Source organism: Choloepus didactylus, assembly GCF_015220235.1.
Source record: "Choloepus didactylus isolate mChoDid1 chromosome 23 unlocalized genomic scaffold, mChoDid1.pri SUPER_23_unloc5, whole genome shotgun sequence".
Taxonomy (NCBI): domain Eukaryota; kingdom Metazoa; phylum Chordata; class Mammalia; order Pilosa; family Megalonychidae; genus Choloepus; species Choloepus didactylus.
In genome coordinates, this window is record NW_023637599.1 from 94910 (window position 1) to 166998 (window position 72089).

General features: G+C 47.9%; 1 protein-coding gene and 3 pseudogenes across 1 annotated transcript; 3 read left to right on the forward strand and 1 right to left on the reverse strand.

Moving 5' to 3' along the window:
* Window positions 1-4623: 4623 nt before the first annotated feature.
* On the reverse strand, window positions 4624-5885 carry LOC119525083 (annotated as a pseudogene).
* A 5980-nt stretch (window positions 5886-11865) lies between these two features.
* Window positions 11866-51322, forward strand: LOC119525071 (glycine-rich cell wall structural protein 2-like). Its single transcript, XM_037823724.1, has 5 exons — window positions 11866-11894; window positions 12172-12267; window positions 43275-43589; window positions 47153-47215; window positions 51008-51322. The coding sequence occupies exons 1-5, from the start codon at window positions 11866-11868 to the stop codon at window positions 51030-51032; spliced, it is 528 nt and encodes a 175-aa protein (XP_037679652.1). The 3' UTR covers window positions 51033-51322.
* Window positions 51132-52241, forward strand: LOC119525072 (annotated as a pseudogene).
* A 12138-nt stretch (window positions 52242-64379) lies between these two features.
* Window positions 64380-72089, forward strand: part of LOC119525073 — a 13795-nt pseudogene continuing 6085 nt past the window's right edge.

Below are 72089 nucleotides of genomic sequence, written 5' to 3' on the forward strand. Positions count from 1 at the left end.
TACACATCAATGCTTATAACATTCTTAATAGCCAAAAAGGTGGAAGCACACCAAATATCCATTAGCATATGAATGGATAAAAATGTGATGCGTAAACACAGTGAGTATTATTCTGCTGTGAGAAGGAATGAAGTTCTGATTCACGCTACAGCATGGATAAAACTTGAAAGCATAATGCTAAGTGAAAGTGCCAGACCCAAAAGGATACACATTGTATGATTCTAGGTACCCAGAATAGGCAAATTCATAGAGACAGGAAGTATAATAGAGATTTCCAGGGTCCTTTCCATCAAAATGAAAATAATCTCCTGAGAATCTATGAAGACCTTAGATTAGACCTGAGATCCCCAGTTCAGGAAGGGCACATACAGGTTATTTCCTGTTTCTTTCTTCATAGTTCTTAACACCAATGTGGTCCAATGAAATACATCCATCTAGAACATTCAGGAGGAATGACCTCAGAGGCAGTCATCAAAATCTACCTACAAGGTAGTTTTTGCTCACTAGAGGTAGCTAAGAGCACCATAGAAGGATAGAGAATAGGCTTTGAGACAGAGACAAGATGCAGTTTGAAATCCACTTTTATTGCTTAATAGTTGGGTGATTTTCAGCTCTGTTACATCTGTAAACTGGAGACAACACCTCTCTTGAAGCCACAAAGCATGTGGTATTGTCCTTGACATGCAGCAGGTCCTCTGTCAATATTAGCTCCCAACCTTGTGGACCCTGTCTCTAACCTTGTAAACTTGGCCTATGAGTATCTGTCCTAAGCCCACCTAGAGAAGCATCTGTGATGGACTCAGGGCTCAAAGTCCTTCCTGAGAGGAAGAGAGATGAACTAGGAAGCAGAGAAGAGGCCTGCATTCTCCAAGTAGAGTCTGCATACAGGAGTTACGCACCCATAAACTGGGAGACCCTGCACCCCTCCCCCCATGGCTTCAAGACAAAAATTTATCCCGAGACATTTTATTCTCTTAGGTGTTATTGTATGTGGAATATTTTTCTTGATTTCCTTTTTAAATTATTCATGCTGATTAACAACTGATATTTTTTATGCTGATCTTTACTCCATAATTCTGCTGAAGTTAATTATTAGTTTTGGTAGCTTTCTATTAGAATCTTTTGGATTTTCTATACATAGGATCATGTCACCTGCACACCGAAATAGTTTTACTTCTTCCTTTCCAATTTGTATGCCTTTTCTCTCTCTCTCTTGCCTAATGTCTCTGGTTAGAAATTCCAGTACCATGTTGAATATCAGTGCTGACAGTGGGCATCCTTGTGATCTCTGTAGTCATAGGGAAAAGTTTTCTGGTTTTCAAAACTGAGTTTGATATTAGCTTTTCATTTTTCGTAAATATCCTTTATCAATATTGAGAAAGTTCCCTTCTACACCTATCTTTCTGGTTGCTTATTTTTCATTAAAAGCTGAATAATAAGCTAAGCATTTATTGATCAAGCACTTTCACAGAGTCTACAATGTGCGAGGCTCTGCATTAAGTAGTTTATAGATATTAACTCCCTGAATCATCACACCCTAAGAAATGCATTAGTATCACCTTGTTTTACTGATGGGAAACTGAGGCACTGTGCCCTGGACAGCACAGCTGGTAAGCTGCAGAGTCAGTTTCCAATCAGATGGTCTGTCTCAAGTCACTCTTCTTGAACAGTGAAGCCTGTGGCTCTCTCATCATGCGGTGACAAACATGACAAGGCTGGTTGTGTTGGTGTCCATGTTCTGTGTATACACATTTTTATCCTTTGGATTATTTTTCATATGTGCCAACCTACTGAAAAGTTATTTCTCTGGTGCCTGGGCCTCCAAGGCTTACTCGGCCTATGAACAAAGCGTCTCTTCTGCCATCTGGTGGCAGGAGCTGGGCAGGACACTTCCCTCTCCCTTCCCACCTGCAGGTGACAGGTAGGGCTTGCAGATCATGGTAAAAGCAAGCAGAAATGATTCTCATCCTTTCTGATAACTCCAGGGAATATGCCAGGAAAGTAATCATTTTTAATAGGAGACCAAAGTAGCACTCATTCATTCAAAAACCTTCATTGAATATATAGTGTGGGACACACTTTCATTCATTCCACAAAAATTTATTGAGCGCCTACACTCTGCTCTTGAATTAGTGCTCAGGACCTGGAGATCGCAAGAAAGAGGAATAAAATATGTCCCCTGCCCTCTAATTTCTTACATAATGTAGACTAGAGGGGGACTTCTAGAACAGGTTGCATGCTGATGGGAACAGCCTGGTATGGGTGATGGTGGGGATAGTGATGAGCACAAAGTGTTATGGAAGTGGGGGAGAGGGATATCCCAGCCATTCCAACAAAACAGAGACAGAAAGGGTAAGTTCAGATGGTAAGGACATTTGGTAGCGGGAAGGTGGAGAGCCTGTCAGACTGTTTCCCCATAAGGCAAAGTAACCATCTGAGAAGTGGGAGGAAGGGGAAGTACCAGAAGAGGCCTGGAAGGAAAGAAGTGGCATGAACCAGCTGTTCTGGAGAAGACAAAATGTACATACTAGACACTGTAAAGAGATGATACCTTTAGAAAGCCATCAGTCAGCTTGGCCGAGTGCTGTTCTCCAGGAGTATTTAGGCCCTTCAGTAAAGGTGAAAACTGTCAAATAGTTGGGCCTAATCAGGTTTCCTATTTTGGTGAACAGTCTATGTACACCTGAAAAGAATGTGTTCTCTTCTGTTTTGGAGTGGAGTGTTCTAAAAATGTCAAATATATCCCATTGGCTGATGGTGCTGTTCCGTTCTTCTATATCACTGCAGATTTTCTGCCCTGTAGAGAGGAGGGTTGAAGTCCTCTACTATTATTGCTGATTTGTTTATTACCCCTTCCAGTTGTGCTAGTTCTATTTCATGCATTTTGAAGCTCTTTGGTGCATTTAGGAGGGTTATGTCCTCTTGGTGAATAGATCCCTTTGTTACTATCTAATGTTGTTCTTTGTCCCTGGTAATTTACTGTGTTCTGAAGTCTAATTTGACTGATATACGTATAGCCATTCCAACTTTCTTTTGGTGTATGCCAGAATGATATATATTTTCTACCCTTTTATTTTTTATTTTTTGAATTTTGATCATTTTTAATAAATATCAAGAAAACCTCATTTTATTACAAAGACAGTCATATACAAACATCTATCATCTAAGTTTTGAACAACAAATGTTTATCAAATATTGAAAATAAATAACATTACTAGGCTATTTACCTATAACACCAGAATATGTTTTTAAAAATTGGTCTTTGTGGACAGCTGTCCAAATGATGATCCTACTCATACACTATATGAAAGAGACCTATATTCAATATTAACAGCTAGAATTTTAAAAAGCTTTTATCTTGCAGAAATTGGGAGGACTTACTTATTTTCTCCATTTGGCATTTGGTTCCTGTTAAATGTTGTTTAAGGAAGCCCAAGTCAATTAGTAACCTTGGAAACTGGAATACTCTTTAGCAGGAGATGTTAGCTGGTGTGCAAGGATGGTCAAAGGACACTCTGAACACTCTTGCAAATGTACAAATTAAAGAAATTATTGAGAAAACTGTTGGCCAAATACACAGTAACCATTACAGATTAAGTCCCATTACTCTAAAAGAACTTTCCAAAAACTAAAATCTTTACATTACTTAGGATAAAACCTTATTGATCACACTATTTATTAACATTGTGTTTTTAATCATCAGCATAAGTCACATTAAAAAAAAACATTGTTTTTGTAATCTAAACAAGTGAAATGATGCAAAATGGATTAAAGCATAATGCATGACACTGTTTCATGAACTTCATTGGACAACCAAATCAAATCAAACCATACCAAACAACCCAAAACCCCAAAGACCCAAATGCTAGCAAGAAACTGTTGCCTTAGAAAAAGCTTAAGCAGCTAGTCTGGTTTCTAAAAGATCTCTCTATTGTTTTTCCCATGCCTTTCCAAAGCTGCCAAATTCAAAAGCAACTGGGCATGAAAAATAAAGGAAGAATAGAGATGTTGAATCAAAAGTTGAATGCAATAGTTCAAAGTTAATAGTTTTTAAACAATATTGATCCACTCTGGTTTTTCTCCTGTTTGTTAAATCCCTGCTGTAACTCTGATTTATCCTTAATTTTCACATTAGCAAATATTAAGATAAAGGCAAAAAAAAATAGTCCTGTGTAAGACCTCTCTAAAAGCCTCATCACCCATCACAGGCAAGCCAGGAAATTGCATGGATTGCCCTTTACATGTTTTGTTGATTGTTGCCCCTAGTAGGTGTTTCATTAGGTAACATCAATTTTCATCTGTCACACCAACTGTTAAATACAAATATTTAATGGCAACATGAAGCTATCTCACAAGCTCTCTGTTTTTAGTCTTATTCAGAACAAAAGGTACTGTATATAGAGAAGAAGCAGACATCCTTTGCTGATTATATTGATTTGCTTACTAAATAACTACCTAATTAATTGGTAAATATGTTTAAATTTCTTAGCCAGTAACAGGCTCCTTGGAGGGCAATGGGAATATCACAAGAGCACATTGTCCCCCAATCAAATCTACTAGTCTTCTCTGGAAGAAAATTAAGATACACTTTTAAGCTTTGTTTTCTTCATAAAATCACCACATTTATAAGCTTGCTGATGCCTATTATACAGATGTTTTATGCCATCTGCTCTCCAGCTATGAAAGCAACATGGCACGTTCATGGCATAATTTTATCAGCTGTACAAAACTATAAAATCCATTCAAAATAAAATTTATAAGAGCTAATTGATCATGCTGTGCATGCTTCAAAGTTTCAGTGAAATGATGACCCATATTTTACTTCCTTTGCTGCAGCACAATTTGTTACTTGGTGAAGGCTCCTTTTTCCTTAAGGACTTTTTCCAAGATTTGCTTACACTGTTTTTTTTCATTACACCCAGTCTCAAAATAATCATAAAATTGGCCTTTCACTTGAAGGCAAGGTCCTTTCCCACAGGTTGTGGCTTAGGAGGCCACCATCCCTTTCAGTGTTAGTACTTGCTTTCTCATCATTTAAATTAGCCTTTTCCTGAACATCAAACAACCTGATATTGGTCACAAATATCTCATTGGCAGGTATCTGGCCAACACTCTTGTAAATAGGTGCACTGCCTACATCAAAATCCACCTGGTGGAAACAACCTGGTAAAGGCAGAAGGGGAGAGGAAGAGGAGGGGGAGGAGGAGGAGGGAGGGGGAGGAGGAGGGAGGGGGAGGAGGAGGAGGTTGTGGAGGCACCTCTAACCTTAGCATTGACAGAAAGGGGGAGAATTTACATAGCCACACCACATTCTTGGTAAAAGCAGCAGGCATGAAACTTCACACTCCTCTTTGGCCACCTTTGGTCATTTTCCATGTGGACAGTTTTCAGCCATAAGCCATTCTCAGGCAGAGGCACCATTGAAAGAGCAGGCAGGAAATTACCAATTACTCTGCATGATAATTGCTCCATGGATCTTTTTCATCAAATTGTTTACAAGGACAGATCTTTGGAGGTATATTTCAGGATCATCGATGAACTTTAGTTTTTCTAAGGACATAATGAAGGATGTGTGCTAATTCCTCAAAACTGAGACAGTTTTATGGCTACCATCCGAGAGGTGGGTAAAATTCTCTTCTTCCACATTCTTCCTCTTGAAGTATGTGATCTTGGATGTTATAGGGTTTGAGATTCCCCTGTAATGTGATCTGGCCAGTAGGGGGCAGGCTCTGGGGTCTCTCTGCAGAGGGGCCTGGGTGGCCCTGTGGGGCCCAGGCCTCCGTAGCTGTCAGCCATGCTCCATAGTGTCTGGTACTGGCAATCTCAGCAGCTCCTTCTGAGACAATGGGCTCGCAGACTCTGTTCATGGACAGAACCACAGTCATTTCTGACAGCCTCAGATCATGGAGTCAGCAGGGAAGCGGTGGCCACAGGGCTGGAGCTGCTGCTTGTCTGCTCTGGGGTCAGCACCAGCCTGGCTCCCTGTACACTCACAACCAATCAGTGGTGGCAGCTGGGGCACAGTGGGCGAGGGTACCAGTGGGTCCCACTGCTGAGTTTGGGGTGCTGTGCCACACCAGCTGCAGACAGTGATGGTCATGAGCAGCTCTGTCTAGCAAAGAGCCTGTGAAACCTGTCAATCCTGTTTGCCATGTCCCCACGGATTTCCAAGGAGAGGGTCTGCAGGATGCCGGGGGAGAGAGAGGGAGCATGACAACGGGACCTCTCAGGCTCCTCCCCCCCTCTGCTCCCACCTCCTCCATAAAGGGGGAGGGTGTTTTCCACTCATCCCCAGGAGTCCCAGGCCTGCCTGAGGTTCCCTGAGGTCCCTCTGTCTCCCCTGCAGGGCTTTCCAGTTTCCAAGCACTCCCATAAAGTATGCCCCTGGAGATGCCCTCCAGAAGGTGCTGGAACCTGCCATCAATGCCACCTGATGCAGGCATGAATGGTGCAAACTTGCCCAAACAAATCCTGACCAGATGGCACCCTGCTTAGGGCTGGATACCAGGGAGGCCCCCCAGTCATTCTTACACAGACAGACAGACACACTCAGTGCCGAGGGCCCATTTCCCATGGGAAATCCAGTGTCCAGGGGCCCAGCACACACCTCTGGTGCATGTGACCCTGTTCTCACAGGCTGGGCCATGGGTCCCCACAGGGTCCTTGGAGTCAGAGCTCCTTGGCTCCCCCGGCTCCCTCATCAGTTCCCCCAGCCCCCCTCCTACTCAGTGAAACGTGCAAGGGGTGGGGGGGGTGACAATTCCCACCAGACACCAGTGGGGACCCTGACTCCACTCCAAGGGAGGATCCCAGGGCACCTACAGCCCAAAGGCAACCTGAGTCCGGGGCTGCCTTTGTAAACCAGGTGCCTGGGAGGAGATGGCAGAGGCACCTGAGGCTGGGGTGGCCACATGGCTGTCACAGGGTGTGGCACCCCCTACCCAAAGTGCAGCTGCTCCACCCCAGGCTGGGGCTACTCTTGGGGGTCATGGCCCTGTCCTGGGGCACACACACTCTGATTTGAAGTTTCTAAAAAGAAAATCCAGCTCTGTCTACACAGTACCTGAAAGGGGAAGAAGTGTCTGTAAGGTGCTGGATTGGAGGCTGGGGCCGGGGATAGTTGGAACCACCATGCTGTGTGCACTAGAGGATGTGGAGCCCCAGCTTAACCCTCTAACTCAAGGTCACACAGCTGCAAGAGCAGGGCTCCACTGGGCCTGGGCCCTGGACTCCCCCACATCCATGTGCTGCCAGCTGGGTCAAGGTCTCACTGTGCCTGAGCTGCCCCTGTGGGGACCTCCCTGTCCCCACCATGTGCCTTAGCCTGCATCCTCCCACCAAATCCTCACTGTGACCTGCAGGGGGGAGAGCTCAGCCCAATCTGCAGAGTGGTGGTTTCCTCCCTGGGGGTGCTCAGGAGAGCTGGCTCTGGGGAGCTTTTGGGGGCCAGGGCCTTCCTGGTTGGGGCCTTGGGGATGACTCTGGGCCCTTTGGCATGAGGGGCAGACCAGCTCAGGGGCCCTCCTGAAGCAGCCCAGCCCCTGCTCCTGCTCCCAGTGCTGGGCTTGCCCCCCTCCCTGGGCACTGCCAGGGCCTGCAGGGGCAGCCCTAGGGAACCACAGTCCATGCAGCATCAGCATCAGTGCACGGGGCTGTTCACACACCTCCTTGCCAAGTGCAGGACCTGTGGAAGGCACCCGGGAAGGCACCAGACACAGAACTCACCCCTCAGCTTGGGAGGGCCCTGTGGCCTGCAGACTCCAGAGGGCTCTGGGCACCTATGGCTGGGGAGGGCCCCACAGAGAGATGTGAAGTCCTCACCCCAGCCAGCAGGGAGAGGGAATGCAGCCAGGTAAACTGAGGTCTGACTGGAGCTGGGGGGCCTGATCCCCTGTGCCTGTTGCCATCTGGAGAGGAAACTTGGACACAGAGGGGCAGACACAGGGGGCGCAGCCCTGTGATGATGACCCAGGCAGGGGACACCACCTCCAGGTGCCAGGGGAGAGGCAGAGAGCAGACTGTCCCCAACAGACATCAGAGGGGCTACCGCTCTGCAGGCACCAGGGGTGGACATTGGGCCCCCAGGACTGGGAGGCTGTGCACCTTGGGTGTTTGGAGACCCCTGGTTTGTGCAATTTTGCTCATCATGCAGCCCACAGAGCCTAAGGCAGGATGCAGGGGCTAAGGACACCAAGGCCGAGGTGGTGAGGGTCTGGGGCCCCTGTGAGGGCACTGACATGGCTGGAGAGGTCAGAGGTGATGATGGCAGTTCTGTCTGGCTCTGAGTTCCAGGTGCCACACAGACACTCAAAGCTCCAGGGACTGACCATGTCACACACAAACATGTCAGAATCTCAAAATTTAGAAATAACTGTTACAACTCATGAATAAACGTGACTGCTGTAAGAGCTTACAATCTAGGAACCTTTACATAAGCCTTCCCCTTCTAGTCCATGCTCCCAGATTCAATTTTCAGAGTTTACTCATTGTTATTAGTCCATTCTAGTGAGGTATTATAATATTTGTCTTTTCATTTCTGGTTTATTTCACTCAACCTACTGTCCTCATGGTCCATTCACTTCATTGCATACCTCAACTTTATTCCTTCTTGCTGCTCCCTCATGAAAAAACATTCTTGTTTGTACATTAATCACACTCGTTGACCACTCTAGGGTTCACTAAATTATACATTCTCAGTCTTTATCTTCTGTCTTTCCTTCTGGTGTCACACAGACCCCTAACCTTCCTCTTTCAACCATATTCACACTCATGTTTGTTCAGTGCACTTACAATGTTGTGCTACTATCACCCATATTGTGCTATCCATTTCCAGATCTACACAATCAACCCTCTAGAACATTCTATACTCCTTCAACATCAAAAGTCTGATCTCTACCCTCTTTCTATTTCCTGATACCTTCATTTCTACACTCTTCTCCAAACCTCTCTCTCCTGCCTTCTCCCATCTGTCTGTAGCACTCCCTTCAGTATTTCCTGTACAGGAGTCTCCTGTTCACCAACTCTCTCAGTGTCTGTTTATCGGTAAATATTTTAAACTCTCCCTCATTTCTGAAGGACAGTTCTGCTGGTTATAGGATTCTTGGTTGGCAGTTTTTCTCTTTCAGTATCTTGAATATGTTGTGCCACTGCCTTCTCGCCTCTATGTTTTCTGCTGAGATCCGCACTTAGTCATATAGAACTTCCCTTGTATGTGATGAATTGCTTTTCTCTTGCTACTTTCAGAATCCTCTCTTTGTCTTTGACATTTGAAAATCTGTTTAGTATCTTGGAATAGGTCTATTTGGATCAATTCTGTTTGAGGTGTGCTATGTTTAGCCCAGCATTCTTATCTCAAAGGCATCTTCCGGGGTGAGGGGCTGCCAGCAGCAGGCACAGATCTGCCACCCTCTGTGGCAGGGCCCAGCAGAGACAGGCAGGGGCCCTGAGCTGAGTTCTGCCCTCCAGTGGTTACCTGACCTGGTATCCATCACCTTGGCTCTCTGAACCTCCGTTTCCCCAAATATACTTGATCTAGCTGAGCCAGAGAGCCCTTGTGGTTCTGGCTCCCTCCCCTTCCTGGCTCATAGTAGGTGCTCAGGAAGCATCTGTGAGTGAAGAAAGCAACCTTGGGGCAAATCACAGGGGCTGCCCTCCAGGCCAGCTCCAGCACCCTCTCAGCCACCCCACCCCAACCAGCCAAGGACACAGCTGCAGTCCCTGGCTTGCCTCCTGACACCCATTCCACACTCTTTGCTGGGCATTTGGGAGCCACGTTTGAACTTGAATTTGAAGTTCAACCCCTACAGAACTGTCTTGAGGCTCCCACCAATGTCCCTGTGCTGGGATCTAGGGTGACCCTCTGAGTGACACACAGATGCCCCCTGCCCTGGGCCTGGGCTGGGAGGAAACTTGGTTGGAGACAAAACGCTGCCCTTCCCAGTGGCAGGAGGGAGCCAGACTCAGGAAGTTGCCCGCTTGCAGCCCTTGGAGCAGGAGGGGGGCGGGGAATGTGCCCAGGGAGCCTCGCACTGGGGAGCCAGGCAGCTGGCCTGAGGGATGTGGCACTTTGGGGCCAGGAGGTGGGCGTGTGCGGGCCCCTGCCTGAGTGTTTCCAGGCCCTTGTGCCTGTTTCAGAACCCTAGGCTCTCCCTCCCAAGTGCCGCCGGCCCTGAGCCCTCCACGCAGCAGCCAGCTCCTGGGCCCCGGTGCTCCCGCCTCTCCGGAACCCTGGGGCGAGGCAGGGGAAAGGGGCGCCCCGACCACGCAGGGGGCCCGAGGCACACGCGCCCAGCTCCGGGCAGGCTCTGCAGGGAAGCCCCCGCGCGACTAGGTGGAGCCCGACCCGCAGGCTTCAGCTGGACCCGCCGGCGCACCAGGAGGGGACTGCAGGGCTCCGGGTTCCCCCGGGTCACCTCCGAGGCTCGAACGAGGCGCAGACGCCGCGGGCCAGGGCCGGGTCCGGGTCGAGCCTTCCCCGCCGGCCCTGGCAGCCCAGAGTGGCCGCAACTGCATCGCGCTCCCGGCCCGCCTCTTTCCGAGAGGCCCGGGCCACCCGAGCGCGCCGGCGTCTGCCAGGCCGGGGCAACGGGGCCCGCGGGCGGTCGGCGCCGCGTTGCCACCCTATCGGCAGGCACCACCGCCGCCGCCAGCACCCGGCGGCCCCGGGAAGCTCGCGCAGGGCCTCGTCCTGGCCTCGTGGCTGCCGCTGCTGCGCGGGCTCCGGCGCCCACGGCGAAGCGGGCCTGGGGGGCGGCCACCCAGGGAGGCGGTTCCCCATCCCCGGGTGCGCCAATTCGCGCTGCCCAGGGCGGCTCCGGCTGGCGGCGATGGTGCGGCGCCCAGCGCCCCGCGCATAGCCATAAGCCTGGTCCCTGGAGGCGGCGCGGCGGCCCCTGATTCCCCGGCCGGAGCGAGCGCGGGAGGCGGCGGCAGAGCCAGGGCGATCGACGGGACCCCGCGCAGCCCAGCGGCTGTGCAGTCCACCCGTGGCTTTCGGGGCCCGGCATGTGCGCTGCTCGGGGGGCCGCGAGCCGATTCATGGGGCCGCCGGGCCGCCCCTCCACACCCGCACCCCGCAGCTTGCGGTGGTAGCCAAGCGCCAGAGCGGCAGCCGCTGCGGCAGGAGATTTTTTTTAAATCCCGGCCGGACGCCCGACCCTCCCTGGCGCCGCCCACATCCCTCCCGGTGCCCTAAAAGACACCGATCGCCTCCCGGAGTGGCGCCTCCAGTCGCCGTCGCGGCGGCGGCGGCGGCGACCACAGCTTCTCTTGTCCAGCCCCAGCCCGTCGACCCCGCGCCCTTCTGGGACTCCGCCGGCTCGGGGTCCGGATGCGGGGGCCCTGGCTCCTCCCGCGTCGAGCCGCGAGCCCCGTCCCAAGCCGAAGCCGCCATCCCCAAGTCCGTCCCCTGCAGCAGCGCTCCACGCCCGCCAGGCAGGGCTTCGGGGAAGCCCGCGGCGAGGCCTGCGCGCCCGCACCCTGCACCCCAAGTCGCGCTTCCCCAGGAGTAGGGCTCGGCCGCCGGGCCCGCGCAACGTTGGTCCCCTCCCTTCTCTGGGCCGTCCAAGCGCGGGGCTCCCGGGTCCCCATGCTTGGGACTTCGGCTGCGGGCACGTAGGGTGTCGGCGAGACCCTTAGGGCTGGAGGGACTCTTCGGCCTAGAGACACCTGCACTGAGCTCGGGGCACAGGGCGCTCTAGCAGGGGCTGCAGGAACCCCGGGCACCCAGAGGCTCCCCTCTCCGCATCCCCAGCGCACCGTTCCTTATCCTGAAGGGCCGGCGCTGGAAGGCTGAGACAAGAGACGTCCGCCGCCTGTGGTCGGCCAGTGCTCCCTGCTTGTAGCCAAATGTCGGCCGGCGGTGCCATGCGCACTAGCCACGCCAACGCTGGCAGGTTGGCAGTGAAAGCCAAGCACAGAGAGGGCTGGTGCAGCCGGTGCAGCCGGTGCCTGGAGCCTGATCTCATTAGCTCCGGTTCCTACAAAGGGCTTTGCCACTTCAGCTGCTTCTCTCCCAGATTGAGGATGCTCAGGGAGGGGGGTTCAAGGACAGAGGGGATTTCAGGAGACCTGTGTTCTCTACACCCAGGCCAGGCCCAAGCCTTACCCTACCCCCATCGTGGGGATATGCGCTCCGAGCTGGGCCCCAGCCTCTGCCTGTCTACACCACAGGTATGTGGGTTCCAAGCTGAACCCAGCCTCCCCCATCTACACGGTGGAGACATGGGCTCTGAGCAAGACCCCAGCCTCCACCCACCTACCCCACAGGTATATGGACTCTGAGGCAAGCCCCAGACCTTCACCCATCTGCAGTTCAGGAATATGGGTTCCAAGCTGGGCCTCAAGCCTCTGCCCAACTACATTGTGGGAATATGGCTCCAAGCCAGGTGTCAGTGACCACCTGTCTTCACTGTGGGGATATGGGCTCCAAGCTGGGCCCCAGCCTACATCCATCTACACTGTAGGAATATGGGCTCCAAGCCGGGCTGCAGCCTCCCCGCATCTAACCCACAAGTATATGTACTCCAAGCTGGGCCCCATGCCTCCTCCTGTCTATACCACCGTTATTTGGGCTCCAAGCCAGTCCCCAGCCTCCACCGGTCTATAGCACAGCTATATGGGCTCCAAACCAGGCCCCAAGCCCCAACCAGTCTATACTGTGGGATATGGGCTCCAAGCTGGGCCACAGCCTCTATCTGTCAACCACACAGGTATATGGGCTCTGAGGTGGGCCCCAGCGTCCACCTGTCTAAATTGCAGGAAAATGGGCTATGAGATGGGCCCCAGCTTCCACCTGTTTACCCCACAGGTATATGGGACTGAGCCAGTCCCCAGCCTCCACCCCTCTATACTTTGGGGATATGGCCCTGAGCAAGACCCCAGGGTCCACTTGTCCACCCAAGATATATGGGCTCCAAGCTGGCTGTGGCCTTCAACCTATTTGCACAATAGGTATATGTACTTGAAGCTGGGCCCCAGCCTACACCTGCCTACACTGTGGGGATATGGGATCCAAGCTAAGCCCAGCTTCTACACGTCTACACTCGTTGGGATATAGGTGACGAGCCTGGCCCCACATGCCCTGCTGTCTACATTGTGGGGATGTGGGCTCCTATCTGGGCCCCAATTTGACATGGGTACACTGTGGAGATATGGGCTCCATGTCAGACCTCAGCCTCCACCTGTCTACACTCTCGGGAAGTGGGCTCCGAGCCTGGCCCTAGCCTCCACCTGTCTACCCCAGAGGTATAAGGGCTCCAAGATGTGCTCCATCCTCCAGCTGTGTACACCACCGTTAAATGGGTTCCAAGCATGGCCCCACACATGCACCTGTCTATGAAAAGGTCATTTGGGCTCCAAGCCAGTCCCTGGCTTACACGTGTCTCCAACAAAGTTATATGGCCTCTGAACCAGGCCCCAAGTCTCGACCCATCTAGAGTGTGGGGATATGGGCTCAGAGCTGGGTCCCAGCCTCCACCCATAAACACTGTGGGGATACGGGCATCAAGCAGCACCCTAACCTCCACATCTCTACCCCATATGGATATGGGCCCAATGCTGGGGCCCAGCCTCTGTGCATCTACATTGCAGAAATACGGGCTTCGAGCCAGGCCCCCAGGTCCAGCTGTATAGCCTATAGTTATATGGGCTCCAAGCTGGGCCCCAGCCTGTATTTGTCTGCACTTTGGATATCTGGGCTACAAGCTGGGCCCCAAACTCCGCTTGTCTACACTTGAGTTATAGGGGCTCCAATCTGGGCCCCAGCCCCCACCTGTCTACAGTGTGGGGATATGGACTCCAAGCTGGGCCAAAGCCTACATCCATCTACACTTTGAAGATATGGGCTCTGAGTTGGGCCCAAGCCTCCACCCATCTACCGCATAGGTATAGGGGTTCTAAGCTGGGCCCCAGCCTCTAGCTGTCTACACCACAGTTATATGGTCTCCAAGCTGTGCCCCACGCCTCCACCTGTGTATACCACAGTTATTTGGGTTCTGAGCCAGGCTCCAGCCTCAAGCTGTCTACACTACAGGTATATGGGCTCTGAGCTAGGCCCCAGCCTCCACCTGTCAATCCTATAGATAAGTGGGTTCCAAGGTGGCCCGTCTACAAGAGGTGATAGAGGCTCTGAGCCAGGCCCCAGCTTCCACCTGTCTACCCCACAGCTATATTGCCACCAAGCTGGCTCCACCCTCTACCTGTCTACACCACAGGTTTATTGGTTCTGTGCTGGGCCCCAGGCTCCATCTGTCTGCCTCAAAGGTATATGGGCTCCAAGCTGGGCTACTGGCTCCAACTGTCTACAGCACAGGTACATGGGCTCAGAGCTGGGCCCCAGCCTTCACACATCTACACTGCAGGAATATGGGCTCCAAGCCAGGCCCCAGTCTCCACCTATCTATGGCACAGCTATACGGATTCTTAGCCAGTCACCAAGGCTCCACCTGTGTGCCCTGTGGGGATATAGTCTGTGAGCTGGGCCCAAGCCTCCACCTGTCTACACTGTGGGGAAATGGGCTCTGAGCTGGGCCCAAGCCTCCCCAAATCTATCCTACAGTTACATGGGCACCAAGGTGGGACACAAGCTCCACCTCTCTACCCCACATGTATATGGGCTCGAAGCCAGGCCCCAGCCTTCATCCATCTACACTGTGGGGATATGTGCTCTGATCTAGGCACTAGCCTCCACCTGTCAAATTCACAGGTATATGGGCTCCGAGCCAGGCATCTACAATGTGGGAATATGGGCTCTGAGCTTGGTCCTGACTTCTAACCATCTACCATGAAGATATATGGGCTCCAAGCTAGGCCACACGCTTCCACCTGTCTACACCACAGTTATTTGGGTTCTGAGCCAGGCTCCAGCCATGCCCTGTCTATACCACAGGTATATGGACTTGGAGCAGGGCCCAGCCTCCACCTGTGTACACCACAGGTATATGGGCAATGAGCCAGGCCCTACACCTCCAACTATATACACTGTGGGATATGGGCTACAAGCTGGACCCCAGCCTCCTGTCTACACCACAGTTATTTGGGCTCCACCCTTGGCTCTAGCCTATACCCATCTACATTTTTGTTGAACTGGATCCAGACACCACTTGTATACCCCACAGATATGTAGACTCCAAGCTGGGCCCCAGCGTCCACTTTCTGCACTAGAGGCATGTGGGCTCCAAGTTGTGCCCCAGCCTACACTTGTCTACACTTTTGGGATATACTCTCTGAGCCAGGCCCCAGCCTCCACCCATCTACCCCACAGGTATATGGGGTCCAACCTGGGCCCACTGCCTCAACCTGTCTATCCCACAGGTATGAGGGCTCTGAATTGGGCCCTACCCTCTATCTGTCTACACCACATATACATGGGCTCTGAACCAGGCCCCAGCCTACACTATCTACTTCACAGGTATATGGCTTCCAATTGGATCCCAGTCTCTACCTGTCCGCCCCACAGGTACATGGGCTCCAAGCTGGGCAGCACACCTCCACCCATCTACACTGTGGGGATACAGGCTCTGAGCTGAGCCCCAGCCTCTACCCAAATACACAATTTGGATAAGGGACCCGAGGCAGGCCTGTGGCTCCATCTTTCTACCCCATAAGAATATGCTTTCCGTACTGGGCCCCAAGTACCCACCTGCCTACAATGTGGGGATATGTGCTTTGAGCTGGGCCCCAGCCTCCACCCATCTACACTGTAGGTATATGGGCTGCAAGGTGGTCCACACTCCCTACCTGTCTACCAACAGGTACACAGGCTCTGATCCAGGCCTAAGCGACCACGTGTCTACATTGTGGGAATATGGTCTCCAAGTTGGTCCCTGCCTCTGCCTGTCTACACTACAGGTATATGGGCCCAAGCTGTTCCCAGCTTCCTCCTGTCTCTACACAGGTATATGGGTCCAAGCTGGGCCCCAGACTACACCCATCTACACCACAGGTATATGGGTTCTAAGCCGGGCCCATCTTCTCTACCTGTCTACACTGTGTGGATGTGGGCTCCGAGTCGGGCCATAACTCCACCTGTCTACCCCAGTGGTTTATGGGCTCCATGCTGGGACCCATGCCTACATCTCTCAAAACCATGGTTGTCTGTATTCCGATCCAAGCCCCAGGCTCCACCTGTCAAAACCACAATTAAACAGGCTCCAAGCTGGACCCTAGCTTCCACTTGTTCATACCTCAGTTATATGGGCTCCAAGCCATCTACACTCTAGTCATATGGGCTCTGAGCTAGGACCCAGCTTCTGCCCATTTACTCCGCAAGTATCTGGGCTCCATGCTGGGCCCCAGGCTCCACCTGTCTACCCCACAGTTATATGGGCTCCAAGCTAGACACCATACTCCACCTGTCTAGCCCACAGGTATATGGGCTTCTTGCTTTGCCCCATGCCTCAACCCGTCTACACTGTTGGGATATGGGCTCAGAGCCAGACTCTAGCCTCTACCTGTGTGCCCCACAGGTATATGGGCTAGAAGCTTGGCACCATACCTCTACCTGTCTATGCTGTGGGCATGTGGGCTCTGAACCAAGATCTAGCTTCCACCTGTCTACCCCACAGTTTTATGGGCACCAAGCTTGGCCCCAGCCTCTACCTAGCTACCTCACAGGCATATGGGGTCATGCTAGGCCCAAGGCCTCTGTCTACACTGTGGGGATATGGGCTCCAAGTTGGGCCCCAGCCTCCACCCATCTACATTAAGGGAATATGGGCTCCAAGCTGGGCCCCAGCGTCTACCTGTCTACTCCACAGGTATATGGGTGCCAAGCTGGGCCTGTCTACAGTGTGGGAATATGGGCTCTGCACTGGGCCCCAAACTCCAACCATCTACCACGAAAGTATATGGGCTCCAAGCCTGGCCACATGCCTCCACCTGTCTACACTACAGTTATTTGGATTCTGAGCCAGGCTCCAGCCTCGACCTGTCTACCCCACAAGTATATGGGCCATGAGCTGGGCCCCATGCCTCAATCTGTCTACACAGCATGGATATGGGCTCTGTTCTGGTTTGCTAATTCTGCCCTATTGCCAAACACCAGAAATAGATTGGCTTATATAAGGGAGTTTATTTGGTTACAAAGTTACAGTTTTAAGGCCATGAAAATGTTCAGATTAAGGAATCAACACAAGTAAACCTTCACTGAAGGAAGGCCAATGACATCCGGAAAACCTCTGTTAGCTGGGAAGGCACTTGGCTGCCATCTGCTAATACTCGGTTGTGTCCCAGATCCTCTCTCAGCTCCTGTGCTTTCTTCAAAATGTTGCTCTTGGGGTGTTTTGTCCTCTCTTAGCTTCTCCGGAGCAAACACTGGACGAGCATCTGCAAGGTGACAGCAAAAGTCTGCTTCCAGCAGCCATCTCCAAAATGTCCCTCTCAGCTGCCCTGAGGTCTTTCTGTTTGTGAGCTGTTTTATAGGACTCCAGTGATTAAATCAAGACCCACACTGAATGGGTGGGCCCACACCTCCATGGAAATAATTTAATCAAAGGTATTACCCACAGTTGTGTGGGTTGCATCTCCATGGAAACAACCTAATCCAAAGATTCTAACCTAATCAATGCTAATATGTCTGCCCTCACAAGACTGCACTGGGGGGACATAATACATCCAAACTGGCACAGGCTCGGAGCTGGGCCCCAGCTTCCTCCCGTCTATTCTGTAGGGATATGGGATCCGAGCCACACACAGCCTCCACCTGTCTACCCCACAGGTATATGGGCTCCAAGCTGGGGCACAGCATCCACCTGTCTACACCACAGGTATATTGGATCCAAACTGGATCCAACACCTCCACACAACTACACATAGGGATATGGGCTCTGAGCCTGTCCCCAACCTCCAACTGTCTACACTCGGGATATGGGCTCCAAGCCTGGCCTCACCCTCAACCCATCTACATTGTGGAAATATGGGTGCCAAACTGGGCCCCAGCCTCCACCTGTCTACACCACAGTTATATGGGCTCCAAGATGGGTGCCACGCCACCACCCATCTACACTGTGTGATATATGCTCTGAACTAAGCGCCAGCATCTCCCAGTCTGAACTGTGGGGATAGGGGCTCTGAACTGGGCCAAAGTGTCCACTATCTACCTGACATGTATTTGGCATCCAAGCTAGGCTCCAGCCTCCACCCATCTACACTGTGGAATACGGGCTCTGAACCTGGCCCCAGGCTATATCTGTCTACCCCTCATGTATATGGGCTCCAAGCTCTGCTCCACACCTCCAACTGTTTACACAACAGATATTTGGACTCCGAGCCAGGCTGTAGCCTCAACCTATCTACACCACAGGTATATGGGGTCTGAATGGTGCCCGAGCCTCCACCTGACAATCCTACTACTATCTGGGTTCCAAGCTGGGCCCCAGCCACATACATCTGCATTGCAGGAATACTGTCTCTGCGCCGGGCCCCAAAATCCACATGTCTACCCCACAGGAATATGAGTTTGAAGTTGGGTCCCAGCCTCCACCTGTATACCCCAAGGTATATGGGCACTAAGTGGAAACCCATGTCATCCTGTCTACAACAGAGGTATATGGGCTCCAAGCTGGGCCCCACGCCTCTACCCATCTACACTGTGGGGATATGGGCTCCAAGCTGGACCCCAGACTCCACCCATCTACATTGTGGGAATATGGGCTCCGAGTTGGGACCCAGCCTTCACCTGTCTACCCACAGTTATATTGGCTCCATGCTGGGCCTCAGCCTCCACCTGTCTACACATAGGCATATGGGCTCAAAGCTGGCTTCAGCCTCCACCCATCTACACTGTGGCGATATAGTTCTCAGCTGGGCCCTAGCCATAATCCATCTTCCCCACAGGTATATGGTCTCCAAGTTCTCCCCATTCTACACCTGTGAACACTGTGGGGACCTGGGTTATGAGCCAGGCCCTAGCATCCTCCTGTCTACACCACAGGTATATAGGCTCCAAGCTGGGCCCCAGCCTCCACCTGTCTACATCACATGTATATGGGTTCCAAGCTTGGCACTAGCCTATACCTGTCTACATTTTCGTGATTTGGGCTCTAAGCTGGGCCCCAGTCTCCAACTGTCTGTTCTGTGAGGATATGGGCTTCAAGCCAGGCCCCAGCATCCACCTGTCTCCCATAGAGTTATATGGGCTCCAAGTGAGTCCCAGCCTCCACCTGTCTACACTACAATTGTTTGGGCTAGGAGCCAGACCTCAGCCTCCACCTGTCTGCCCCAAAATTTCATCTGCTCTAGCTGGGCCCCATGCCTCCATCATATACACTGTGTGGATATGGCCTCTAAGCCTAGCCCCAGCTTCCACCTGTCTACCCCACAATATGTGGACTCCAAGCTGGCCCCAGCCTCTACCTGTCTCAACACAGGTATATGGGCTCCAACCTGGGCCCCACTCCTCCACCCAATTATACCATGGGGATATGGTATCCAAGCCAGACCCCAGCATCCACCTGTCTACACTCTGTGATTTTGGGCTCTGAGCTGGGCCCTAGCCTCCAACCATCTTTCATCAAGTTATATGGGATCCATGCTGGGCCACAGCATCTACCCGTCGACACCCCAGGTATATGGGCTCTGAAGAAGGCCCCAGCCACCATATATCTACCTAACAGGAACATGGACTCAAACTGGGCCTCACACCTCCATCCATCTACATTGTGGGAATATGGGCTCCAAGCAGGGCCCCAGGCCTCCTACCCATCTACATTGTGGGACTATGGGCTCTGAGCCAGGACCCAGCTTCCACCTGTCTACATCACAGGTGTATGGTCTCCAAGCCCAGCCAACAACCACTCGTCGACATTGCAGTAATATGGACTCTGAGTCAGTCCCCAACCTTCATGCATGTACCCCACAGACATATGGGCCCCAAACTGGCTCCATACTCCACCTGACTAATCCACAGGTATACCGGTACCAAGCTGGGACCCAGTCAATATTCGTCTACACTGAGGGGATATGGGCTCCATGCTGGGCCCCAACCTCCACCTGCCTACATTGTGGGAATATGGCTTCCAAGCCAGGCCTCAGTGTCCACCTGTGTACCCCACATATATATGGGCTCCAAGCTGGACCATGGTCTCTGCCTACCTACATTCTGAGAATATGGGGTCTGATCCAGGCACTAGCATCCTGCTGTCTACTCCACAGGCTCCAAACCGGGCCCCAGCCTCCAACTGTCTTCATTGCAGTAACATTGGCTCTGAGCCGAGCCCACGCGTCCAACTGTCCACACCACAGGTATATGGGTTCCAAGTGGGGACCCAGCCTTCACTTGTCTACCCCACAGGTATATCTGCTCCAAGCTGTTCCAATCTTCCACCTGTCTACACCAGTTATATGGGTTCAAAGCTAGGTCATGGCGTAAGCCTGTCTACATCACAGCTATATGGAACCCAAGATGGGCCCTAGTCTACAACCATTTACACTTTGGGGATATGGACTCTGAGCCTAGTCCTATCCTCCAACAATCTACCCCATAGTTATATGGGCTTCAGGCTGGGCCCCACACCTTCACATGTCTACAGAAGACTTATTTGTGCTCTGAGCTAGTCTCCAGCCTCCATCTGTCTATACCACATTTATATGGGCAATGAGCCAGTCCCAGTGCCCACACCCATCTCTGAACCACACCCCAGCCACCACCCATCTCCCCCACAGGTACATGGGCTACAAGCTGGACCCCAGTCTCCACATGTCTACCCCACAAGCATATGGGCTCAAAGCTGGGCTACATGCCTCCACTCATCTACACTGTGGGATATGGTCTCCAAGCCTGCCCCCAGCCTCCACCAATCTACATTGTGGGTATATGGGCTCCAAGCCAGGCCCTAGCCTCCATCTGTCTACACCACAGGTATATAGGTTCCAATATGGGCCCTAGGCTAAACCCATTTAAATTGAGGGAATATGGGCTCTGAATTGGGCCCTGGCATCTGCCTTTCTATACCAAAGTTATATGGGCTCTGAGCTAGACCCAGCCTCCACCCATCCACATTGTGGAAATAATGGCATTGAGCTTGTCCCCAGCCTCCAAGTGTCTACACTGTGAGGATTTGGGCTCTAAGCTGGGCCCCAGCCTCCACCAATCTACCACACATTTATTTGGGCTCCTAGTTCAGCCCAGTCTCCACCTGTCTACACTGCATGGATATGGGCTCTGAGTTCTTCCCATCCTCCACCCGTCTACACTTTGTGGATATGAGATCCAAAGCTGGGCCCCAGCCTGCACCTGTCTTCACTGTGGGAATATGGTCTCTGTTACAAATCTCAGCCTCCACCCATAAACACTGTAGGGTGGTGGGCCCCAAGCTGTGCCCCAGGATACACCTCTATACCCCACAGGTATATGGGGTCCAAGCTGGGTACCATGCCTTCAACAGTCTACACTGCAGGAATATGGGCTCCAAGCTTGGCCCCACTTTCTACCTCTCTAGATGCATCTATTCTGTGGGGATATGGGCTCCAAGCTGGACCCCAGCCTCCATCTATCTATACTGTGGGGACGTGGAATCCAAGCTAGGCCCCAGCTTCCACCTGTCTACCCCACAGTTACCTGGGCTCCAGCTGGGCCCAGCACCCACTCGTCTATACTATAAGGATATGTGTTCCAAGCTGGGACACAATCTCTACCTGTCTACACCACAGGTGTATGGGCTCCAAGCTGTGCCCTACACCTCCATCTGTCTGCATTGTGGGGATATGGGCTCTGATCCAGTCTCCAGCCTCAACCTGTCTACACCACATTTATATGGGCTCAAAGTTCAGCCTGAGGTAAAATCTATCTGCATTCTGGGGATATGGGCTGCGAGCCAGACCCCAGCCTCCATCTGTATTGCTGTATTGCTGTACTGCTCCAAGCTGGGCTGCATGCCTACATCTAACTACACTGTGGGTTATGGACCAGAGCTGGTCCCCAGGCTCCACCTGTCTACACCACAGTCATATGCTATCTGAGGCAGGCCCTAGCCTCCAACCATCTACATTGCTGAAATGGGCTCCAAGCCAGGTTGCAGCCTCCACCCGTGTTGATTGCGTTAATAATGACTCTGAGTTGGGCCTCAGGCTCCACCTGTCTTCCCCACAGGTATATGGGCTCCAAGCTGGGCCCCACACCTCAATCCATGTAAACTGTGGGGATAGTGGTTCCAATCCAGACCCCAGCCTCCCACTGTCTACACTGTGGGGATATTGGCTTTGAGCCATGCCACAGCCTCCACCTGTCTACCCCCCATGTATATGGGCAAAAAGATGTGCCCCAGCCTCTACCTGTCTATACTACAGGTATATGGGATCCAAACTGGACACCAGCCTCCACCAGTCTACACTATAAGTATGTTGGCTCCAAGCTTGCCCCACGCCTCCACCTATCTAAACCTGTTGTTTGGGCTCCAAGCCAGGCCTGAGCCTCTACCTGTGTACACCACGGGTATATCAACCCCAAGCCGGCCCCAGCCTCCACCCTCTACATTATGGTAAAATGGGCAAAGAGCCCAACCTCCACCTGTCTACCCCAGAGATATAAGGGCTCTAAGCTCAGCCCCATGCCTACACCTGTCTACACTGTGGGGATATGGGCTCTGAGCCAGACCCTAGACTCCACATGTCTACCAGGCAGATATATGGGCTCCAAGTTAGACCCCATCCTCCATCTCTCTAGACCAGAGGTATATGGGCTCCAAGCCAGTCCATAGGCACTTCCTGTCTACGTTTTGGGAATCAGGGCTCCAAGCTGCACCCCAGCCTCCACATGTACACACCACTGGTATTTGTGCTTGAAGCTGGGCATCAGCTTACACCTGTCTAAAGTGTGGGGTTATGGTATCCAAGCCAGGCCCAGTCTCCACCTGTCTACACAAGTATATGTGCTACAAGCTAGGCCCCAGCCTACCGCCATCTACATTGCGGAATATGGGCTCTTAGCCAGGCCGTAGCCAACACCTGTCAACACTGTAGGGATATGGGCTCCAAGCCGGGCCACAACCTCCACACCTGTCTACACCACAATTATATAGGCTCTGAGCTGGCTCCAGCCTCCATCTGTCTATCCCATAGGAATATAGGGTCAATGTGGGCCCAAGAACTCTACATGTCTACATTGTGGGGATATTAGCCCCAAGATTTGCCCCAGCCTCCACCCATTTACCCTGTGGGGATAAGGGTTCCAAGCTGGGCCCCAGCCTCCACCTGTCTACATTGTTGGAATTTGAGCTCTGAGCTGTGCCCAAGCCTCCTCCTTTCTACCCCACAGGTATGTGACATTCAGGCTGGACCCTTGCTTCCATGTGTTTACATCAAAGGTATATGGGCTCTGAGCTGGGCCCCTGGCTCCACCTGTCTGCCTCAAAGGGATATGGGCTCCAAGCTGAGCCACAGGCTCCAACTGTCTACACTACAGGTATATGGGATCAGAGCTAGGCCCAGTCTCCACATGTCTAAACTGTGAGATATGGGCTCAAAGCTGGGGCCAAGTCTCCGCACATCTACACTGTGGGTATATGGGCTCTGAGCCTGGATATAACCTCCACCTGTCTTCACCCCAGTTATATGAGCTCCAAGTGGTGCCCCACGCCTCTACATGTCAACAGTGTAAGAATATGGGCTCTAGGCTGGGCCCCAGCCTCCACCGGTCTACCCCAGTGGTGTATGGGCTCCAATCTGGGCCCCACGCTTCCACCTGACTACTCTTTGGGAATATGGGTTCTGAGCTGTACCTAGCATATACTCATCTACCCCAGAGGTATAGTGGCTTCAAGTTGGACTATAGCCTCCACTCTGGCCCAGCCTCCACCTGTATATTCCACATGTATATGGGTTCCAAGCTGGGCCCCATGCCTCCACTCATCTACACTGTGAGGATATGGACTTTGAGTTGGGCCCCAGCCTGTACCTATCTACACTGTGTGGATATGGGCTCCAAGCAGAGCCCCAGCCTCCACCCATAAAGACTATGGGGGTATGGGATGCAAGCTGGGCCCCAGCCTTCACCTGTCTACCCCACAGGTATATGGGCTCCTAGCTGGATCCCAGCCTCCAACTCTCCACACCACCGGTATATGGGCTCTGAGCCAGACCCCAACCTCCACCAGTCTATATTGTAGAGAAATGGGCTTTCAGCTGAGCCCCGTCCTCCACCCGTCTACACTGTGGGGATTTGGGATCCATGCCAGGCCCCAACATTCAGCCATTATATGGGCTCCAAGCACTGCCCCACGCATCCCCTTGTCCATGTTGTGTGGATTTGGGCACTGAGCCAGGCCCCAGCCTTCACCTCTCTAGCCCACAGGTACATGGATTCAAAGCTGAGCCACAGTGTCCACTTGCCTACACCGCAGGTATATGGGCTCCAAAATAGGCCCAAGCCTACACCCATCTACACTGTATGGATACAGGCTCTGAGTTGGACCCCATCTTCCACTAGTCTTCTGCACAGGTTTATAGGATTCAGGCTGGACCCCATGCATCCACGTGTCTACTGCAGAGTTATCCAGTGTCCGAACCAGGCCGCAGCCTCCACCTGTCTACACCACAGTTATATGAGCAGCAAGCCAGGCCCCATAGCCCCACGCATTTACACTGTGGGATAGGGGCTCCAAGCTGTGCCCCAGCTTCCACCCATGTATAGTGTGGGGATATAGGCTCTGAGCCAGGTCTTAGCCTCCAACTTTCTACCCAACAGGTATATGGGCTCCAAGCTGGGCCCCAGCCTCCACCTATCAACACCACAGTTATATACTTCTGATCAGGCCCTTGACTTGGCCTGAATACATTGCAGAAATACGGGCTCCAAGCTGGATCCCAGCCTTTACCTGTGTACTCAACAGGTATATTGGAAGCAAGCTCTGTCCAACCTCCACCTCTCTACCCCACAGATATATGGGCTCTGAACAGGGACTCAGCATTCACCTGTCTACCACACAGGTATATGGGCTCCAAGCTGGACCACAGCCTCCACCTGTCTATACCACAGGTATATGGACTTCAAGTGTGACCCCATGCCTCTACCCATCTTCAATTTAGGGATGTGGGCTCTGAGCCAGGTTCCAGCATCCCTTTGCCTACACTGTGGGGATATGGGCTCCAAGCCGGGTCCCAGCTTCTGCCTGTCCGCACCACATGTGTATGGGTTCCAAGCTGGACCCCTCACCTCCACCCTGGTACAGTCTGGAGATGGGCTCTAAGTTGGGCCCCAGTTTGTACCTGTCTACACTGTAGAAATATGGCCTCTGAGCTAGCCCTGGTCTCAAGCCATTTGGTCCACAGGTTTATGGGCTCCAATCTTACCCCACCCTGCACGTGTCTACAGCACAGTTTCATGGGCTCTAACCTGCCACCAGCCTCCATCCATCTACATATTAGGATATGGGCTCTGAGCCAGGCCGCAGCTCCACCTGTCTACACTGTGGGTTCATGGGCTCCCTCAGGGGCCCAAGCCTCCACTTATCTACCCAACATGTATATAGGCTCCAAGCTGTGCCACAGCCTCCACCTGTCTATTCCACAGGTATATGAGCTCCTAATCAGGCCCCAACCTCCAGCAGTCTACACCAGATGTGCATGGGCTCCAAGCCAGGCCCCAGCATCCACTATCAGCCCCACAGGTGTATGGGCTGGGCCCTGGCCTCCACCTGTCTGCACAACAGGTATATGGGCTCCAAGCCAGGCTACTGCATCTACACTGTGTGGATGTTGGCTAAATGCCAGACCCAGCCTCTGCCTGTCTACATTGAGGAGATAGCATATCTGAGCCACTTCCCAGCCTCCACCTCCTTACTCTACGGTATATGGGCTATAAGCTGGTACAATGCCTCCATCTGTCTACACCACAGGTATATGAGCTCTCAGACAGGCTCCAAGCCTCCACCCATCTACACTGTGGGGATATGGGCTCTAAGCCAGCCAGCAGCCTCCACATATCTATCCCACAGGTATATGGGCCCATGCTGCGCCCCAGCCTCTACCTGTCTACACCATAAGTATATGGACTCCAAGCTAGGACACAGCCTGTAATTGTCGACACTGTGGGTATACAGGCTCTGAGCTGGGCACCAGCCTCCTTCTGTCTACTCCACAGGTATATGGGCTCCAAGCTTGGCCTCACACCTCCACCTGTCTACACTTTGGGAATATGGACCCTGAGCCAAACCCTACTCTCCACCTGTCTACCACAAAAGTATATAGGCTCCAAGGTACACCCCATCTTCCAAATGTCTAGACCATAGGTATATGGGCCCCAAGCCACTCTACAGCCACCTTCTGTGTACATTTTGGGAATAAGGGCTCTGGGCCAGTGCAAGGCCCCACCTGTCTACCCCACAAGTGTATGGGCTCCATGCTGGACATCAGCCTCCACCTGTCTACACAACAGGTATATGGGCTCCATGCTGGGACCCAGCCTTCATCAGCCTACACTACAGGTGTATAGGCCCCAATCTGGGCCCCAGCCTCCAGATGTCAACACTGTGGGAATATGGGCTCAGAGCTGGGCCTCAACTTCTACCTGTCTACCCCAGAGGTATGTGGGCTCTAAGTTGTGCCCTGGCCTTCACCTGTCTACACCACAGTTATATGGGTTCCAAGCTGGGGCCCAGCCCATAGTCATGAAATCTGTGGGTATGTAGACTGTTCCCAGCTTCCTCCTATCTCCACACAGGTATATGGGGCCAAGGTGGGTCACAGACTACACCCATCTACACCACAGGTATATGGGTTCCAAGCCAGGCCCATCTTCTCCACCCATCTAAACTCTGTGGATATTGGCTCTGAGTTGCTTCCTAGCCTCCACTTGTGTACCCCACAAATATATGGGGTCCAACCTGGGCCCCACCTTCCATTCATATACATTGTAGTAATTTGGGCTCTGGGCCTGGTCCCAGCCTCCATCCATCTACCCCACAGTTATATGGGCTCCACACTGGTCCCCATGCCTATACCTGTCAAAACCACAGTTGTCTGGACTCCGAGCCAGGCCCCAGGTTCCACCTGTCAAAACCACAATTATATGGGCTCCAAACTGGACCCAAGCTTCCACTTGTCTATACCTCAAGTATATAGGCTCCAAGCTGGGCCCCAGCCTCCACCTGTCTACACCACAGGTATATGGGCCCCAAGCTGGGCCCCACGGCACAACCCATCTACATTATGGGGATACAGGCTCTGAGACAGGCATCAGCCTCCACCTGTCTACACCACAGGTTTATGGCTCCAAGCTGGGACCTATGCCTCCAACCAACTACACTGTGGGGATATGGGCTCTGAGACAGGCCCCAGCCTCCACCTGTCTACCACAGAGTTATATGGGCTCCAAGCTTGGCCCCAGGCTACACCTGTCTACACTGTGGGGATATGGGCTTCTAGCTGGACACCAGCTTCTATCAGTCTATACCACATATATGTGGGCTCCAAGCTGGGCTCCATTTCTCTACCCATCTACACCATGGGTTTATGGTTCCCAGCTGGGCCCTAGCCTCCACCTGTCTACCCAACAGTATATGGGCTCCAAGCTGGGACCCAGCCTCCACCAGTCTACACCACAGATGTATGGGGTCTGATCATGGCCCCAGCCTCCACATGTTGACCCTTTGGGAATACGGGCTCTGAGCTGGGTCCTGACATCCAACCATCTATCATGAAGGTATATGGGCTCCAGGCTAGTCCCCAAGCATCCACCTGTCTCCACCACAGTTATTTAGCCTCTGAGCTAGGTTCCAGCCTGGAGGTGTCCACAGGTGTATTGGCTCTGAGCTGGGCCTTAGCCTCCACCTGTCAACCCTATAGGTATATGGGTTCCAAGCTGGGCCCCAGCTTAAACCCATCTAAATTGAGGGAATTTGGACTCTGAGCCAAATCCCAGCCTCCACCCTTTCACAATGTGGGAATACATGCACTGAGCCTGACCCCAGCATCCACCTGTCTACACCACAGGTATATGAGTACCAAGGTGGGCCCCAGCCTACACCTGTCTACACTTTGAGGATATGGGCTCTGAGCTAGACCGCAGCCTCCACCCACCTACCCAACAGGTATATGTGCTCCTAGCTGGGCCCCAACCTGCAACAGTCTACACTGTGGATATATGGACTCTGAGTCATGCCCCAGCACCACCCATCTACACTGTGAGACTTCGGGCTTGAGCTAGGCCCCATGCCTCTACCCATCTACACTGTGAGGATATAGGCTCTGAACTGAGCCCCAGCCTCCACCCATTTACCCCACAGTTATATGGGTTCCAAGCTGGGCCCTAGACTCCAGGTGTCTACACTGTGTGAATATGGGCACCAAGCTGGGCCCCAACCTCCAGCCATCTACCCCACAGCTATATGGGCTCCAAGCTGGGACCCACATCTCCACCTGTCTACACCACAGTTATCTGGGCTCCAACCCAGACTCTAGCCTTTACCTATCTATACCACAGTTATATGGGTTCCGAGCCAGGACCAAGCCTCCACCTGACAATCCCACAGATATGTGGTCTCCCATCTAGGCCCAGCCTCCACCCGTGTAAACTGTGTGGATATGGGCTCCTAGCCAGGCCCCAGTTTCCACCCACCTAGCCCACAGTTGTATGTGCTACAAGTTGGGCCCCACACCTCCACCTGTCTTCACCACAGCTATATGTGCTGCAAGCTTGACCCCAGCCTACACCCACTTACACTGCTGGGTTATGGGTCTGAGCAGACCCCCAGCCTCCACCCATATACCCACAGGTATACAGGCTCCAAGCACAGCCCCACACCTCCAAATGTCTACATTGTGTGGATATTGGCTCTGAATGAAGCCCTCACATCCACCTGGCTACCCCACAGACATTTGGGTTCAAAGCTGGGCCATGGCATCCACCTCTCTACACCACAGTTAGATGGACAACAAGCCAGGCTCCACACCCCCACCTGTCTACACTGTGGGGATATGGGCTTCAAGCCAGTCCCCAGATTCCACCCATCTACATTGTGGGACTATGGGCTCTGAGGTGGGCCCCGGCCCCCAGCCATCTACCTCACAGGTGTATGGACTCCAAGCTGGGCCTCACATCTCCACCTGTCTACACCAGTTATCTGGGCTCTAAGCCAGGCTCTAATGTCAACCTATCTACACTATAGGTATATGGGCTCCTAGCTAGGCCACATGCTTCCACCTCTCTATACCACAGATACATGGACTCCCAGCTGGGACACAGATTACAACCACCTACAGTATGGTGATATGGGCTCCCATAAGGTCCCAGCCTCCACCCACCTACCCCACAGGTATATGTGCTCTTAGCTGGGCCTCACATCTCCACCTGTCTACACCACAGGTATATGGACTCCAAGCTGGGACACAGACTACAGCCATCTACACTGTGGCAATATGGGCAGCCAGCCAGATTCCAGCCTCCACCCACCTACCCAACAGGTATATGTGCTCCAAGTTAGGCCCCACAGCTCTACCAGTCCACACCACAGGAATATGGGCTCCAAGCTGGACTCCAGGCTACACCTGTCTGCCCTGTGGGGATCTGGCTCCCAGCCACATCCCAGGCTTTACTGTTTACCCAACAGGTATATGAGCTACAAGCTGGAAGCCTGCCTCCACCTATCTTTCCCACAGGTATATGGGTTCTGAGCCGGGCCCCAGCTTCTACCTATCTACCCACAGGTATTGGGGCTCCTCACTTTGGCCCATTCCTCCACCTATCTATACTGTGGGAATATGGGCTCAGAGCCTCCACCTGTCTATTCCATAGTAATATGGGCTCCAAGCTGGGCTCACACCTCTACCCATCTATATTGGGGAGATGTGGGCTCTGAGCTGATCCCCAGCCTCCGCTCATGTACCCCACAGGTATATGGGCTCCTAGCTTGGCCTCAGCCTACACCCTCACCCACCCTGTCACTCCAAAGCCCCAGCCCTCCTGTCCTCTGTGGTCTGTGCAGCCTCACTTGCCCACGAGGGCAGAGGGTGCACCCTCCTCGGCTGCCCAGGTAGCCATGGTCCCCTCAGACTCACCTGCCCTCCTGGTGTGTTCCATCATCATCACCTTGTGGGGAAGGCCAGGCTTGGGGCCCACATTCCCACATGCTGGTTATGGGAGAATCACTGAGGACTGTTGATAGGATAACAGAAGCCAGGTCCTCTTCTGTGTGTTCCTCATCCCCCTGCTTCCAGCCAAATCCACCTGTGTGGAGGGAAACCAAAGTCATGCCTCCCCCTTTTCGGGATTGGTACATTCCAACACTCTGGATTTGGTGGGAGCTGGCCTGGAAGCTGGTGCACAGAAGAGAGTGAGGGGTTGTGTGTCCAGGTGAGGGAGGGGTGGTACCCCTGACACTGTGTGCACATGTGGGGGTCCGTCTCCACACAGGCCCCTGTGCACAGGTGCAAGGTGGCCTGCTCTCTGCACCTTTGCAATGTTGAGTCCCCACCTATTGTCAGCCTTAGGGCCTGGGCTCCCAGGAAGGCAGCTGGGAACCCTGGGCTTGCCCCTGGTCTGCATCTCCTCCCTGACTCAGGCTGGGCCACCCAGAATCCCTCCTTCCAGCCCTCAGGCATCCCTGTCCCCCCAGAGCTCAGCAACCTTCCCCTCATCACCCCACACAGCAGGGTCTGTCCCCATCCAGTCCAGCCCCACAGGACCTCCAGCCTGGCTCTTCTCTGGGAGGGGAGGGGTGTCTCCAGCCAGCGGAGAGGATGGCTGCACTGTCCCTGTACATCCCCTGGGCCCCTGCTCTGGAATGGACAGGCTGGAGGACTGACTGCCACCTCCTCCACCAGACGTCTCCAGGATTGCACAGCACAAGAAGGCAGAGGACTTGGGGAGCTTTATGCATTTCCCGTGAGACCGGGCTGGGTGAGCAGGTGGCTGTGTCAGCCCTGAGTCCAGGGCCATGCATGCACACCCCACAGCTTGGACCCCAGCATGGGCTGCTTCCCAGCATCAGCACATGCACAGTTGAAAGTAGAGGGCTGTGGAAGTCACCTGCCTGAAGGTGGATGGTGAGAACATGGATGGGGAGAAACTGTCCTGGGTGGACAGACCCCAAGCTTTATTGGGGCTGCATCTGCTGACTTGGGACATATTGATCCCACAGGAGCAGAGTCATATAAGGTGGGGGGTGGGCACAGACATGTTTGAGTACCTCCCTGTGCTGGTGCCATGCTCAGGAGTGGAGCACAGAGGCACTGGATAAAGCCAGGGTGACCCTGTGACCCTCCTGGGGAAGGGCAGGCAGGAATCTGATGAGCACACACAGGCATCACCCCGGGTGTGATGAGGACACAGAGGAGGAAGCTGTGGGAGGTGGGGGTGTGTGTCCTAGTGCTGGGGCCAGGGAGGAAATGACAGAGACACGAATGACAGCAGGACTGGCCAGGGGGTGTGAACACCCAGTTCCCACAACTGGAAAAATGTCACAGTGGCTGAAGGGGAGGGAGCTTGGCAGGTGTGAGGGGAATGAGGAGCCCCCCTGGGAGCCCTGGAATGGCAGTGAGGGGGCCGCTGTTCCATGTCAGATCTTCTGTGGAAACCCTGTAGAGACCCTCTACTAAAAGTCCATCACATGATCGCCCCAGGGGGTCAGGGAGCCAGGGAGACACTGTCCCATTAGACTGGGCCTGCGGACCCCAGTGAGCTCCTGCTGTTAGGGGGAAGGCATTGAGGCAGGAGCTGCTTTCACACCCCCAGAGTGCTGCCAGCCCAGCCCAGGAGGCACGAGTGTGACTGGCCCAGACATGCATTTCCTGAGCTCAAGGCCCCTCCTGGTGTGGGAGCCTCCCCAGCACACACCTCTGCACTGGGGTCTCCCCTCCCCTGCACTGGGGTCTCCCCTCCCCTGAAGTTCTCAGTCCACAGACCCAGTGTCAGAGCCTGAAGCTCCACCAGCAAAGGGAGTGGGGGCAGCACTGGCAGGTGAGGGGTGAGCATGTTCCCCATGGAGACCCCAGACCCACCTGCAGTGAGTTGGTCACGGCTTTGGGCAGGGGCAGGACTCTGGGCTAAACTGCACCATGGTACTGGGAGTCCCCCTCCCTGCCCCATCCCAGAGCCCTCCGGGTCCCCGAGGAAACGTGGTGGTGGCAGCTCCCCAGGCTGCCCACAGTCACTTCAGGTGAGGCCCGAGTGCTGGTCACCACCCCCAACCCAGTGGCCACATCCAGGACAGACTGAGGGAGGCGGGGGCTGCACGGAGGGAGGATGGTGGTGGGGAAGGTCCCCTGGGCAGGGAATCAGCAGGGCACAAGCAGGGGGCTGGGGGATGGAGGGCGCTGACGTCACGGGGGAGGGGAAGGTGACCTCATGGGGAGAGAAAGTGGTGATGTCACAAGAAGCAAGCTGAGTTCCGCCAGCTGATTGGTGGGTGGGTTTGGGGGCGGGGCCTGGATCCAAGGCAGTTACTAGGGCCTGAGGCTGAGCAGAAAGGCTGAGTGAGCTGAGATGGCACCACTGCTGCTGCTCCTGCTCCTTCTGGCCGACCTGCTCAGGTCAGTGGAGGGGTCCTCCCTCACACACACACCCCATACCAGGAACCCCGCCCAAACAATGGGGTCCCCCTGGGTGGCATCCTGCTTCACTTCCTTTTGTGGGCCAGGGAGTATGTGGACCCACACTCAACACCCAATGTGCCCCCTCCTGCCTGGGGAAACCCAGTTCCAACCATCCAACTTTGAGTCCTCACTGATCCACTGACAGCCGTGGACCCACATTCGATGCCCCTGGGTAGACCCACCACCTGCACAACTCCTATCCCAACCATCCAACTTCCAGCCCACAATGATCCACTGGTGGAAGTGGACATGCACTCAGCAATCCTTGGACCACCACCTGCCTGCAGGACCCCTGTCCCCACCACACAACTTCAAGCCCCCATTGATCAACCAGAAGTCATGGACCCACACTCAATGCCCTTTGGATGACTTCTGGTGTGCACAAGTCCTGTCAGAACTGTCCACCTTTGAGCCCCTGCCAAACAACAAGCATCCATGGACCTGCACTTGACAACCCTTGGATCACATCCCCCCTGCAGAACAATGTCCCACCCATCCAACTTCAAGCCCCCACTGATCCACCAGAAGTCGTGGAACAAAGCACACTGCCACTTGTATGACCTCTGGTGTGCACAACTTTGGTTAGAACTGTTCACTTTCAAAGTCCCAAAGATCCACTGGCAGCTGTGAACCTACAATCAGCAACCATTAGATCACTTCCTGCCTACAGAACCCACGTCCCAACCACACAACTTGAAGCCACCACTCATCAACCAGAAGTCACAGATCCACAATCAATGCCCCATGGATGACTTCTGGTCTGCACTAGTTCTGTCAGAACTGTTAACCTTCCAGCCCCTGCTGGTCCACTGGCAGCTGGGGACCTGCCCATGGTTATGCTTGGCCTGCTTCCTGCCTGCAAAATCCCTGTCACAACCATCCGACACCAAGCCCCCAGGGATAAACCAGAAGTCACGGACCAACATTCAATGCCCCTTGGATGACTCCTGGTGTGTATGAGTCCTGTCAGGACTGTCCAACTTTGAGCCACCAACAAGCCACCAGCAGTTGTGGACCTTCATGCCCCTTGGATGACCTCTTTCCAGCCCAACTCCTGTCAAAACTGTCCACCTTTGAGCCTAACCTGATCCACTGGCAGCCACAGACTTGCACTTGGCACCTCTCAGTCCCCATCATGACTGAGGATCCCCTGTCCAAACCATCCATCTCCAAGCCCCCGCTGATCAACTGGCAGCTGCCAACCTGCATTTCACACCCAATGGAGCATCTCCTGCCTCTAGACCCCTTCACCAAAGTTTCTGTCTTCCAGCCTCTGCTAATCCACCATAAGGCATGGACCCGCTCTCCATGCCCCATGTATTCCTTCCTGTGGACAAAACCCCTGCCCCAAACATCCATCACTGAGCCCCAAAAGATCCACCAGCAGTCATGGATCCACACTCAATGCCCCTTGGACCCCTCCTGCCTGCAGAACCCCTGTCCCAAGAGTCTATCTTTGAGCCCTCAGAGACCCACTGGCAGCCACAGACATGTGATCAATGCCCCATGGAGCTCCACCCACCTGTAGAACCCTCATCATAGTCCTCCATCTTCCTGCCACTGCTGATCCATTGGAAAATTGACACCCAGAGTGCTGGTGACAGCCGCCTGCCAAGTAACCCAGGACAAGGTGGACTAGGAAATATTGATAATTTAGGGCCCAGATTTGAGGTCCAGCAGTCCCCAGAACTGCTCAGAGCACAGTTCCCCCTCTGACTCACTGTACCCAGGGGATGGCATTCCCATGGCCAGAAGACCTTGGTCTGGAGACTGACTTCAACCTACTATCCTTGCATGGCATCTACTGGGGAGTCCTTTTCTTCATTGGAGTTCTCTTGTTTAAAGAGTGTAAAGGATGGTGAGGTTGTGAAAAGCAATGGACCTGGAGTTGCATGAGCTCGGCAACACCAGAAATCTTGTAGGTAAGTCATTCTTAGTCTGTGAGGAAGTACTTGAACACACAAAGATGAATTCTAAAGCCACCATGAGTGTTACTGACAATCTGTTGTAGGAAGTCTCTGTGTTAACAGAGTGCATGAGCAGGAAGACTTAAGGTTGCTGCAGATTTGACTTCTTAGCTTGGTGACCCAGGAAGGACAGGATTTAAAGGTCATGCTGGAGAGTCAGTTTTCCCTGTGTACATTATAACAAAGGGAGTTGTGAACATGTTCCTGAGGAAACCCAGGCCCTGGGGATGATCATGCTGGACCAGTTGAAGCTCAGCCAAGGACTCCCTTACTCAGCATGATCATCCTCAGGGCCTGGGATTCCTCAGGAACTTGTTTCCAACTCCCCTTATCATCTGCTAATGTGCTGAGGGAGAGCTGGATCTCTGGGATGTTCTTTAAATCCTGTCCTTCTTGTGTCACCAAGCTGAAAAGAAAATATGCAGCAACCATTACTTTTCTTGCTCATGAACTCTGAGTGCATCTTTTAGCTCAGAGACTTCCTTCAACAGATTGTCAGTAACAGTCATGGTTGCTTTAGAATTCATCTTTTTTGTGTTCAAGTGCTTCCTCACAGTCTAAAAATGACTTAGCTATAAGCTTGCTTGTTTTGGAGAACTCCAGGTCCGTCTGCTTTTCATGACCTCACCATCCTTTACACCCTCTAAAGGAGAGAACTCTAATGAAGAAAAGGGATCCCTAGAGAATACAGTGCAAAGACAGTAGGTAGAAGTCAGTCCCCAGACCAGGAACTTCTGGCCATGGGAATGCCATCCCCTGAGCAGAGTGAGTCAGAGGGTGGACTGTGCTCTGAAGAGTTCTGGGTACTGCTGTGGTGTGCCAATTTGTATTTATTATGTCCCCCAGAAAAAGCCATATAATTTGATGCAATCTTGTGGGGGCAGACCTATTAGTGAAAGTTGGAGTTTTTCGATTAGATTATTTCCATGGAGATGTGACCCACCCAACTGTAGGTGATAACTGTGATTAGATAATGTCCATGGAATTGAAGCCCTGCCCATTCAGCATGGGCCTTGATTAGTTTACTAGAGCCCCGTGTATGTGCTCAGAGAGAAGTTCAGAGCTTCAGCCAAGAGAGTGCAACTGAGGGTGACATTTTGAAGAGGAGCTGCAGCAAAGAGAGGACAAAATGCCCAAGAGCAACATTTTGAACAATGCACAGGAGCTGACAGAAGAGCTGGAACACAACCCAGGATCAGCAAATGCCAGCCACGTGCCGTCAGAGCTAACAGATATTTTCCACATGCCAATGGCCTTTCTCCAGTGAAGGTACAGTTACTGTTTGAAAACACGTTTCTAAATAGTAAGGCCCACCTGATCCCCCATCAAACAGAGAAACAGGTCTCTTTGTTTGGTGAGAAGGTGAGTTTATTGAAGATGCATCAACCAGGAAGTGGAGTTAAAAAAAAGCTTTTCAGCACCAGTTCAGAGTGAGAAGAATTATTTGGGCTTTTATAAACCCCAAACAGACAAAGAAATGGCCAGAAGCCAGAAGAAAGTAGAAAGGAAAAAAAAAAAAGAAGAGAGAAAGCAGTTTGGTCAGCATCTCCTTGTTACCTTCAGGTCCTCCCCTCATCCAGCCTTGTTTTTCAAGGTCCTGATTATGAGACCGTATGGTTACATCCCTCATATCTTACTGCAAGCAATGCTGAGAAAGTTTCTGGGAGCAGAGAATATGTTTTTGTTGTTGAGATTAGAGCAATAGCAAGTTACTTAAACAAGGGCTTTTCATGGTCAGAATAACTTAAAGTTGCTTGAGTGAAGTGATCTTAATAAACAGTTTTCTTTTTCTTTTTCCTTTATTGGCTATTGAAGACTATGCTAACCATTTTCCAGCTAAAGAATTACTTTGAATATTTTATACTTATCCAGCTATCAGTACCCTATTTTTGTGGCCTTACCTTGGACACCTTATGGCCTTAAGACTATAACTGCATAACCAGATAAATCCCCTTTATAAAAGCCAATCCATTGCTGGTATTTTGTATAATGGCAGCATTAGCAAACTGGAACACAGGGCAATATTAATTCCATGATATTCTTTCAAGCATCGGGGACTACCAGTTTGGTAGGCTGAGCCCTTGATTTTTGGGCTTTTAATTATGAAGCTTGTTCCTGCAAAGGAGATGCTAAGACTCCTTATAACTATGCCTAAGAGTACCTCTTTTGTTGCTCAGATCTGGTCTCTCTCTAATCCAACTCTGCAGGGTGTCCTCATATCCCCACCCCCACATATGGGACATGACTCCCAGGTGTCCAAAGCTCCCTGGTATCATGGGGCATGACTCCTGGGGATGAGCCTGGCCCTGGCATCATGGGATTGAGAAAGCCTTATGAACCGAAAAGAGGGAGAGAAATGAAACAAAATTTCAGTGGCTGAGAGATGTCAAATGGAGTTGAGAGGTCATTCCGGAGGTTATTCTTATGCATTATATAGATATCCCTTTTTAGTTTTTGGTTTAATGAAATAGGTATAAGGAAATACCTAAAACTGTTGAACAGCAATCCAGTATCCTTGATTCTTGATCATGATTGTATAACTATATAGCTTACATGATGTGACCATGTGACTGTGAAAACCTTGTGGCTCACACTCCCTTTACTCAGTTTATGGACAGATGAGTAGAAGAATGGGGACAAAAAGTAAATGACCAATAGTGGGGAGGACGGGTATGAAATGTTTGGGTGTCCTTTTTTACTTTTAATTTTATTCTCATTTTTATTTTTTGTAGTGATTAAAATGTTCAAAAATGGATTGTGGTGATGAATGCATAAGTATATGATGATACTGTGAACAGCTGATTGTACATTTCAGATGATCATATGGTATGTGAATATATCTCAATAAAACTGCATTAAAAAAAAGAAAAAAAAGAAGTAGCCCAAAGTTTTCCTTATATTCCCTTCCAGTCACCTTCCCCCTAGGTAACACCTATTCTAATCTCTATTCTCATGGGTTAGTTTTGTCTGTTTTTTAACTTTAAATAAATGAAATCACTCAGCATCTTTTTGTCTTTGTCTTCTTTTAAATAATGTCTGTAGATGCATCCTGGATGTGTGTCCCAGTAATGCATTCCTTTTCATGGTCTGGTGGATGTCTAGTAAATGAATATGGCACAGTTTTATGTATCCATTTTACTGTTGATGGACTTTCAGCTGACTCTTTGGCTGTTTCTAATGAAGCTGCTATGAACAGTCTTGTGCATCTCTCAGTGGGCACATGGACTCACTTTTTCTTGGGTATATACAGCTATGAGAAGTGATGGAACTACAGATAAAATGTAGATAATATCAAATATTTTTTTTCAAAAGTAATAGAAACAATGTATATTCCCACCAGATATACTGAGAGTTCTCTTGATACAAATCCTTTCCAAAACTTGGTACTGACATCCACTTGAGGTTGTAGTGGTATCTCATTTAGTGCCTGTTTAAATCGTGACTTTTTTTAAATTCAGTTGTCAGTTGGGAGGGGGCTGAGGGCAATGCTGGGGCACTGAAGTGTCCTGTCTTGATCTGGTGGTGGTTTAATGCATATGTTTATGTACGTTATGGTTGATGCTTTGTGTATCTTTTTAAGAAATTTAAGATATTCCAGCTATGTTTTCTTCTGTAAGTTTTACTATCTAACTTTTTACATTTAGATTTATGATCTATCTCAAATTGATTCTTGCTTAAGGTGTGAGAAATTAAGACATCAAGGTTAATAAACTCCCATATGCATATCCAAATTCGCCAGCACCATTTACTGAAAAGACCACTGTTTCCCCCACTGTATTGCAGAAAACCTTTGTGTGAACCAGGTAAGTGACTATATATTTCTGGATTTTATTCCATTCTGTTTGTCCAGTTCTCTCTCTTTGTGCCTAATTCTACCTTAATTTAATTATTGCAGCTTTATATAAGTCTGTGTATCTGGGATCTTAAGTGCTGCAGCTTTGGTCTTAAATTTTCTTGGCTATAGTAGATGCTCTGTTGACTTGAAGTGGCTGTAGCAGGCATTTGCATCATGTTCTTAAAATTATGTTTGATAATTCACCATTAATTATGATACTAGCTGTGGAGCTTTTTGCAGCTACCCATGACAGTAGTGGAATTGAACTAGAAATCAATAGCATTTAATTTTTAAAAAGCAAACAATAGTTTTGAAATATTTAGCAATGTATTTTTAAACAGAGCTGGGCATAGGGTGAGGCAAGCAAGGGGCCTAAGGTGCAAAGTGTCATTTCTCCCTGCACCTTCACAGACCTGAGAAGCAGCGGCTCCTTCATTTTGTGCTTGAGGCTCCTTGTTTTCCCCATTCTAGTCCTGCACCTGGTGCTGAATAATCCATAGATCCAAATTACGGAAACAAAAATATTTATGGGAATGAGTGAAAGCATTTTTTTTGGAAATTTATATCTTTAAATTCATATGTTTGAAAAGAAGAAAGGTTGAAAAATCAAATCACTGCTCTCCAGAAAAATTTCTGAGATGATGGAAATGTTCTGTATCTGCACTATCCAATATAATAGCCACTAAACACATGTGACTTGATCTCTTGTTCTGTGGCTAGTGTGATTGATGTATTGAATTTGGAATTTCACTTTGATCTTCCTTACCAAAGAATCCCAAATAACTTATGTAGATACACTTCCCCAATGTGGTGGAATTTTACTCCCTTCCTCCCCATTTCCAAACCCCTCCATTACCTGAGTGTAGTTTGGACTTAGTAACTTGCTTCCATGAAGTGTGTGAAAAGGGGAAAATACCTTTACAGTGGAGAAACTTGTCACATAATCCTCGGCCAGTTGTTCAAGGCTAACTCCCCAGTGAGAAGTCAGGTTGAGAGCAGGTATCCCTGCTGTGAAGTGATGAGAAGGGCTCATCACTTTTGTAGTATTCCTAAAAACCCATAACCCATGTGTGATAAGAAAAACAGCAGACAAACCCAAATTGAGGGACAGTCTACAAAACACTTGACCAGTAGTTACTCTTTAAAATTGCCAAGGTTGTGAAAAACAAGGAGAGTCTGAGAAACTGTCACAGACTAGAGTAGGCTAAGGGATGTGATGACTAAATGTGTTGTGGTATCCTGGATGGAATTCCAGAACAGACAAAGGACAATAATGGAAAATCCAGTGAAATCCAAATAAAGACTAGAGTTTATTTAATAGTAAAATACAAAAACTGCAGTTATGGTTAGGCCTAAGGATGTCAGTTCACATATATAAATTTTACACATTGCACATATCTTTAAATCTATGATGTCTTACTTTTAACTATGAACAGAACTCTTTAAGTGCAAAGTATTGGTCATACTTAGATTGTGTGATCTTGATACTGTTAGAAAACCTGGTTCTAAATAGTCAGGTCTGCCTGATCCCATATCAAATAGAGAAACAAGTCTCTTTCTTTGCTGAGACAGTAGTTTATTGAAGATGTATCAACACAGAACTGGAGGAAAAATAAATCTTTCCAAGACCACTTCAGAGTGAGAAGAGTTGTTTGGACTTTTATAACCCAAAACAGACAAAGAAATGGTCAGAATCCAGAAGAGAACAGAAGGAGCATGTCCATGTGAAGGGGTTGACACCGTCATAGTTCTAGGGACCACAGAAACAGGTCTCACCAGTATCTCCGATGGGGAGAGAGCATGCAGGCGCAGTACCAGAAGTCTGGTTTAAATATGCAAGCACTTCAATTAAAACAGGGGTCTACCTCTCTCTCTCTAACTGAGCCATCTCGACAGGTGAACTCGCTGCCCTCCCCCCTACGTGGGACCTGACTCCCAGGGGTGTAAATCTCCCTGGCAACGCAGAGTATGACTCTTGGGGATGAATGTGGACCCGGCATCGTGGGACTGAGGGTATCTTCTTGACCAAAAGGAGGATGCAAAATGAGACGAAATAGTTTCAGTGGCTGAGAGATTCCAAATGGAGTCGAGAGGTCACTCTGGTGGACATTCTTATGCACTATATAGATAACACCTCTTAGGCTTTAATGTATTGGAATAGCTAGAAGCAAATACCTGAAACTACCAAACTCCAACCCAGCAGTCTGGACTCCTGAAGACAATCATATAATAATGTAGATTACAAGGGGTGACAGTGTGATTGTGAAGACCTTGTGGATCACACCCCCTTTATCTAGTGTATGGATGAGTGGAGGAATGGGGATAAAAACTAAAGGACAAATGGGGTGGGATGGGGTATGATTTGGGTGTTCTTTTTTCACTTTTATTTTTTATTCTTGTCTGGTTCTTTCTGATGTAAGGAAAATGTTCAGAGATAGATTATGGTGATGAACGCATAACTATGTTATCATACTGTGGACAGTGGATTGTATATCATGGATGATTGTATGGTGTGTGAATGTATTTCAGTAAAACTGAATTTAATAAAAAAAGTACAAGCTAAAAAAAAAAACAACAGAGGTCTAATTTATTTTTCTTTATAGTTTTACTGGGGTTATATTAAATAATGGATAGAACATAATTTATATGCTTGCCTTGTCTCTTTTTAAAAGTCTTTCTTTGTTGTTATTGAAGATGAAGCCCTGACTTGTAGCTAACTGCAAGCACTTTCAGAGAAGCATCAGAGTAAAACAATGCAACCGACAAGGAAATTTGGCTGTATCTGTGACATGTAACATTTCATAAAATAACTTGCTTCCACACTGTTGTGTAATATTACGCAGATCAGTAACCAAAAGGTTAGAAAAATATTTTTATAATATTGTCTAAACATTTCTTATGCAACTTAAAACATATTAACCATTTTTAGCACTTCATTTTTTTTTCAAGGTGAAAGAACAAATTCTTTGCAACTGTTGGGAATAAAAAGATATTTTTTAGGGCTTGACTTTGAGAAAGCAAAATGTTAAAAGTTGTTAGGATTGAATCTGACTATAACACCACAAATTTACAAATTGATAAAGGAATAGCTTTTTAAAAAAAATCCCACATTTTTGGAAAACAACAAAATATTTCCACATAACCCTTGCAGTAAAAGAGAATCACTAGGCAAATTAGGGAATACATGAAATTGAGTGATAACGAACATATTACAGTCAAAAGTTGTGAGACAAAGCTAAATGAGTAGTTAAAGCCAAATTTGTAGCATTAAACATATGGGAGAAGGGTGTAAACAATGAGCTAGACTTGTTTCTAAAAAGTTGCGAAGAGTAGCAACAGAGCAAACCCACAGGGTCAAGAATGAAGAAATTATAAAGAATGGGGAAAATACAAATGAAATAAAGGAGAGAATAGCTTTACAGAAGATTACCAAAATAAAAAGCTGGTTCTTCAAAAGATTATTAATTTAAACAAACTTCTGGCTGAACTGGTCAATAAATCAAAGAAGAAAAAGTACAAGTAAACAAATGACCTGCAAACTTTTTCTTTAAATAGCCAGGTAATAAGTATTTTAGGCTTTGCAAGCAGTAAGCCCAGTTTCTGTTGCAATTAATCCACTCTGGTGATGCAGCAGGAAAGCAGCCAGAGACAATACAGCAGGGAACGGACCGGTCTGTGTTCCAACAAAAAAGTTACTTATGGATACAAATGTGAATTTCATGTAAACTTCACATCACCAAAATAACCTTGTCCATTTAACCTCCTCCCCCAAACACTTAAAATTGTAACCACCATTCTTAGCTAGCTGCAAGTTGTGCAAAACCAGGTAGCGAGCTGGATTGGATTCGCCCCCAGATGCAACCTCAGAGGAGGGGGAGTCAAGGCCCAGCTGCATTGTCAAGCTCCATAACCATGGAGCACGCACTAGTGCTTTTACGGAAAAGGTGACACACCTGAGGTTATGAGCGCTGGATGCTAGAAGGGGAACCATATTCCTGGAGGGACCGAACCTCTGCTACCCAAGCCCTTCCAGGGACCCCTGGTCTTTGCTGCTCTCTCTGCTCCTCGCAGCCAGACTGTGTAGCACCGGGTCGCAGCCGGGGGCACCAGAGCGCGCACATGTGCCTGACCAGCAACCGGCCTCAGGAAGGGAACTGGAAGCCAATCAGAGGTCCCAGTGGGTGCACAGAGGGGACTGCAGCCGCCAAGGCCTGAGGAGGCTTCCTTGTGGTGGGCTTCACTTGGAGCGTGCCTTGGGCCTGGTGCCTTCACCAAAAGGAAAAGAGCACACACCCTGAGTCCCTTTTCAATTGGACGTATTTTTCATTTGGTGAAATGTCCTCCACCTTGGAAATCGCTCAGGCGAAGCAAGGGGAGCTGGCTCCTGGCTATCTTGGGGGCTGCTGGTCAGCAGACAGCCTTTCCCTTTGAGAGTGTCTTCTCCTTCTCTGCCTTAAGCGAGTGCATAGACGCACAGATAGGCAGTACCACCCCTCCAAACCTTAGGGGCACATCAGGAGCAGGACCAGCCTTGGCCTAATCCTACTCTTTATTAATTAGCTCTGCCTTCCGGAGAGTGATCTGCACTTGGGCTTGAAGCTCTGAGGCAGGCCTGGGGCGCGGGATGTGGTAAGAAGACACAATTCCTAAACTAAAGAGAGGGCAGAATGGAAGTGCCGGCTCCCACCGCTGGCCAGGCCAGGAAGTGGGACTAAGCCAGCAGGGGCTCCCCATCCAAAGGGGTGCTTGGGTTTGGGGGCAGGGCCTCACTTCTCTCGGGTACCCCAGTACCCCGCTTGGCTCCGGGAGGCAGAGTGTCCTAGGCATCTTTGGCCCCAGGGGGACTCTCCTTGCCCTGAGCTGATTCCGGGGGGGCGGGGAAGGGAAGGGGGCGGTGCGGGACGGGGGCGCGGGGACCCGGGAGCTGCGCCTTTAAGGCCTGACTGTAGAGCAGCGACCGCAGGGGCCGGGCGCGGGGCGGGGCCTCGGCGGGGCGGCCGCGCGGCTTCACCTGCCGCTGGGATCCCGCGGAACCGAGGCGCGGGCCGCTGCGAGGCCGACGGACTTGGCCTAGTTCCGGGGAGCCCGGGCGGCGAGGGCGGCGGACGCAGCCAGGCTGGAGGTTCCGGGCAGGCGCGGGGGAGCGGTGGCGGCGGCGAGCGGACTCCGGACACCGGGCAGGCGTCTGGGCACGGCGCGGCGGGGAAGATGACTCGGGCTCCTGCTCGCTCCTCCTGTTGCTCTCACTCTGCGGCTCGCTCTGGGTAAGTTGCCGCCCCCCCATGCCAGCCTCTTGGGACTCCGGGGCAACTAGGGGCCGGCCCCGGAGGTAGAGGGGCGCGCACACGCCGAGCGGGGCTCTTCTGAGCTCCATGCCAGGATGATGGCATGGAAGTGGATGATGTCCTCTGGTACCAACAGAAGTCAGGCCAGGCCCCTGCACTGCTCATCTACGGTAACAGTGAACTGGCCTTGGGGACCCCTGACAGATTCTCTGGCTCCAAATCAGGTGCCATGGCCACCCTGACCATCAGCAGTGCCCATGCTGAGGATGAGGCTGCCTGTCAAGTGGGATTTTATAGCATCCAGTAGGCTTACAGTGACATAGGCAGATGGGGAAGTGGGACAAAAACCTCCACCCATGTCTGGCTCACATGGCCCCTCCCTTCCTGCCCTGGTCTCATTGATGAGACCCCAGGATGAAGCCTGAAATGGAGAGCAGCCTTGCCATATCATCCCTCCATTTACAATCCTCAGAGATGGGGACATCATTTTGGCCTCTCTGAGCTTCAGTTTATTCCATTGTAAACTGCTGAGGTTTGGATGACCAACAGCCAATTTCCCAAAGCTGATCGAATATCCTATCAGGCAATACTAAGTTGATAAGTATTAAGGGAGAGTGCCATCTGAAAGAAAAGGGAGGTCAGGGGTGGAATTCCATAGGATTTTGGGATATGCATCTGAGTGGCTAAAGCAGGTCTTTCAGTGGAGGAAACTGACCCCCTAAGATGAATAACATGAGCTTGGTCTTGAATAAAATCTTAAAGCATCAGCTTTTGTCTGAAGTGCCTGCTGTTTGCCCAGGTGATAACTTCTACTCAAATGCACAGCTATTTATCTGGATAATCAGTTTTCAGGAATATCCTGAAGGAAGTAGTAATGTTATTTATTGGTTTATGTCCTTATTCTCCTAAGCAAGATGTCCTGAAACTAATAGTTAAGTCCTATTGATATGGGAGGTCTCAGTTCTCAGAACCAACAAGTGTTCATCCAAGTTTTAAAAGTGAGAGTGAAAGAGAAAGGAGTGATACGGACATAAGCAACTCTGTGTGCAGGTATGAGAGATGTCGTGTAAGCTGGTCCAGTCCTATAGGATCTCTTGTGCCCTTTGATGGAAACGGCCATATGAGAGGCCCAGAAAGAGGTGATTGGGGGACTGGTTCCAGATGGAGAGAACAGGCTGCCCCAAGGTTCACCACCGGGCCTCACCCTGGCTTGAGAACTCCCCACCTTATCCCCTCTGGCTCCTGCTTCCCTCTGCAAGAGGTCACCTCTAGTCCTGTGAGCCTCTCATGCCTCTCTCAATTTCATTAACTCCCACCTCTCCAGGCCTAACCATGTCCCCAAACTGTTCCATCAGCATCTTCCCCAGATCCTATCTCCTGCTCATGGTAGTCTGCTGACTCATCTCCATAGTGTTCCCCCAACTCCTTGCTTTGCCTAACCCCAAGATCCAACCCTCAGCACAATCCCAAGCTCCTCCTTCTGCTCCATGCCCAGGACTTCACAGAAGACCAGGCCAGAGATGCTGTCAGAAGCTTCCTGCGACTACACCCATTAGGAGGCATCATAGCAAATGTCTTCTGAGGACTTCATCCCCTGTACAGGCAGGTAGGCTCCAGGAGACCAGCCTCAGCCCTGCCAGGTCCCTCTCCAATGCCCCCTGAAATTGGCCAGTAGGACCTCTAAGGAGACAGCAGACCACCCAAGCTTCTGGTGAGAACATCTGTAGCCACTCTTGGGTGTTTCTTCCCGACCACATCTCACTGTACCAGATATTTCTGACCAAATTTGTATTGTACCCTGTTCCCCAGTCCATTTATCATTTGAATTGAATGACTAGGTGTGCCAAAGAAAAACTCAGAGTCAATTTCAATATTGAGTAAAGAGATTCATTCATTCATTTTATTCGTCATCCTTTTAGGGGAGTCAAGCTTTCACAGGAACTCACTATTGAAAGAGAAAAGACAGTATCTGAAGAGGCAAGTCAGAAATTTATATTTGTTTTATTCTTCATACAAAAAGTTGTCCTATCTAGTTATAATCACTCCCACAAAGGACACCCATCGTGCAGAGGGCAGTGTTATCATGAAATGGATGTTGAGAAGTCAGCACCTGGCCAAAAAAGAGACTGAGGCCTCCAGTATGTTTGGACAAGCTGTGAGACTGCAGTTTGAAGGGCCCAGTCTGAGGATGAGGCTGTTACTGTCACATGGGGGTTATAGCAGTGATGAAGCCCACAGTGACAGATGGAAGGGAAGTGAAACACAAACACTGTTCCCCTGACCATGTCACACTTTCCCTCAGGCCCCAGGAAGACCTCAGACCTGAAGGAGCAGGTGCTCTTCTTCCTCTACCAGATTGTCCCCAGGGGGCATGTACAAATTCTTCTGACTCCATGTTCCTCATCTGCAGTTCTTGACAATGTCATGACTTTTTCTGAAACTGTTCCAGACACTCATTTCCTCTCCCAGATGATCCCAGTCCTGTTTAAATGCTGTAAATATCCCCAAACACCACATCCTCCCTGTGATCCCATGTTTCTGACCTCCCACCCCTTTACAGCTGTCTTTCACTTTCCCTGGAAGCACCTCCCAGAGTCCCTGGACCTGCCCTTTGTCCAGAGGAAGTTGTTGAATGTTGTTCTCAATTTCTCAGAACCTGCACACATCAGTATCTCCTTAAATTTACCATGATTTGGTTAATTACCTTAAACTTTGTATTGAAGATTGCTGTTTTCTCCAGCAATTGAAAACAAATTAATTATAATAAAAATGACTTGAGTTGTTCTTGGGGAATGCAGCCCAGTTTTGTTGCTTTAACTAGCAGGCAGCACCAGCCCTGAGTCTGGCCCTGACCTTATACTGGAGACCATGAGGCAAAGAATCCCTGACCTGTCCAAGGAGCTCACAGCTGAAGGCAGGAACCAATCCTGCCTCAGGGTCTCTAGGAGCACTTGCCAGGAAGGAATTTGATTCTGTCCCTGCTGCTTAGGAAGGGGGAGCAGGGGAGGCACATCCCCTCTCCTAGTGTCCTCTTGTTGTCACCTGTGAGATGGGGAGGGAGAGGATCACTGCACTGGGTCTTTGAAGTTCAGATATGATGGCATGAAAAAGCTTCCAAAGGGGGAGCTAAGAAAAGATCCTGGAATCTGTGCTTCTCCACAGAGTGCTTGTGGGTCTATGGACCAGACACCTCTGGGTCTCTCCTGAGCCAGGTGAGCAGAGGAAGGGCCTGGGGACAGGGTAATCCCAGCATTACCACCAGGATCCCCTGGCCACCTCCAGGACAGTTCTAGGACCATCCAATGAGCAGGGATGTTGTGAGCCCCAGAGGACTCTGCACCTGCCAAGAAATGATTGGGTCACTGTAATTTCAGCAAAGGCTCCTTCCACCAGTGCAGCCCTGGGCCACTGAGCAGGGGCTGCTGTGAGGGGGATTCCTCTAGGGTCACAGAATCCTGGAGCTCAATCCAGGAAGGAGGGTGCAGTAATCTCCTGGGGATGAGCCCCTCACTTTAGCCCACCTCTCCTCTCCTCTCTTGCAGGCCCCATGACCTCCTACAAGCTGATCCAGCCATGCTTGATGTCAATTGCCCTGGGACAGACAGGTGGGCTCACCTGCTCTGGAGATAGCATTGGGGTAAATATACTTATTGGTACCAGCAGAAGCCAGGCCAGGTCCCTAAGCTGGTCATATATGAGGACAGCAAATGGCCCTCTGGGATCCCTGAGTGATTCTGTGTGTCCAACTCCAGGAGCATGGCCACCCTGACCATCATTGGGGCTGAGGATGAGGCTGACTATGACTGTCAGGTGTGAGATAGTGACAGTGATGCTTCTCAAAATGACACCAAGCAGATGGGGAAATAAGACAAAAACCCATTCCCCTGTCTGTGTCTCACTCTCCCTCAGCCCCAGGAGGATTGAGGACAAACAATGAGCAAGTTTGGCCTGGAGCACTCAGATCTGAGACCCCCAGGCTGCCCAGGCTGCCCAAAACTCCACAACACTCTGAGTTCCCGGCCAGGTCAGTGGGTCTGAGAGCATTGGGGAAAACGGAGCTGGGTCACCCTTGTAAGACTCTAGATGGGGTCCAGGACCAGAGGCCCCCTCAGGGCCCAGGGGCCCCCAGACCAATTGGAGGGGACAGAATTGAGGTGGCACACATGGAGCTTGGTGGCCACACTACCCAGTGTCCTCAGCCACCAGGAAAAATATGGAGACATCAGGGAGCTGGATGGAGCCCACCTGAGGGACCCTGTCCCAGGCCAGGAGGACCCACCTGGAGGCCATAAGTCCCTGCTCAGCACCTGCCCAGGTCACCTGATTCATGTCCTGGAAGTTCTGTTTTACCACCCCTGACCTCACAACCCCATCACCCCCTCACCCCCAGATTCCTCTTTCTTAACTAATGTCACTTATACACGTTCTGGCTTTGATTCTCGACTCCCACAGGGATGGCCCCTGTTCTCTCAGCTCCTCAAACCTACCAGAGCCCCACAGGACCCAGATGTAGCTCTTCCCCCATGCTCTGCCCATTCCCTCTTTCCTCTTATCACAACAGCAGCTCCAAGGCCAACTTTGGGGAAGATTTATGCCCACCCCAGATGAGAGAGCTCCCACCTGTCATTTCCTGGCACATTCTCCAATAATTTTCTGCAGAGCCCCTACCTCTGTGTGGTTCTCTCATTGTCATTATTTTTCATGTGATTAATTTATGTTCAAAATTTCCATAAACCCCCCAGGAATGCTCTGTCACTCCAAAGGCATGTGTGAAAGAGGGAGACATGACCAAGTCAAATGTTATTCTTCTTCTCCAAAAAGTCTGTGTAGATGGTTGTTTATCCCAGTCACACACCAATCCCTTGAGGGTCCCAGGATCTTGGAGTCCCCTTTTTTGTGCACTATGGTGATTTTGCTTTCATCTTTATGCACTTAAGGGCTCTCCAGTCCCTGCTCAGCACCTGCCCAGGTAACCTGATTTATGTCCTGGAAGTTTCCTTTTACCACCCCTGACCTCAGAACCCCATCACCCCCTCACCCCCAGATTCCTCTTTCTTAAGTAATGTCACTTATACACTGCGGGATACTGATTACGTGCTTCAACTTGGCGGGCCTGGGCCAGGGGACTGGATCCGCCCCTGGGGAGGGTGGTGGGCACGGGCGGTAGCGCCCTCCACAGCCCCCCGGGCCTCAGAAAGTGGAGCCGGATGCAGGCCCCATTTCCTCACCCCAAAGTACAACTGTCAGGAGAGGCTTGCCGGAGAAAACCGCCCCCTTTACCTTGCCCGCCCACTCCCCGTTACCAGAGCAACTCCCGCCCTCCCCGTTGCCGGAGCAACTCCCGCCCTTTTCAAACGACCTCCGCGCCCTCTCAGAACCAATCCTAGCCTTTAACCCCTACAGCTAGCCCGCCCTCTAAACCGCCCTATATAAACGTGTACTCTCCCCTAATAAACGCTCTCGGCTTCTTCACCCTCAAAGAAACGTGTCCCGCCTGTTTCCTCACGCCGCCCTCCACACCTTGCACGCCACCGCCGGGGACCTGGCCAAGTCCCCCGCCTCGCCCTCGCCTCCGGGAAAGAGCCCCCGCCGCCGGTACCCTCCGAGCAGCGCCAAGAGCCGAGGGTTCAGCAACCGGCCGCCCCCCCAACGCAGTAGACGCGACGGCAATACACGTTCTGGCTTTGATTCTCGACTCCCACAGGGATGGCCCCTGTTCTCTCAGCTCCTCAAACCTACCAGACCCCCACAGGACCCAGATGTAGCTCTTCCCCCATGCTCTGCCCATCCCCTCTTTCTTCCTGTCACAACAGCAGCTCCAAGGCCAACTCTGAGGAAGTTTTACACCCACCCCAGATGAGAGAGCTCCCACCTGTCATTTCCTGGCACATTCTCCAATAATTTTCTGCAGAGCCCCTACCCCTTCTTATTGTCATTATTTTTCATGTGATTAATTTATGTCCAAAATTTCCATAACCCCCCCAGGAATGCTCTGTCACTCCAAAGGCATGTGTGACAGAGGGAGACATGACCAAGTCAAATGTTCTTCTTCCCCAAAAATGTCTGTGTAGATGGTTGTTTATCCCAGTCACACACCAATCCCTTGAGGGTCCCAGGATCTCAGAGTCCCCTTTTCTGTGCACTATGGTGGCTTTGCTTTCATCTTTTTTTTTTTTAATCTTCATTTTATTGAGATATATTCACATACCACGCAGTCATACAAAACAAATCGTACATTCGATTGTTCACAGTACCATTACATAGTTGTACATTCATCACCTAAATCAACCCCTGACACCTTCATTAGCACACACACAAAAATAACAAGAATAATAATTAAAGTGAAAAAGAGCAATTGAAGTAACAAAGAACACTGGGTACCTTTGTCTGTTTGTCTGTTTGTTTCCTTCCCCTATTTTTCTACTCATCCATCCATAAACTAGACAAAGTGGAGTGTGGTCCTTATGGCTTTCCCAATCCCATTGTCACCCCTCATAAGCTACATTTTTATACAACTGTCTTCGAGATTCATGGGTTCTGGGTTGTAGTTTGATAGTTTCAGGTATCCACCACCAGCTACCCCAATTCTTTAGAACCTAAAAAGGGTTGTCTAAATTGTGCGCCAGAGTGCCCACCAGAGTGACCTCTCAGCTCCTTTTGGAATCTCTCTGCCACTGAAGCTTATTTCATTTCCTTTCACATCCCCCTTTTGGTCAAGAAGATGTTCTCCATCCCACGATGCCAGGTCTACATTCCTCCCCGGGAGTCATATTCCATGTTGCCAGGGAGATTCACTCCCCTGGGTGTCTGTTCCCACGTAGGGGGGAGGGCAGTGATTTCACCTTTCAAGTTGGCTTAGCTAGAGAGAGAGGGCCACATCTGAGCAACAAAGAGGCATTCGGGAGGAGGCTCTTAGGCACAATTGTAGGGAGGCCTAGCCTCTCCTTTGCAGCAACCATCTTCCCAAGGGTAAAACCTACGGTAGAGGGCTTAACCCATCAAACCACCAGTTCCCTAGCTTTCATCTTTATGGACTTAAGGGCTCTCCTGCTCACCCTCCTAGCTCACTGTTGTGGTACCTACTGTCCAGCCCCCAGGGCCCTGAGACATGCCCAGTCCTGACTGTGAGCTCAGTGGGGTCTCATGCAAAATCTGCTGGGTCAGGGCTTGACCCCATTGACCACCCTGCTCCCAGCTTCCTGGACCCACCCTTCACACAAGCCTCAGGCCCTGGATGAGCTGAGGTCTGAGTGAGGGCCAAGGCCTCCTGGCTGCTCTCAGTTTCCACCCCTGGAGGTGTCCCTGCTTCTGAAGCTCTTTCCTTTTGTTTCCCTAACATGGAGAGGAGGGTGGGTGAATATTGTTAAGGGTTTCTGCTGTGTGTTCCCTCACTCCAGCTGGGACATGGCTGCTGTGGAGTGAAAGACACCTGGGACGTTGAATTAAAAAGTGATTCCAACAACAAGAAATGAGAAATGGAAACTTCCTGTTCCCCTTCTAGCAGGTACAGTTCTTGAGGATATGGAGGGAAAGAAGCAGATGCTGGACAAAATGAGTGGCTGTGGAGGATTTGGACTGATATATTTAGCTTACCCCTGAATAAACCATATAGCAAGACATGTAATAAAAGTGGAATATCAAGAAAATTGTCCATTGTTTTCAGAACTGAAATTTTATCAGAGAGCTGCAAAAAAAAAAAAAAAAAAAAAAAAGAGGGACTATCAAAAGGTGGATAGCACTCAAACAACTTTACTATTTAGGATTTCCTCTGTTTTATGGATCTGGTCTGGCTGTACTCAAGGGAAGAAGTTACAGATTTATGTTAATTGAAAGACTAGGAGTAGATTTACAGAAGATCTCAGACCAGAATGGCACTTTTAAAAAGTCAACTCTCCTGCAGCTAGATATCTGAATGTTGGATGTGTTAGAATATATACATGAAAAGGACTATATTCACATTGATATCAAAGCAGCAAATCTCCTTTTGGGCTACAAAAATCCAGAGCAGGTTTATCTTGCAGATTATGGACTTTCCTATAGATATTGTCCCAAAGGGAACCACACAAAGTATCAAGAAAATATTAGAAAAGGCCATAATGGGACAATAGAGTTTACCAGCTTGGATGCCCATGAGGGAGTAGCCCTGTCCAGGGGAGTAACCTTGAAATCCTTGGCCCCTGCCTGCTGTGTGGGTTATGGGGAAACTGCCCTGGGAACACATCCTGAAGGACCCTGTGGCTATCCAGACTGCTCAAACCAACTACAAATTTTCAAGTACCCCAACATTTACTGGAACAAGTCTGAAAAGATATCCTGGAAGCAAATACCCCAGAGAAAATTAAATTGCCATTCACCCAACATGAAAACCAAAGCTACTTAATTTTTTAAATGGTGCTAAACACACACACACACACACACACACGCACACACGCACACACAAACAAACCAAAACCAGCAAACACACATAAAACCCATTAAGATAACATCTATAAATCATGTGTATGTGAGTTATATTACAAAATATTAAGTGAAATGTTTGTTCGTTTAGAGAATTTTTGAAAGTTTAGATTCTAGGTGGAGGTATTTTCAAGGAAGAATATTTCTAAATTAGTATTGGGCAAGTATATAGAGATAGTCTGAGATTTGTATGATTTTTATTAACTGTGCAAAGCAACATTGTGAAATAGGACAAATAGGGCTAATTTTTTCAAGAGCAATATATCACTTTCTTAATCTCATATCTTGGAGGGAGTATGTTTCTTTTTTCATGAGAAATTAACAAAACTTTTACATAAAGTATTTATATGAGAGAATCTTGCAGCTATATAAACATTTTTAATATTCCACATTGATATTGGAACTATCTAATGAGTCACTAACTGCAGTGATTGATGGGTCTGTATTAACTCTCATGTACCTGATCTTTTTCGGAATATGAGTCAATTCAATGCACAGCAATGGGCATATATTGTCTTGGTATCCAATTTTTCAACTAAGTTTACATAACTTGTATAATGTGTTTTATTTAAAAAGACTAGCATTTGTATTCTAATAATTACATACATGTTTTCCTTTTAAAAGGGCTTACCAGATACTTGTATTAGTCTATTATAAATGTACATATACAGATACCTACAACAAATGCATCTACAAAGGTATATTGATGTAGAATAACAGGACATCAGGTAAATTAAAGGAATACAGCCCTGTGAAATCAAGGATAAGCTCCATTTACATTCTGAGGACTCATACAAATGTTACTTTCTTCATTTTACCTTGATTAATGATCTAAACCTATAGACCAGTAAAGCTTATTTCCTATTATGGAATTCATAATTGAAATACTATAAATATTTTCAAAGTTCTTATAATACATAATCATAATTTATTCAACTTGTAGAAGGATAACACTAAATTTTCCCATAAGAGCACGCTTGTATATTCATTCATAATATTATAACTGTCATATGACCTTTGCTTTCCAGAAATGGGGTTATATTAGATTGATACACTTATTGTTGCAATTCTACCTGTACCTGTGAATCACACATCAATAATTTCAGTTGGATGTTTATATATTTGTGCTAGAAGTGTCTTTAAAACTATCAGTTCAGTCTAAAACATTGTAAAATATTACAATATTGACTTTCCTGTTTGTTTTTTTGCTTGTTTTGGATATTTTTTGTTGACCTGCTTAATTATAAGGTAACATAAAACACCACCAATTTCAATAATTAAATAATTGGCCTCTCTCCCAAAAGAAAAAAAAAACCCGCGCAGCCTCTTCCGGCTCCTCCCTGCTGATGCTCAGCTTGGCGGCTGCAGCCCCTGCCTGACCTGGGCCTCCCGTTTGTCCCCCGGCCAGGCCGGCGCCCCGCGGGCTCCCGCTGCTGCTCGGCCTCCTCGCCCGCAGCGGCCGCGAGAACCAGGCGAGTCGGGCCCTCAGCCGCAGCAGGCCCGGCCCGGCCCGGGGGCGCGACTCGGGAAGGCGGCGCCTCCTCAGCGGGCCGCGGGCCTCCTGCGGGCACCGGGGACAGGAGCACCGAGCAGCCCCGGCCCCGGCGCAGACCCGGGCGCAGCACCCGGTCCCTGCTCGCGCTGCGTCCTCTGCGCGCTGCGGCCCGGCCCGTCTCCGGGGCGCACATGATGCTCCTATCGGGAAACAGTCTCCCAACACTCGCTTCCCACCATGACACTGATAGCAAATTTCCACAAGGTGGAGGCTGAAGCGTCTCCATTTCTTAAGATGCCGTAATTGATTCAGAGGCAGCAGAAAAAATATATTTTCAAGGCAGTTATACCTGCATAAACCACTGTCCATAAAATTTAGTGGACACAAGTCTAAAATCATCAAGCTATTCAACCTCCCAAATTCCACCCACCGTTCCTAAATATTACATCTCTAGTATCCTCTATACTTGTAACTAATGGAATTTTAGGCAGTAACCCATGTGGAAAACATGTAGAAATTCAATCACAGATAAGGATAACCATGATCACTAACCAGGATTTCTTTCAAAGAGACTGCAAAGGTTACATAATAATGCAATAGCACTTATGCTCTCTATTTGTTAGGCACTGTTCTTAGCACTTTCTTTCTGTTCAATGTAATCTTCATAATAGACCCATGAAGAAAATATGATAGTACTGTGCTCTTCAAAGATGAAAAAGACTCAGGCATAGAAGGTTTCAAAACCTGTAAGTAGGAAATCAGGATTTGGGTAATGGCAGTGTTGACCCCAAATCCCTACTTTAACTCCTCATTCTATATTGCTCTGATACATCTTTATCCTTGGGTTTTTCATTATTTCAGTCACTGTCCAATTTTTGTGCTATTCTTTCACCTACTTATTTCTATTTGTTCACTCACCTGGAGATTTCCGTGAAGGAATTCTGGCATTTTTGTCACATTGTCCCATTGAACAAGTCCAGTGACTACAATTCATTTACTTCATTCACTCATTCAATTAAAAAGTGACTGAATATCCAATATATGTCAGAAATTAAATTAGGTCTTAGGTTTTGTTGGCCAAAAGAATGAAAAGGGGTGTTTGGGATGTAAACTTGGTTAGAATTTAGTTGAAGTGATAAAGATCTGGGCCAGATCCTATGGGAGCAAAGAGAAGAGGAGCAGGAGGGGGTGTTCCAGGCCCAGTCTTAGAACAGGGATGGAAACCAGTCAGTCGATGGAGAGGAGACCTGAGGGACAGGCAGGTACAAGGAGGTGAGCAAAGATGCTGAGGCAAAAACAAGGACAGTCAGTTGGAGAAATCCTGAGTGGTTCAGCTTGTATTCAATATTTTTCAAGGTTATTGAACACCTACTAGGTGTCATACCCTGAAGAGTAAGACTCAGTCCCATCCTCAGGAAACCTACAGGAGGGATCAACTGTCTTCCAGCATGTTATTGGAGACCCTAAAATAGTCCTTGTGTGTTAATTACAGCTGCTGATGAGGAGCAAAAGTCAATACCTGGTAATTCTTGGGGACTGTCGTTCTTATTTAGAGGATATTCCCAAGCCCACTTAGTGATCTTCCCATAGCCAGAATGAGACAGGGACTTTGAATGAGTGGAGCAGCCTAAGGGTACACCCACAAGTGAACATTAGGGCAAACTGTGGTGTTTATATACAGTGGAATATTGAATGGCTGCAGGAAGGAATGAAGTCATGAGTCAGGCAACTAGGTGAATGAACCTTGAGGACCTTTTTTTGAGTGAAAGAAGCCAGAAATGAAAGGACAGTCTAAGTCCTCCCTAGTATAAACTAATTATAATGAGCATATGCTTAGAAATGAATGTGAGAGCATAGGTTATCAGGGGACAGAACATGGGCAGAGGTTGGGCAATCAAAGAAGCAGGAGTGCAGACTATTCAAGGAGGCTGGTTGTAAAGGTTTGTAGATTGTAAGCTCTTACAACAGTCACATCTATTCCTGTGTTTTCATTGTCAAATTTTAAGAGATTTTTATTTGGTACAATATTTATATTCTCTATAGGATACTTTCTAATATAACCTATATGGTCATTTTATTTAAAAAATATTATTGCATGGAACCTAGAATGGGGAATGAGATCTTATTGTTCTGTACAGTTTAATGTGGTATCCTGATGTGCCCCAGAGTATTTTGGACAGAAAATAAAAATATATTTGCAAATAACTCTTGAGGGAATTGGGAAAAATGTGAAAATATTAAGGTTTCTAACCTGGGGAATTCCTGTTATTCCCACAAACATTAGGGAATCCCGATTTCATAAGTCAAGTCCTCGATCTTGGGGTTTGCCCTTATGAAACTTATTCCTTCAAAGGAGAAGCTAAGTCTACTTGTAATTATGGCTAAGAGTCACCCCCAGAAAACCTATTTGATTGCTCAGATGTGGCATCTTTCTCTCAGCCCACTCTGCAAATAAACTCACTACCCTCCCCCTGCATGGGACAAAGTCCCTGTTTCATTCTGGCTATGGGAAGATCACTAAGTGGGCTTGGAAATATCTTCTAAATAAGAACTACAGTCCCCAGGGGTATCAGACTCCCAGGGGTATCAGTCTCCCTGGCAACATGGGACATGACTCCAAGGGATGAGCCTGGCCCTGTCATCATGGGCTTCAGAATGCCTTCTTTACCAAAAGGGGGAAAGAAATAAAACAAAGCAAAGTTTCAGTGGCTAGTGATTTCAAATAGGGTCAGGAGGTTGATCTGAGGTTATTCATATGCATTATATAGATATTCCTTTTTAGTTTCTAGTGTATTAGAATAGCTAGAAGGAAATATTTGAATCTGTTGAACAGTAATCCAGTAGACAATTCTTGATGATAATTGTATAGCAATATAGCTTTTACCATGTGACCATGTTATAGTGAAAAACTGGTGACTGACACTCCTTTATCAAGTGTATGGGCAGATGACTAATAAAATAATAAATATATCTATATCTATATGTGTGTGTATATATATATAATGGCAGGGTTTAGGGGTATGGGATGGTTTTGGTGTTCTTTTTTATTTTTGTTTTTATCCTTTTCTTTGTTTTGGAATAACAAAACTGTTCTAAAATTGATTATGATGATGAATGCACAACCACATGGTAATACTGTGAGCCATGGACTCACATGGATTATATGCTGTGCGAATATATTTCAGTAAGATTGCATTAAATAAGAACCTTAAAAAATCAAGGACATACCACTTCACAGATGCTAGGATGACTATAATCAAAAAGGGGAAAATAACAAGTGTTGGAGAAGATGTGGAGAAACTAGAACCATCATACCTGGATGGTGGGAATAAAATGGTGTAGCTGCTTTGGAAAATGATTTGTATATTAAAAAAAAACAAACAAACAGAATTTCCACAAGCCCAACAATTCGACTTCTGGTTATACACCCAAGAGAATTGAAGACACGAGTCCATGCAAAAAAACACACAACTATTCATTGCCTCATTATTCATAATCCAAAAATGTGGGAAATGGCATGACATGTCCACCAATTAATGAATGGATAAACAAATGTTACTATATTTGTATAATAGATTATTCAGTGATACAACAGAATGAAAAACTGATGCAGGCTACAACATGGTGCATTGAAGGAGACCCTGGGAGAAGCATCCCCGTTACCCTGGCTGAGGCTTCCTCCTGTCCCCCTGGTGCTGGTTCTCCTTTCCCTTCTGAGCCTCCCAGGGCAGCCAGCTTGTACCTGTCTGTTGGCTTTGGGTGGTGGCTCCTGGTCCACAGGGAAGAAGGGTGGCCTAAGTCTCCAACCCAGTTACAATGGAGGGAGACATCCATTCACCTTTTTCTGGGGACCCTGAATCCCTGCTTTACACAGCTCCTGCCAAAGAGAAGCCTGCCTCCTGTGCAGGGAGGAGCCGCTCAGGACCACCCACTGCTGTTACCACAGATTCATCCAGAATATTCTCACAAATAGTATGAGAATATTTTAACAAAAATAACACAGACTTCAAATTTTCATCAAGGATATCATTTTTATGAGTTTTAAAAAACAACTGAAAATTGCCTGTATAAACTTGGCTTCATCTGTGATGGTGCAGCCAACTGGAGAGCAGCTGCAGGTTCTTTAGAAATACACTCATGTAAGGGGCAGGGTTGATGACAGGGCAGAGGTGAGCCAATTTCTAGTTAAAACACTCAGAGTCTGTGACTGAGTCCTCTGCAGGGCCCAGGAAAGCAAGATCCCAGCTCCTTGTGTGCAAGAGAAATAGCACAGAGTGACACAGATTGAAGCAGGAGATCTGGGATGACTAGGTTGGCAAAATAGATAGATGCCTATGGGGACAGGGCTGCCTTGGTCTTCAGCCCCACTATTACTAACCTTTAAGCCCCTTGATGGGACAATAGGAGGAAGTTGAGGAATCAACCCTGAGCTTGTCCATCACAGGCCCTTGAGACATTGGTGGCAAATGAACCATAGTGCATGGGTTGGTTGTGGAATGTCTGCTAAGGTTTCACATAACTAAACTCCTGTAAGACAGTCTTGAGCAAGATGTTTGATACAGAGCTCAAAATCTACCATAAAATTTCAATTCTCATATACAGCTCCCTACACCAAACTCCCACCCACCAAAGGCCCAGGAAATGAGATAAGAATGAAGCAGTTTGTAAATTCTGTGTCCACAGAACAGGTATGTCTGCAGAGGGAGAAATGGATGAAGAGGGTTATGGAAAGATTGTCTGACAATTTATGAGTCAGTCTGGATTTAATTCTAAAAAATATGTCATGCCTTGAACTGTATAATTGCAAAGGTTAATATCCACTGTGATTCCTTCAATTTCCAATCAGTTCAATTATTAGCTAAACATTGTGGAAAGGAGAACAAAAAGCCATGTACAGAAGAGTTGTTGGAATCCAGTGTTTTAAGGAACAGAAGCTTGGGAACATAAAATATGGATGTACATAGTAAATCATACACCAATGAGTGATATCACTTCTAAGTTTTGTTCTAAAGCTATTAAGCAAGAGTTTGTGTTGAAGGCTGCAGACAAGTGAAAGATTAAACAGAAGAGTCATAGTGAAGATGGTTGAAGCTGGATCAGATGGTGCACTGTTCAAATGTGATAATTTCTGTTTTTTGTGACTTCAACAATTTCCATAACAACAAATGTTTACAAAATCCCTGACCCTATTTATGATGATGGGCACATTTTCTACTGTTAACAGATGCTCAATGTTGCCACAGTTGGCTGTGTCCATCGTGATTTCATGGGGAAGCTCAACTAATCCCAACAGGCAGAAGAGGAGCTAGTGTGGAGACCTGGGAAGGAAAAGAGTTCAGGGTTTTCAAGAACAGGGAAGTGAGTGCAGCTGGAGGCTGAGAGCAAGGGGAGAGTGCTGTGAGGTGGGCTGCAGTGGTGGGCAGGGGCCTGACACTGAAGGGCATGTCAGAGGATGCTACAAAGTTTGGGTTTTTCAGGAAATATCCATGAGGAGAAACTAAAGGATTTTGAATCAGGGGGTACCTGCCTGACCTGAAGGAGAAAGCTCTCTCTGCAGGCCATGCATGGAGACAGCCCCAGGGAAGAGGGTGAGCCTGGCCCTGTGCCATTTACAAGAAGACCTCGGGAGTCTACACATGCAGGCCATTTGCACAGTTAGAGCAAGTGTGGACCTGGGGTACAGTAAGTGGGTGGTGCTTTTACTGTTTTTATCTCCTCAGGTATTCAAACACATCTGCAACCAGCATGACATTAAAATGCCAAACTCAACATCCTGCTAATCTGAAAACAATGAGTAAGAAAACACAGATGGAAAAAAAAAAAAACTGTTTTTAAAATGAAGAGTCTATAATCCCTAACAAAATCCTGATAATAAATTGCAATGTAAAAATACATCAAACTGTAAGCTTTACTTAGGGGAAGAAGGATGACTTCATAAAATAAATCAATGCATTACATTGTATTTAGCGAATGTTAAGCTTACCAAAGGAATTTGTTTTTCCAAAATGCACTAAAAGCAATCTATTCACTATCCAAATTAAAAAGCTTTGCAATTGTTTTCAATTTTGGACTGAATGTCATCTTTTGAGCTTGCCATGAGGCATTTTATTCCCTAAAAAATGCCAAGTCTATGCTGTTTTCTTGAAAAGCCCCTACACAGTTTTCAGACCATGTGACCCATCCTCAGTAGCACCTGACCTGATGCCCACAAGGTCACTTAGTCTTGGCAGCATCTTCTCTGGACATGCCAACAGCACATGTTTCCAGCTACCATGGGTCTGGGAGCTCCATCAGGAGTAAGAAACTAATTAGAATCACAGTATCTAGAATAGACATCAATATTTGGACACAGGCAGCAACCTGGTGAAGGGGCAGAAATCAGCTGGGGTCTCAGTCTTTTGGGTCATTCTGTGGTTGTGTCCTTTGACCAGCAGGGGGTTCTGTGGGACTGCTCTGGGGTTCCTACAGTAAGGACCATTCACTCAAAGGGGCCCAGACTGGGTAAATGTCAGTAGCTGGAACTGTGCATGAATTGTGCCTCAAATTAAGAATCAAATGAATCTTGCCACACTCCTGGACCCTGATAGAGACTGAGTGATCAAGGAGTCACTCAATTGCCCTTGAGCCTCAACATGATGTTATTGGATGAACTCCTGGGAACCTAAGTTAGGACACCAGGGGAGCCCCAGGTCTCGCTCCTATTCACAGAGTGGTGGCTGCTGTGGGGGAGGAGTGAGGGAGAGAGGGAGGCAGGGATGCAGTCAGGGCTCCACCTCCCATTTCTCCACCAGGTTTCCAGACTGAGGAACCCCAGGCACTGAATTTGACCCACTCAGGAAACAAACCTGAAGATCTGAAGAGCAAGTGGGCTAAAATAGAATTTAAGCATGATCTAGCAATTCCAGTAGATACATACTGAAAATAATTGAAAGCAGGTGTTCCAGACAAGAACTTGTGCATACATGTTCTTAGCACTGTTCACAATAGCCAAAAGATGGAGACAATCCAAATGTTCATTAACTGGTAATTGTATAAACAAAATGTGATATATCCGTATAATGGAATGTAATTCAGCCACGAAGAAGAATGAAGTTCTGGCCCATGCTAATACATGGATGACCCTTGAACACATTAAACTAAATGAAAGAAACAAAGCACAAATGCTACATATTTTATGATACTATTGTAAGAAGCCTCTGGAATAGACAAATCCTTACATACAGAAAGCAGTGTTGTGGTTGCCAGCGGCTGGGAAGAAGTGGGACTGAGAGTCACTGCTCAATGTGGATGGGCTTTCCTTTTGGGGTGATGAGAACATTTTGGAGTTAGGTAGAGGTGACAGTTTCACAACACTGTGATTGTTCTAAATATCACCAAATGTTTAACATAAAAAGTTCATAGACTTTCACATTCTGTGAATTTTACCTCAACATCAAAGGAAAAAAATGGAAATTACAAAATTAAAAAAAAAAAATGAAGAAAATTAACTTGCTGGATGGGCTCAAGAACAGGTAACATTTACATTAAAATTGAGAATTTGGAGAGTATATCTAACACCCTGTAGAAAGAAATGCAAACAATATTTAACAAATTTAGGAAAATCAATGAATCTGGTTTGACCCAGAGAATAAGTTGGAAAATGTCAAAAACAGTAAACAATGTTTATGTGTTGAATATTTTCCATGCAGCATTTAATTCCCACCAATGTTAATATTCTCCTGAGAACAGCACCAGAGGGCATTGTGGAGAGTCTCAGAAGTGTGCAAACACTGAAGTAAACTCAGTTTTACTTTTATTATTAGTCCTGGACCTCTGCTCAGTGACCTGAATGAGAGCCTAAAGCAGCTGCTCACAGCCAGCCCAGGCCACCCTATGGCAGTGGAGATGCTCTGTGGGTGGAGGACCCAGAATTAATTGGTGGTGGTGGTGGGAGGGTGGGGTGATAAAGAGCTCAACCCTTAAGAGTTGCTCTCCCTCCAGTAGTTTGACATTACTTTCAGGGCTAGCTCTAATTATTCTTCTATCAGCTATGTTTTCCTCACTTGACACATTCTTACCAACACTGAACCCTCTAACTTTTGGGCTAATCACCAATATTCAGCACTACTATAATTGTGTTTCAGTGTTTGCTAATAAAAATGTAGCATTATCAAATGTTTGATAACCAGCTTCTTTACTTTTGTGAGTATTCAGTTAGTTTTCTATGCTTTAGAGCTGTTACTTCTTTAGATCACATTTTTACATTAACTATAGCAAGCTTTGTCCTTATTTTAACAATTATTGGGAGATAAATTTTATTGTAAATTTCAGAGTGAATATTACAGTCATTTTTTGGAATTTTGAAGACAACTCTGAGAGCTGATATAGTGTCACTCAGTATATCTCAGAGTTCCATCATTTAAATGGTATCAGCACATCCATCAACTGAATTTTACACAGTTGAAAACAATCATGTGGAAGCTTATGTATTTGCAAGGAAATACTTCTAAGCATATGGCTAAGGGGAAAGCATGATGCATTGAAATGTGTTCAGTAAGGCAGAATTCAAGTGAATTAGGAAGGGAATAAAATGTATTAATGTTTTGGATTATAATGAAAAAATAAACTCTAGAGAAGATTAAACAAACAAGACCTTAAGAGCTGCAGTCACTACAGAAAGAGGGTTAGGAAATAGAAAAAAAGGATAGTAAAGCTTTTTATACTCCATAAATTTTTTGGATATCTATGTTATCTTTGAACCACATGTATATAGAAATTGTTCAAATTTCAAGTGGATTTACTTAATTTTGAATGAATTTCCTGCAAGGAAGCAATGTGTGTGTCTGCCCTAAGAACACAGAGATCAGTGGAAAAGAAGTGGGGCCTCCTGTGAGACCTTGCTTCATGGATGAAGGTATGTTTCCTGGCAAAAAAAAAAAAAAGCCCACTGAGAAAAAGAGCAAGAGTTGAAGGATAAGGTGGGGGAACTGTCTGTACAATTGCCAAGGGAAGGCATTCCACTGGAGGGAACAGAATGTGCAAATTTCCAAAGCAAGAGGAATCTTGATAAAGTTTGGGCTAAGGGAAAGCAAGAGAGGAGAGTGTAGAGGAAGAAGGGGTTCAGAGAGGGGTCAGGGGCAGATGTGGTGCCTTCTAGGCCACTGAAGGGTCATTTGCTTACTTAAAGAAAACATTTAATGCAGTAAAAGTGTTAACACTATGGGAAAACTCAGAAAAAATACATAATACATAGACATACAAAATACCATAGGAGTCATAAGTATAATTTTTGTCAGCATGTGTCATATGTATAATTTTGTCACCATTTGTTCTGAGCAGGAATTTCCATGCTGGGCACCAGAAATACCAGAAGCAATGAAGAGAGGTAAGAATAGTTTATTTTTCCTACACTTAGTAAAAGTGTTTCAAGCTGAAATAAATTTGATGAAATATAATATTTTTTTGTTCCAAACATAAGGCAAACTAAATCAACGGGCCTAGACTATTGTGGCAAAATACAGAAGCTTCCAGTCAATATATCAAGCAATAAATTTAAGGAAATGTGGAACAGATAAATCCCACAGGAAGTAAGCTGAAATTTGGGCAAAATCATGCTTACAAAAGTGTTTGTTGCATGGTCAATAGGGATGACAGAATAATTAGTTGAAACCATAATTTTTTATGTTGTTTTTTGTATCCACCAAACCTTAACATTAAGCTCATTTCTCAGGTCCCTTAGAAGTTACTTGAAGGTAACTGTGCCTACATAGGACACCTAGAGGTCCCTATGGATGGCACTGACTGCATCTTGTCTGCCAACTTAGTCATGGGTTTCCAGAACTCAGATTCCTGGATGACCCATAGAAGTTTCCATCCTTCCTGGGTCTCTCTGGACCCACAGCATGGGGTGGGGTGCTGGTTCCCCTCTACCCACAGAAGCCACAATCCTCGGTGTATCCCTGAGCTTGATGCAGGCTCCCTGCCCTTTCAGCAGTGTCTTCCTCCTTAAAGGCACTTCTCTTACCACATTCTTCTCTCTCTTAACCTAGTTATGTTTTCTTTGATAGGTTACAGTATGGATGTTGGTTGGAGGTGGGGGTGGGTGAGTGGAGGTTCAGACCTTCAATATGTTTTATGATCCCCTTTTCCCATTTAGTAATACAGATCAACATCACTGCATTATGTCAAGTATATTTTATTGTAAGGTCATTATGTCAAATACTTTTATATTATTTTTATGTTCTCTCTATTATAAACTACATGTTTGTACTTCTTTCTAATGACTTCTTTCCATATAGCATAGCTACTGAAATATCTGGCTCAAAGGAAGGATGGACAATTTTGTAGAGAACTCGATCTTTTACCAGAGAGATATTGCTGGAAATTACAAGATAGTGATAGTAATAATTATAGGACACCTTTGATATTTTTCATGACATAAAATAGATATTTTGGTCCTCCAATAAGCATAAAAGTTTATAAATCCTTTCTAGGATGCCTGTGGTCAACTTCCACTCTCTGACTGGACCCAGCCATGCTGTGTGAGCTGCTGACAGTCCTACCTTACTGGACATGTGCTAATATGACAGATGAGCCAAAAATCCAGAAAGCAGGATCTCACACACACACACACACACACACACACACACACACACACACACACACAGTCACATGTAATGGTGCACACAAGCACCGCAGACACACCTGTGAACACAGACATGCACATGCAGGTGCACACACTCACAAATATGAACATACACAAGCCTCCAAGGAGAATTGTTTACCCGAAGCATCATCGAAAGTTCTGGGGTAGGTCCCCCTTCCACTAGTGGCTCCCCATGGAGGCGGTGGTGCGCATGCCCAGGACGCTCACGCCCCCCCACCTCAACAGGGCAGCGACTAGGGCAGTGGCTGCGTAAGTGCAGCTGGGGCAACCGTGGCGGCCTGAGTCGGCTGTGAGCCGCGGTGACCCAGCCACAGATCCAGGAGGGACAGACCTGTCAGCTGCCTGCTGAAGCAGTGCTGGTCACAGGGAATGCTCAGTTCCACAAGCTCCATGTCATTTGATTTGAAGACTGCATGTCCTGCCTCCAGCAATTTCTCTGTTCTGTGATCAATGGGATTCACAGCAACTTAAATAGAAAACTAAATGATCCAGGGGCATGGAAAGGATGGCTCATATTGGTCTAGGATTGGCTATGAGTCCAGCATTTTCATTGAAGGGAGTTTCATTTTGAATAAAAATAAAAGGTCTCCTGTGACTTGCCAGAAAAGGCACCATGAGAGCAAGTCAAGGTGGCCGTGCATATCTTAAAGAATGGTTGTGGTGGGCTGGACTGCTGTTGTATGTGTAGAGAACATTTCAATAAAATATTTATTTAATATGATATTTATATATTAAATGTTTGCATACACCCTTGTAGTCTCATCTTACTAGAAAATTTTAAAACTTTACTGTTTTTTAATGAACAAAATTCAAAATGTGTAAAATTAAGCCTGTAAATGTCATTCAGCAGTTTAATCATTTATCTTACTTAACTTGAACTAGAAGACTGTTTGACCAGATTAAAATTGTCTAGTATGTGTTTTTAAAAATTCTGCTCCATTAAAAGAAGGGACTTTAAAATGAAAGATCCTAGAAAATACCCCTGTTTTTTAGTTCCTCCTCTTCCATTAGTTCTCATTCCAAGACTGAAAAGGGTGTATGTAATTAATAAGACTGTCCAAGGTTATTTTGATTGTGTTACCTTTAAAAAGGTACATGGAACAATGATCCTTAGGACACTGGAACCTTCAGAGAAAACCATTCAGGATTATACAATTATTTAAGTGATTTATATAAAATAACAAATAGATATTGAAACAGGAGAGTTGAAGAACTTTTCTAAGCTTAAGAGCAGAATGAAATAATAAAGAAACTGATGAATTTGACTATTCATTCAACAAATGCTTACTGATTATCTTTTATATGCCAGGCACTGTTCTAGATGCTAGAGATATACTGGTGAGAAGAAATCAGAAAAATTCCTACCCACATGAAGCTTACATTCAGGATGGGAAGACAGACAATAAACTAAATAACTTTAAATGTGTTATTGATAAATGCTAAGGAGAAGGAATAAAGTAGGAAAGGGAGATGTGAAATAGAAGATAGGTTTAAAATTTAATAGGGGGTTAGAAAGTCCTCATTGAAAATGTATTATTGAGACCAAAGAGCAAAAGAAAATGAGCAAGCTAGCCATATGGATATTTGAGGAAGAACATTTAGGCAGGAAAACAGCAGTAAATGTGAAGACCATGAGCTGGGACCAGGCCCTGCCTACTCAAGTGTGAGGCAGCCTCCAAGATGCCCCCGGTGAATCTTGCCTTCTGGTCTTCACACCTTTATGTACACTTCTCACCATGAGTCAGTCCTGGCCTGGTGTGATCAAAGAAGATGGCAGAAAGGATGATGTGTGACTTCTGAGGCTACATCATGAGAAGCGATGCAGCTTCTACCTTGGTGTCTTGGAACATAGGAACTGTGCTGTGAGGACACTCAGCCTGCAGAGGGGTCCCCAGGCTACAGCCAGTACCCATCTCGCAGTCCTGTGAGTGACCCACCTTGGAAGTGGACACTTAAGGTCGATTCAGATCTTCAGATGACTGCAGCCCCTGACTACAACCTCGTGAAAGTCTATGACTTGGAGCTACCTACTGAGCCCTTCTCAAATACTTGACCAACAGAAACAATGAGAGATAACGTTACAGATGTTAGAAGCTGCCAAATTTTGAGGTGTTCTGTTATGGAGAACTCAATTACTAAAATCTCTTGTGATGAGTTCAGAGAGGTTGTGGGACCAGAACGTGCAGGTGTTATTGGTCATAGGACTTTGGTTGGAAGCCATGGGAGGCTTTTGAGCCGAGGGGTTGCATGACCTGACTGAGGGGTTGCATGACCTTGATGGGCTCTCTCTGGTTGCTGTGCTGAGAGTAGACTTCTTTAGGGCAGAAGCATCAAGACACTAGGTTAGAGGCTGCTGCAGTGATCAGGTAAGATGAGGTGGTCTGGACCAGGGTAGTGATAATGAGGGTGTAGAGAAGTGGTGGAATTCTGGATACATTTTGAAGGTAGAACTAACAAGACTTGCTGACTGCCCAAATGTAGGGTGGGAAGGAGTGGTATCAGGAATGACATGGAGATTTTGGCCATAGTACCTGGAAGAATTGAGTGGCCATTAACCAGGTGGTAAGATTATGGGAGGATCTGTGCTGGTGAGGTGGGATGATATCAGAAGTTGACCTGGACATGTTAATGATTGAAATGCCTATAAAATGTTCAAGTACAATGTCAAGTTTCCAGTTAGATACACAGGTCTGTAATTCCATGTAAATCCAGGGTGTAGAGAATAAAAGTTTGGGAATCATCAGTTTATAGATGGTATTAAAAGTTTTGTGATGGGATGTGAGAATCTAGGGAATGAGTATAGATACAGAAAGAGGTTCAAGATCAGAACTGAGAACCATCCCATGTTCAGAATTCAGGGAGATGAGGAGGAGCTGTTAGAATAGTCTGAGAAAGAGGAATCAGGGTGGTGGGAGGAAATTGGGTGAGTGTGTATCCTGGAAGCCAAGTGAGGAAAATATTTGAGGGGAACAGAGAGTGCTCATTTGTGTCCAATGGTGCTGAAGTAGCCTAGGTACAATGAGGAGTGAAAAATAACCATGGAGTTTAGACATATGTTAGTCCTTGGTGAACCTGAGAAAGTAGCCTTGGTATTAAAAGTATACAAAACATTTGATGTCAAAAAGCAATGTTGAAACGAGGCGGGGCAAGATGGCAGGACTGGTGAGCTGTATGTTAGTTACTCCTCCAGGAAAGTAGGTAGAAAGCCAGGAACTGCGTGACTGGACACCACAGAGCAATCTGTCTTGGGCATACTTCATACAACACTCATGAAAATGTCGAACTGCTGAGATCAGTGAAATCTGTAAGTTTTTGCGGCCAGGGGACCCCGCGCCCCTCCCTGCCAGGCTAAGTCCCGTGGGAGGAGGGGCTGTCAGCTCGGGAAGGAGAAGGGAGAACAGCAGTGGCTGCTCTTATCGGAAACTCATTCTATTGATCCAGACTCCAACCATAGTGACGGAGACCAGCACCAGAGAATCTGAGAGCAGCCAGCCCAGCAGAGAGGAGACAGGCATTAGAAAAAAAAACAACACGAAAAACTCCAAAATAAAAGCAGAGGATTTTTGGAGTTCTGGTGAACACAGAAAGGGGAAGGGCGGAGCTCAGGCCCTAAGGCGGCATATGCAAATCCCGAAGAAAAGCCAATCTCTCTGCCCTGTGGACCTTTCCTTAATGGCCCTGGTTGCTTTGTCTCTAGCATTTCAATTAACCATTAGATCTCTGAGGATGGGCCCTTTTTTTTTTTTTTTTTTTTTTTAATCCTTTTTTCTTTTTCCTAAAACAATTACTTAAGAAGCCCAATACAGAAAGCTTCAGAGACTTTCAATTTGGGCACGTCAAGTCAAGAGCAGAACTAAGAGAGCTCTGAGACAAAAGGCAATAATTCCAGTGGCTGAGAAAATTCACTAAACACCACAACTTCCCAAGAAAAGGGGGGTGTCCGCCTCACAGCCACCATCCTGGTGGACAGGAAACACTCCTGCCATCGCCCAGCCCCATCGCCCAGAGCTGCCCCAGACAACCCAGTGTGGACGGAAGTGCTTCAAATAACAGGCACACACCACAAAACTGGGCGTGGACATAGCCTTCCTGCAACCTCAGCTGATTGTCCCAGAGTGGAAGGTGGAGCAGTGTGAATTAACAAAGCCCCATTCAGCCATCATTTTGAGCGGATGGGAGCCTCCCTACACAGCCCAGCAGCCCCAGAACTGCCTGGGGGGACGGCACTTCACCTGTGACATAGCACAGTCATCCTCAACAGAGGACCCGGGGTGCACAGCCTGGAAGAGGGGCCCCACTTGCAAGTTCAGGAGCCATTACGCCAATACCAAGGACTTGTGGGTCAGTGGCAGAGACAAACTGTGGCAGGAATGAACTGAAGGATTAGACTATTGCAGCAGCTTTTAAAACTCTCGGTCACCAGGGAGATTTGATTGTTAGGGCACCCCCCCCTCCCCCAACTGCCCAGAAACACGCCCCACATACAGGGCAGGCAACACCAACTACACACGCAAGCTGGTACACCAATTGGGCCCCACAAGACTCACTCCCTCACTCACCAAAAAGGCAAGCAGGGGAGAACTGGCTTGTGGAGAACAGGTGGCTCGTGGACTGCCACCTGCTGGTTAGTTAGAGAAAGTGTACTCCACTGAAGCTGTAGATCTGATAAATTAGAGATAAGGACTTCCAATAGGTCTACCAACCCTAAAAGCACCCTATCAAGTTCAACAAATGCCACGAGGCCAAAAACAACAGAAAATTATAAAGCATATGAAAAAACCAGACGATATGGATAACCCAAGCCCAAGCACCCAAATCAAAAGACCAGAAGAGACACAGCACTAGAGCAGCTACTCAAAGAACTAAAGATGAACAATGAGACCCTAGTACGGGGATATGAAGGAAATCAAGAAGACTCCTAGAAGAGCATAAGAAGACATTGCAAGACTAAATAAAAAAATGGATGATCTTATGGAAATTAAAGAAACTGTTGACCAAATCTAAAAGATGTCTGGACAACTCATAGTTACAAGACTAGAGGAAGTTGAACACAGAATCAGTGACCTGGAAGATGACAGAATGGAAAATGAAAGCATAAAAGAAAGAATGGGGCAAAAAATTGAAAAACTCGAAATGGACCTCAGGGATCTGATAGACTAATATGAAACGTCCGAATATAAGACTCATTGGCTGTCCCCAGAAGGGGAAGAAAGGGTAAAGGTCTAGGAAGAGTATTCAAAGAAATTGTTGGGGACAAACTTCCCCAAATCTTCTAAAAACATAACATCCCACCAATCATAAATGCTCAGCGAACTCCCAATAGACTATAATCCAAATAAACCCACTCCGAGGACATATACTGATCACACTGTCAAACATAGAAGAGAAGGAGCAAGTTCTGAAAGCCAGCAAGAGAAAAAGCAATTCCACCACATACAAAGGAAAAACAGCATAAGACTAAGTAGTGACTAACTCAGCAGCCACCATGGAGGCGAGTAAGGCAGTGGCACGATAATTTAAAATTCTGAGTGAGAGGAAATTTCCAGCCAAGAATACTTTATCCAGCAAAGCTCTCCTTCAAATTTGAGGGAGAAGCTTAAATTTTTTCACAGACAAACGAAATGCTGAGAGAATTTGCTAACAAGAGACCTGCCCTACTGGGAGATACTAAGGAAGCCCTACAGACAGAGAAAAAGACAGGACAGAGAGACTTGGAGAAAGGTGTTCAGTACTAAAGAGGTTCGGTATGGGTACAATAAAGAATATTAATAGAGAGAGGGGAAAAATATGGCAAACATAAACCAAAGGATAAGATGGCCGATTCAAGAAATGCCTTCACGGTTATAACGTTGAATGTAAATGGATTAAACTCCCCAATTAAAAGATATAGATTCGCAGAATGGATCAAAAAAAATGAACCATCAATATGTTGCATACAAGAGACTCATCTTAGACACAGGGACACAAAGAAACTGAAAGTGAAAGGATGGAAAAAATATTTCATGCAAGCTACAGCCAAAAGAAAGCAGGTGTAGCAATATTAATCTCAGATAAAATAGACTTCAAATGCAGGGATTTTTGAGAGACGAAGAAGGCCACTACATACTAATAAAAGGGGTAATTCAGCAAGAAGAAATAACAATCGTAAATGTCTATGCACCCAATCAAGGTGCCACAAAATACATGAGAGAAACACTGGCAAAACTAAAGGAAGCAATTGATGTTTCCACAATAATTGTGGGAGACTTCAACACATCACTCTCTCCTATAGATAGATCAACCAGACAGAAGACCAATAAGGAAATTGAAAACCTAAACAATCTGATAAATGAATTAGATTTAACAGACATATACAGGACATTACATCCCAAATCACCAGGATACACATACTTTTCTAGTGCTCACGGAACTTTCTCCAGAATAGATCATATGCTGGGACATAAAACAAGCCTCAATAAATTTAAAAAGATTGAAATTATTCAAAGCACATTCTCTGACCACAATGGAATACAATTAGAAGTCAATAACCATCAGACACTTAGAAAATTCACAAATACCTGGAGGTTAAACAACACACTCCTAAACAATCAGTGGGTTAAAGAAGAAATAGCAAGAGAAATTGCTAAATATATAGAGACGAATGAAAATGAGAACACAACATACCAAAACCTATGGGATGCAGCAAAAGCAGTGCTAAGGGGGAAATTTATAGCACTAAACGCATATTAAAAAGGAAGAAAGAGCCAAAATCAAAGCACTAATGGATCAGCTGAAGAAGCTAGAAAATGAACAGCAAAACCAATCCTAAACCAAGTAGAAGAAAAGAAATAACAAGGATTAAAGCAGAAATAAATGACATAGAGAAAAAAAAACAATAGAGAGGATAAATATCACCAAAAGTTGGTTCTTTGAGAAGATCAACAAGATTGACAAGCCCCTAGCTAGACTGACAAAATCAAAAAGAGAGAAGACCCATATAAAAAATAATGAATGAAAAAGGTGACATAACTGCAGATCCTGAAGAAATTAAAAAAATTATAAGAGGATATTATGAACAACTGTATGGCAACAAACTGGACAATGTAGAAGAAATGGACAATTTCCTGGAAACATATGAACAACCTAGACTGACCAGAGAAGAAATAGAAGACCTCAACCAACCCATCACAAGCAAAGAGATCCAATCAGTCATCAAAAATCTTCCCACAAATAAATGCCCAGGGCCAGATGGCTTCACAGGGGAATTCTACCAAACTTTCCAGAAAGAACTGACACCAATCTTACTCAAACTCTTTCAAAACATTGAAGAAAATGGAACACTACCTAACTCATTTTATGAAGCTAACATCAATCTAATACCAAAACCAGGCAAAGATGTTACAAAAAAGGAAAACTACCGGCCAATCTCTATAATGAATATAGATGCAAAAATCCTCAACAAAATACTTGCAAATTGAATCCAAAGACACATTAAAAATATCATACACCATGACCAAGTGGGGTTCATTACAGGCATGCAAGGATGGTTCAACATAAGAAAAACAATCAATGTATTACAACACATTAACAAGTCAAAAGGGAAAAATCAATTGATCATCTCAATAGATGCTGAAAAAGCATCTGACAAAATCCAACATCCCGTTTTGATAAAAACACTTCAAAAGGTAGGAATTGAAGGAAACTTCCTCAACATGATAAAGAGCATATATGAAAAACCCACAGCCAGCATAGTACTCAATGGTGAGAGACTGAAAGCCTTCCCTCTAAGATCAGGAACAAGACAAGGATGCCCGCTGTCACCACTGTTATTCAACATTGTGCTGGAAGTGCTAGCCAGGGCAATCCGGCAAGACAAAGAAATAAAAGGCATCCAAATTGGAAA

Bases quoted from the DNA above. Each gene is read 5' to 3' on its own strand.
- LOC119525071 (XM_037823724.1), top strand. From the start codon at position 11,866: ATGCGCACTAGCCACGCCAACGCTGGCAG. The intron at 12,268-43,274 runs GTATATGGACTC...GCCTGACTGTAG, and splicing joins TCCACCCACCTACCCCACAG to AGCAGCGACCGCAGGGGCCG. The intron at 43,590-47,152 runs GTAAGTTGCCGC...CCTCTCTTGCAG, and splicing joins CACTCTGCGGCTCGCTCTGG to GCCCCATGACCTCCTACAAG.